Here is a 71,024-nt window from a genome sequence, read left to right on the forward strand (position 1 = left end):
CCATTAGGCCCCCTGACCTTCTGCGCGTGGGTATGGCCGGCTGTGCCCTTCCGGCCAGTGAATTCAGGTGCCAGCCTGGACCCTTTGGGCTGAGACAAGACCCTGCGGGGCTTCTCTTCTCATTGCCTTTGCTATGGTGGGAGCAGGTCTGTACACGCAGCCCGCGTCGCGGGAACTGAGGGGCCGCAGTTCGCCAAGCCTCACCCTTGACCTGGGGTGGATGCGTAGCCTGAGGAAGAAACGGACTTAGTTACACCTGAAGCCACTGAGAATCTGGGGCTGCTCGTTACCATAGCAACATCAAGGTCACCCAGGCTGACGCTGGGGCCTCTCATGTAGGGGGGACCCCCAGTATGGGTCGTGTGCTCGCCTCGAGAGCAGGGGTCCCGCCAAGTCCGGTCCGATGCGGGACTTCTAATCGCCCCCCAGGCAGTGCATGTGCTATTACCAAGCAGCACCAGGGACCTCCTTCCCCGTGGAGGTCGCGGAACTCCCAAGGAGTCAAGCCCATGACCCCGACCCCAAATGCAGATGAGCTGCTGGAATTAGCTCCTGTCTCGGGGAAGAGCCGTGTAACCCTCTACCTCCTACAGTCTGTGCACCGAATCCAAAGCCGGCTTCCGACTCCTGGCCTCTTCCAACCGTCCCAACTCGCCCCCAGGGATGCTCACATTTGATTCACTCTCACCTGCTATATTTAACTTAGCCTAAAAACACAAGATCTTTCTTGAGAAAGAGTTCAAAATCCACAGATCCTATTAAATATTAAAATACGCTTTATTGCATAGCATTAGCAGGCCGAATTAAAATACCCGATAAATCATGCTTCGTTTGTGCCATGGTTAGAACATGAATAATACATTGAGAAACTTTTATGCATTTAATGGGAGGAAAAGATCTTTTTCTAGACCTTTCTTCTCCCCATTCTGGCAGGTTTGTGCATTGTGTCACCGTTTGACACGTTCAGGCCATCGTCTGAATCACCGAGCTACCTCCAACTAGAGAGCTGGGTAATTAAAAAGAACAAGTATGTATAATAAATTCGGAAGGCTTGCTAATTATGTGCATATTGTACTATATTAATACCGCTAATAATTCAGAGGGTAACTAACGTAAAAAATCATCTAATTTGCCGCGCTGTCCCAGACCCGCGTCTTATAACACGGCCTTCGGGAGGGATGCGGATTAAATCGTTTTTCTTTCTTTAATCTGTGAAAGTCATCGGAGAGCATAAAAGGCAATAGGTCTCTGCATTGTGTAGACTTTGAGGGTCTAGATGCTCCGCGGTGGTATTTCGGTGAAGGAGGAGAAGCGGGTGGTCAATAGGAGGGACGAGGTTTGTTCATTGTTGGCGAATTTGTGCTGGTTTAGATCCCGCGGGAGGGTTGATGGAAGTCTAGAGCAGCCGCGCGCTCAAGGCTATTTGTTGCAGCGAAATGTGCCCGTGATGGCAAACGACCGGAAACGACCTCAGAGTTCACCAGTTCGGGTCAGGTTGAATGAACTGTGACCCTCCACCCAACGAGAAAGGACAGTGGCCACTTGGAAAATGTTCCAATGCATACATTTTAAGTGCACGCGAGGGTAAGTGAAGCGTGGGCTCTTATTTGAGTTAAAGATCGGGGGAAAGAGTGTACCTTGCTCCTGCATGGAAATGCATTTAAAAAAAGTCTCTACAAGGATACACAGAAAAATTAACTATTTATTTGTGGGGGGAAATAGAACTCGGGTAGATGGCAAAAAGGATGGGAGAAATACCGTTCTCTGAATAGCAGTTAGGATTGCTGATTTTCCCACTATTCAGATCATATTAGTGATTAGCTAATTGTCATTATTAATATAATTATTAATTAATAATAATTAATATTAATCCCGCCCCCAGAGGTTGAACAAAGGGAGCCAGGGATTTTTGGAAAATATAAATAATAGTGAAAGAGAATATAAGGGAAGGGAGAAGAAATGTGTGGGAAATATCAGAAAGGGAGACAGAACGTGAAGACTTGTAACTCTGGGAAACGAACTAGGGGCGGTGGAAGGGGGGGAGGGCGGAGGGTCGGGGTGACTGGGTGATGGGCACTGAGGAGGGCTCTTGACGGGATGAGCACTGGGGGTTATTCCGTATGTTGGCAAATTGAACACCAATAAAAAATAAATTTATTATTTAAAAAAATGGAAAAGTGAAGTGTCTATCCCAGTGTGGGGAGAATGTGAGACTCTCAGTCACCATCGAGCAGTCACTGGGCCAGCGGGAAACCATCAGCTGCTCCTTCCTGGGGTGGGAAACCCCTACACAGACCGTGCAGCTGGTGAGCTTCTGCCTGAAGGAGAGAGAGCGGGGTGGGGGGCAGATGCTATCCACTGTTTTATGGGAGCTATTTCCAGAAACTAGGCTCAGAAATACTCAAAAACGGTCACGAACACAGTAAACCAGAAGACGCTGGCGCACGCGGAGGCCTCCCGGGCTGGCTGGTAGGAAGCGGAGAAGAGGGCGAGGTCCTCCGTGGGCGGCCTGTCAGCCTTGCCCGGGGCCCGTGGCTCCCAAGGGACGCCGGGGCTGCGGGCTGCCGAGAAGCGGGGTCCTCCAAGGCGGCCCGGGTTTCTGGGGGTCGCCCGAGTCCTGTGCGTGAGCAAGTGATCGTTGAGAAGTTAAACGGGACGAGCTAGAGGAGCGTCTCTGTGGGCCACAGGCCGCTGCCGGGCTGAGGTTTGTGGTCGTTGCCACAGACGCCGACGCAGCCAGGAGGATCCTTAGCGCTAAGGCATGGGACGCCCCCGCGGGATGTGTATTTTGCTGAGAAGCAGAAAATGCGGAATCCCTGAGGGCGTTGGGTCGCTGACGACCAGTTACGCTCACCCACCGGGGGTTGTTCATCCACAAGTACGTCTCCCGGTGAAAGCGGCTCAAATCTGGGTCTCCAAAATGTGCAAAACACGTGTGCAAGGATATTCTCCAAAGCATGATCCATCTGGTGAAAACTGGAAAGCTCTCACCTGTTCGGCGACGAGGGGCTGCTCTGTGAGCCCCAGAAGATCCAGGTTGGGACAAGGTAGTAGAACGGGAGACACACCAACATGCGTCGTGGGGAAGAGCGAGCTGGGGAACAGTAAGCTTTCCATGATCCCGTTTTTCATGAAAACAACAAAGTGTGCGTCTACTCCTAAATTTTTATCCTAAATACACGTATATATATGAAAAATATATATATATATACATTTTCTAAAGATACTTTATTCCTTTTGTTAAACAAGTTAAGACTCTATATACTTTGAGTCTTCGTGGAACATCCCATCCCCTCTTCCTCGTCTTAGTTCTGCCTTCTCTTAGGAAAAACAGATTTTTTAAAATAGTAATGAATTAAATGAATTATATTAATTATATTAATCAGTGTTCTCCAGAGACACAGAAGCAATAGGACATCAAGACACCCATTCGCTCTGCAGCGATGTCCCACCTCAAATAATCAGTCAGAAAAGGCGTATTTTATGTTTCTCTGTTTTGTTTTGTTTTGTTTTTGTTCTTTTTGGGGCCTCAATGGACTGGAGGAGGCCCACCTGCACCGGGGACGGTGCTTCGCTTTACTCAGCCCACCTATTCAAATACTAATCTCAGTCAGAAACACCCTTGCAGATAAACCTAGAAAAAATGTTTAACCAAATACCTGCGCACCCTGTGACCCAGGCACGTTGACACACAGTTAACCATCGCACATATTCTATCAGGTTTTGTGTTCCCCGTTCCTCTCCCCTTCCCCTTCTTCCATCTAGATTCATGTTTCCTTGGGTTGAAGCACATCCTTCAGCAGTTTTTTCTTTTTTTTTTTTAAGATTTTATTTATTCATGAGAGACAGAGAGAGAGGCAGAGACCCAGGCAGAGGGAGAAGCAGGCTCCATGCAGGGAGCCCGACGTGGGACTCGATCCCGGGACCCTGGGGTCATGCCCTGGGCCAAAGGTAGACACTCAACTGTTGAGCCCCCCCAGTCGTCCCCATTTCTATTTTCATCTTTTGGCTCTCTTCTTAAGTATATTATGGAGGCTCTACACACACAAATGCACACACACACACACGCACGCACGCACTTCTTAGACAGATGACATCATTTGTACAAAATTTAAGGCCATGCGAACACCGTGATGGAGAATGAAAGCAGTTCTTCAGGGGAGGGTACGACACGGGCTTCAGGTCTACCTGGGCCATGTCATTTCCTTTAACAAATGTTCAGAAGTCAAGAGTGAAGGAAGGAAGGAAGAAGCGTTAAGCATGCCTTTTGTACTTTCTAGATTTATGATACTTTGACATTTGGGGGCCTTGCCGACCTGGAGGGAATGCCTATCCTAGAGACGGTAAACATCTCACCTGTGAGTTCGCCTTTCCTGCATGTGGGTCAAGCAGACAAGCCGGCGAGGAAGCTTCTGGAGTCATTCCAGTGAGAGGTGATTGGTGCCTGGGCCACGGCGGCAGGCGGTGCAGAGGAGGGAGGGTGCGGGTCTGATGCACTTGGGAGGTAACATCTACACGGCTTATTGTGGGAATGTAGGTCTGGAGCCTGCAGAGAAACAGGTCAAGGATGGGCTTCCAGCCTGACGACTAGATGTCTGGTGGTGCCACCTACTGAGGCGGAAAAGACGCGATGGGACCAGGACTGGGGCTCCCGGCTGGGTAACCCCCAGCAAGTCACCTAACTTTGCTGTGCTTCCGTGTTCTCATCAGCACAGTGAGGACGGAGATGGAAACTACTCATAGGGGTGGGGACTGAACAAGGTGGTAAGATACGTAGAAGAGTGCCTGGCACAGGGGTAGAGGTCGGTAGGTGTTGGTGACACTGCTGCTGCTGACAATGGCAGCCGCGGTGGTGACGATGATGATGATGATGATGACAATGACAACAATAGCACTAATGATGACGCCGACAGGGATGATGATGATAAGGACAATGATAGTGACGGTGGCAATGACTGATGATGACAAAGAGACAATGATGATGGTGATGACAATGACAATGACGACAATGACGAGAGTGATGATGACAGTGGTGATGACAGGGACAATGACAGCAATGGCAATGACTGCTGGACCGTGAGCAGAGGGGGAGGAGGTACAAGGGGCGGGTAGGGAGGAGGGTGCAGCAGGGCCATCAGTGGCGGGTCTGTAAGCCAGGAGGGCAACAGGGGACCTCTGGTGTCGTGGAGGCAGAGGCGTGACCAGGGGTGCATTCTGAAGTCCCCGTGGGGCCCTCACCCAGAGCTCGGGCTGGGGGAGGGGAAGGGCTGGGCTGCAGGGGCTGCAGGGGCTGCAGGGGGACAGCCGAGCGGCTGATGTGCAGCAGGTGTGAGCAGCAGGTGTGAGCCACAGCTCCCAGGCCCGAGCACACAGTAGGTAAAACAAATCTTGATTTTCTCTGAATCAGCCTAAACCCGACCCTGACCAGCCCCTGCCTCTACCATCTTGCTGACGGGAAAGTCAACCTCAGACATCAATTTGCTATTTCTTCTTCTTCTTCTTCATTTATTTATTTATTTATCTATCTATCTATCTATCTATCTATCTATCTATCTATCTATCTATCTATTTATTCATGAGAAGCCCAGAGAGAGAGGCAGAGACCCAGGCAGAGGGAGAAGCAGGCTCCATGCAGGGAGCCTGATGCAGGACTTGATCCCGGGACCCCGGGGTCACGCCCTGGGCTGAAGGTAGCTGCTCAGCCGCTGAGCCCCCAGACGCCCCTAATTTGCCACTTCTCGTCACCCATTCGCTCTGCAGAGTCATGACAATGTCCCTGGGGCTCACGCAGCTTTGGGGCTCAAGAGCTCACAGTGTGGCCCTGAGCCACATGCCTTGTCCCCGGGGGCCCCTTCCTGCCTGGACACCCCGCAGCTCCTCTGTGCCAGCTCTCAGGAAGAGGCCGGCGGCCCAGGGGTCCCTCCCCCAGCACCTCCGGGCTGGGAGCCTTTGGCCTTTTCCGGGCCCCCCTCTCGCTGCAAGGGGACCCCAATCAGTGGGGCGGGGAGGCTGGCTGCCGAGCAGGACGCCCTGAGTGCCCGGGAGCGGCTGGGGCGACGCAGAGCAGCCGTGGCTCGGGGCGGGGACGAGGTGCGGCCGCTGCGGGGTGGCCAGGCGTGTGCTCCGGAGGGCAGCCCCTCCCGCCCAGCTCCGTCCTGCGTGCCGCGTGGGGGAGGCGGCAGGGTGCTCGCTTCGAGGGGTGCGTGCGCCAGGCAGGAGCCGCGGGTGCCGGGGGGCTGCGTCCCCGCAAGCGGGAGCCCCGGGGAGGCAAGGCTTTCCCCAGCAGCCGGCAGGCCCGAGTGGCAGGAGGCCAGCAGCCGAGGCACGCAGGTGGGGCCCGGCACTCAGTGAGCCTTCGGGCGAGTGTGCCCCTGGAGGCTGATCCAGGGAAGGAGGCAACGGAGGCGCCCCAGGTGCGGCCGAGCTCCCGGCCCCCGTCCGCCGCACAGCACCCCGGGTGCCGCACCCTCAGGGTCACTGCCGACGGGGTGGACGGCCGCCCCTCGGCCTCAGGCAGGGCAGGGGCCCCGCTCTCCAGGGGTCCCTTGGGTCACCCTTGGAAGGCCTCTTACTTCCCGTCCCCTCCCCGCCTCCTCATGCCTCCCCCTCTAACCTCCTTATTTCTTCCCTTCCGTGTCCCCCCGAAGCTCCAGGCCCCGTGACCGAAGGCGTTTCCCTCTGCCGGTGCCTCGCCCTGCCCGGCAGTCCTGGGTCTGAGAGCCGGGCCCCCCGGGGGGCACTTACAGGGAGTCCCCGGCGGCTGCTCCACGGCCTCTACGCGAGCTCCTGGCCCTGAGGATGAGGAGGGCTTCGCTCTGCTTGGTGACTTCTAGGACGACCCCAAACCCCGCCAGCGAGGCCGTCCAGCTCCACGCGCTTTCCATCCTGGTTGCGTAGTGGGCAGCCGCCCATGGCCGCGGCGGGGGGGTCTGGCTGCAGGGGCTCCAGGGTGCTGGGGATGCTGTCCCCGCGGGGAGGCGGACGCCCACATGTCGCGTGCCCTTTAGGTCACTGCCCCCAGCCTCTGCGGCCAGCACGACGTCAGTCTCCGCTCCTCCGATCACATTGCCCTTTCGGGGAAGGCAAAGCGCCCCCCACCCCACCCCATCCTTGGAAAGAGGCAGCTTGTGTCGCTGCTCCCTCGGATGGGACTAGAAGGCTCTTCCCCGTTCCCAGCAGAGGCAGCCAGCCTGGGGTCCCCTGTTAGGACGAAGGGCAGGGATGGAGCGCAGGGGACGCCGGCGCGGGCGCAGGAATGCGGAGGCAGCAGCCGCCTCTGGGAGCAACAAGCGGGGAGGCTGCAGGGGCCGCACAGCGGGGTGTGGGTCGGGGAGCGGATGCTGAGCTGCAGGAAGCGCGAGGCCCACGAGCCCCCGGTCACGGTCCTTCGAGGAGCTGCGTGTGCCAAGCGACGCGACCACACGAACGCTCTGCTGCGCAGGAGGAGGGCCCGCATCACGAGGCCATGCTCCTAGAAACTGCCTTCCCTTCCTACCTGGAATGGTTCGTGGGGCCTGAGGGGCCAGTGCCTCCCACGTCACAGCTGGAGATGCCCGACGGGCCGTAAGGAGGCCCCACGGCGGGAGAACAGAGGTTCACGGCAACGCTGGGTCGTCCTAGCGCCAAGCTCGGGGCACACGGCGGAGGGGGGCGTCCTCCCAGGGACCCGTCTAATCCACCGCCATCGGCCTCCTCCATGGACGAGGGGACCCCCCCCCCCCAGGAAAGCAGCTGGGCCTCTGGCAAGGCTCCAGCCCGGGCCCCTGCCGGCAGGGCCTTCCCCGATGACTGACGCGGGCTCAGCGGCCTCCCGCCCACAGCCCCAAGCCCTTTGCTTGTCAGGCTGGGTGTCGCTGTCCGCCAGCCCGCAAGGGGCGGACACTGATGTTGTCATCAGGCTGCCTTTGGGAGGTCAGCTGACACCGCCGTGATCCCAGCAAATAAGACGGATGAGAATGTGCTGAATCCGAGACGCCCGCTGAACGGCTAAAAGCTATGCCGGGTCTGACGCTTCACTGGAGGGGGGGGGGGGGGCGCTGCTTCAGGTCAGAAGGTTCAAGAAGCTGGTGATTCAAGAGAGTAGAGGAAAGGTTTCGGGGCACCTGGGGGGCTCAGGGGTGGAGGGTCTACCTTGGGCTCAGGGCGTGACTCTGGGGTCCCGAGATCGAGTCCTACATCGGGTCCCGGCGTGGAGCCTGCTTCTCCCTCTGCCTGTGTCTCCGCCTCTCTCTGTGCCTCATGAATAAAAAATTAAATCTCTTTTTTTTTTTTCTGTTAAAGGAAAGGTCTCGGGGACGGGGGTGGAAGGGGTGAGGAGTGGCCCTTTCATACCAGGGATCACCCTCCTGTCAGGCGCAGCCTCCTTGAACGGGACCGAAAGCAATTTCCTATTTTTAGTCTTAAAAAGTCATGCTCCTTCTGCTCGGAGAACAGCGGTTCAGACCTTCCCTAGGCTGACCGGCTCCATCGGTTTGGCAGAGAGCTGGTGTCCCCGCCGTAGGACGGCTCCCCTCGGCACCCTCGCTGCTCTCAGGGTTTTTCACGATCCTCTCACCATCCAGAAGGTTCTCATTTGTTACTCGGCTGCCAGTGTCCTGACGCCTTGATGCTTTGTCTGCTGACTCCTACGTGCCCTCGCTGAGACATGAACCCGTGGCCACGAGATGGGCCCTCCCGGAGAAAGGACATTGTGCCCACCTGTGTGCGGAGAAGGGCGACAGGGTGACAGGGACACGGGGCAGACCTGGGATCTCGGGTCCCCGAAAGCCCCACACCTCGTGTCGGTGGGTAGGTGTGTGTTCTGGAGCAAGGGCCACAAGATGTGAGGTGGCCGCTGCCCGCCACCCTATCCTCCCTCCCCGGGGTGTGGGGCCTCCTCCTGCGGAGCTCCAGCCTCTGCACCTCCAGCCCACACCTGTGCAGTCGATGGTAAAGTGGCGGCACCAGCAGCCCCCGCGAAGCCCTCACCAGGTCACGGCGTGTGCCCTCAGTGGTGGGACATGGGACCAGGCACCTCCAGGGGGACGCGTGGGCTGAGGGTGGTGGTGCAGGACCAGCAGCCCTCGGCTCGGGCTGGAGCCTGGTGTGGCCCGAGGCTGTGGGGGCCCGGCCAGTGCACGGGGGCTCGGCGGCCTGCAGACGGCCGCCCCGGGGACAGCTGACGGTGACGTGTGACATCACGCACTCCGTCCCCGAGAACAGTCCGTGGTCCCCACCAGTTAAATCTGTCAGCCTGGACCGGCGGGAACGACCACCGGGTACCGCCCTTGGGCGGTGAAAGCCAAGTCCCCGGGGCACCCGCTTTGGGTCAAGGGGTGCAGCGAAGCTGCCACCAGGGGCAGTAAGGCCACCCGGAGCGCACTTCCCCGGTGCACGACCCCGGTCCCCTGGCTCCTCTGCGGACAGTGCTCCCTGCTGCTCGAGGGACCTCAGCCCCCAGGCCCGTGAGCCCACAGGCACCCCGCCTGCCCCGGCTGCGCCCGGGTTTGCTCCCTGCACCCACTGGCTCCCACGCCTCGTAGGGCGGCGCTCAGTCCCTTTGACGACCGTCCAAGGGCCACGGTGCCGAGCGCCCCGCTCCTCTGCCCGTGTGACGTGTTCCCCCGCACTGTCCCTGACGACCTCGTTTCTCCTCCCGCGTGGGGGCCTGGGGGTCCTCGGGGCCCGCCGTCTAGGATCCACGCCCCACGGCACAGTCACCCGCTCCTTAGATGAATGAATGCATGCGTGCGTGCGTGAATGAATGAATCATACTCTGCTTCCAAGCATCTGGCTTCTCTGAGGGTTCCACCGGGTTCTGTGTTCTCAGGATCGACTCGATTTTATTTTATTTTTATTTATTTTTATTTTTTTATTTTTGACTCTATTTTAAAACAAAGATTTAACTAACGCAGTTTTACAAAATCCATCAAACCGTTGGTTTCAATGAGCTTATTTTGAAGAGGGGAATCGGCTGTTCCAGTAAACGCGCGCAGACGCGGCTGGGGGTGAGGGGGATTAATCAGTCCACGCGCGGACACGGAGGCAGGGACCCTGGCCCGGAGGCTGCGTGTGCAGCTCCCTCGGGAACGGGCCAGGCGGGGCCTGCCTAGCGGGGGCAGGAGAGGACGCGCCAGCACGGGTCTTGCTCGCGCAGGGGCGGCGGCGTGGAGGGCTCGCCTCCGTCAAAGGAGCTCCCCCTCCAGAGGGCAGTTTCGGGGGAACACGGACAGCGTGCTCGCGGGACACCCGGCGCGGAGGGCTGACTGCGGCGCAGCCAGCTGGGGCGCGCGGACCAAGGCCGGGAGATGCAGGGCGGGCGCCCTGGCTCAGCCGCTGACCGGTGGGGCCCGTCCGGGACTACCGAGGGCCGTGGACACAGATGCGACCAGGCCCAGAGTTTCCCCTTCCGTCAGCAGGACCACGTCTGGCTCCTCCTTCCCAGCCAGGGGTCTTCGGCTGACGGAGGGCTTCAGGCCCGCGGCGTCCCAGCGTCATCCGGGGTCGTGGCCGCCTCTCCTCCACCTGGGAGCCTGGGGCAACACCGGGGCTGTCACGCCGTCACGCTGTCACGCGCGAGCAGCCGAGGGTGGCGTCGGCTGGGCCCCGTGGACGTGGACGGGAAGGGAAAGCCGTCCTCGGAGGCAGGGGCAGCGCCAAGGGCCGGCGGCAGCCCCTCCTGCTGGATTCCCCGCAGCAGGCCCGGGGTGGAGCAGCCGGGGGGCACCTGCAGCCTGCGCGGGACGCGGGGACGGGAGGCCCAGGGCGGAGGAGGGGGCCCTTCTTAGCTTTCCCCGGAGGCTTCCCGGGGACAGAAGCCTTCTTGGGTGGCTGTGGAGCCCGGACGTCCTGCAGAGCACGGAGCTGCGGGCTGGGGTCGTGCGACGGTCCGGCTGTGCGGAGCAGCCCGGCCCTCCGACAGCTGCTGGCTCCGTGCTCCTGCCGAAGTGCTCGCCCGCACCGCTTCCTCGGCCCCCCGACGGCGCTGCGGCCACAGGACCGTGGGTCGGAACGAACTGCCCCGGGAACGAGGGCCTGGATGTCACCCCCTTAGCGTCGGTGCCACCCGGGCCTCCGGGCCCCTGCGCCCTGACCGTCCCCTAAGGGAAGGCGCTGGGACTCGGGCACCAGCAGCACTGCGTCCTGCGGCATGCGGCCCGAGGACTTGGGAGAAATGGGTGTTTTCTGGTGCTTTGAACCTTAGATTAGAAAACACACACACGCACCAGGTCTGAAACCTGGTTTTGTCATTAAAATGAGGGCAGCCCTGGTGGCCCAGCGGTTAGTGCCGCGTTTGGCCCAGGGTGTGATCCTGGGGTCCCGGGATCGAGTCCCACATCGGGCTCCCTGCATGGAGCCTGCTTCTCCCTCTGCCTGTGTCTCTGCCTCCCTCTCTCTCTCTCTCTCTCATGAATAAATAGAATCTTTAAAAATAAAAAAAAAACAAAATAAAATAAAATAATAAAATAAAATAATAAAATAAAAGAAAGGGCAGGGCACTTCACATCTCTCAGCCTCAGTTTCCTCACCTGAAGACGGGAGACGATGGTAGAAACAACTCTCGTGTCCGGGTCACGTGGAGCAGCTCCCGGGCGTCGCTAAGTGCTTGTGCACCTTGTGTTGTGGCAACTGAATGAAGTCACGTACAGGGAAGCGTTTAGTACGTGTCCCGTGTATCCTACGCGCCATAGATGTGGCCTAATGTGATCCCTTACATACTCGCTGTGCATTTACCCATTGCTCTTTAAATTAAAAAAAAAAAAGTTTACTTATTTTAAAGAGAGAGAGAGAGAGAGGAGGGGCAGAGAGAGAGGGAGAGGTCCTGAAGCAGACTCTCTGCTGAGCAGGGCCTGACGCAGGGCTTGGGGCTTGATCCCAGGACCCTGAGATCATGACCTGAGCTGAAATCAAGAGTCGGCCGCTCAGTGGACTGAGCCACCCGGGGGCCGTGCTGTTTGCCTCTGTCCCTTTGTGCATCCATGTCGTGGGCACACGACTACAGGCAGTGGGGGGTGGAGGGTGGGGGTGGGGAGTGGGCGGTGGAGGGTGGGGGCTGGGGGCAGGGGGACACAGGCGGCTGCTCCCCACGTCGGGGGACATGCCTGTGAACCGGATCCCTGCTGCCCCACTTCAGTACCTGCTTCCTTCACCTTGAACCCGCTGATCCAAGTAGGAGCCCTGCAGGCCCGTGAGAGGCGGTTCCCACCAAGGGGTGCGGGGGTGTCGCCCGGGGTGCGGAGCAGGTGGTTGAGCCTCAGGAGGCCTGGACCACCCCCCCCCTCAGCCCGGGGGCACCGCCTGCCCGCCCCACAGGGAGCCCCGCTGCAGGCCCTCTGATGCACAGGGTCGGGGTCGGGGTCGGGGGCCGCGGCTGCGGCTCATCCCCTGGACCGGGCCCGGCTCCCTGTGCCGCGATGGCCCCCCGCCCGCCGGACAGAGGCACGGTCCGCCCGAAGCCCCTCAGGGCCATTACCTTCTCGACCTAACGAGATGTTCGTCTTCCGGCCACACTTGCCCCCGCGAGGCCGTGGACCTGCTCCGAGGCGGATCCCCGGCCGTGGAGGTTCGCACACCCACCCCCGTGCCCTCAGGCATCTCCCCGCTGTGCCCAGCCGCGCCCGCCGCCCCCAAACCCCGCCCGGCTCAGGGCACTGGGCTCTGGGTGCCCGGCTCTGTGGGTACCCGGCTATGGGTGCCCAATGCCTGGTGCCCGGTGCCCGGTGCCGCAGCGACCCAGCTCTGCGGACCCTCTTCCCCGCACCTCACAGTCTCCCAAGGCAGGAAGGGGTCTGGGTCTCCGGGCTCTGGGTCTCCGGGGGAAGGGGCCACTCACGGCTGCAAAGCCACTCGGGCGGCTCGGCGTCGGCGGGAAGGAAGGCTGCCTGGAAGAGGCAGCGCGGAGGCCGCAGGGCAGCAGAAGCCACACAGCGGACAGACAGACAGACAGCCCGGGGCAGCCCCGGCCTAGGAAGGAGGCAGGCGGCCTGCGGGACCAGGAGGGAAGGGGGGCGCTTGCCCCGGGGCATCCAGGTGACTCAGGGACGCTCGAGGACCTTTAGGAATGAGCGCAGCTTGCTCTCTGTCCTTCAGGCTAAGTGGCTTCTCATGTGCACTGAGTGGACGCCTCTCGGCTCCACGGAGGACAGTGCACTCAAGTGGCCCCGGTGGGTGGGACACCTAGGTCCCATGCTCGCCCCAGATCTGCCTCCAGCCCCCAGCAGCATCCTGGGGCCTGTGCAGGTGCAGGGACCCCCCCCCCCCACCCCTGAGCAGCACCCTGGGGTCTATGCAGGTTCAGGTGCACCTCCCCGCCCCCCCGGACAGCACCCTGGGGCCTGTGCAGGTGAAGCTGCCCCTACCCCACCCCGGGCAGCACCCTGGGGCCTGTGCAGGTGCAGGAGCCCCCCCACCCCAGACTGCACCCTGGGGCCTCCCCCCCCGGGCAGTATCCTGGGGCCTGTGCAGGCGCAGGCACGCTGAGCCCCTTACACACCCACGCTGTGGTCCCCCCTGCAGCCACCCTGCACCCCGCCCTCCCCGGGGGCCCTGCCCTGTGTCCCCCCTGCAGCCGCCCTGCACTCCGCACTCCCCGGGGGCCCTGCTGCTGCCTCCGACCAGCTCCCTGGGCGCTCAGTGACTCCCGGGGACGCAACACCAGTTAAGTGTCATCCAGGCCGAAGGGCCACCTTTCCCAGACCCTGGGCCTGGACTGTGTTCAAGCAAGCGGTGGCGGGGAGCGGGGAAGGCACTGCGGCCTGCCCACGCGGGTCCCCCACCACTCAGCGGGCCGCACAGCCCACAGCTTAGCGCGGGGCCGGCCCCACGCTGGGGTCTCGTGCAGAGACGAAAATGAAGGGATAAATATACAGGTTTAATACCATTCTGTCATTTTGACAGGCTCCGCGCCGTGCCTGTGATATTTTAATCCACTTTGCCTGCTTTCGACGTTAAGAGCTTCTGACGAAACTTCACCGGGAAGATAATATCTTTACGCGCCGGCCTTGCACTGTGTCTGTGATTCTAAACACAAATTTATTTGCTTTTATCACTTTGGACTAAAGAGAAAGAAAATGAACCATTAGGAGAAAGGCTCCTGTTGCCCCCCACGCATCTCCTTTAATTTTCCCCAGAAGCCGCATCTTTCCCTCTTTCCTCTTCACAGCCGCTCGTGGCCGCAGCCGGGGGTGTGCTCCGGGCCCACCCGTGGCTCGTGACTCGCGCTGGAGCCCGCCCGGGCCGAAGCCTCAGACCGGAATTAATCAGCGGCCGCCGGAGGACGGCGTCAGGTCGCCTAGAGCGGTGCCAGGCTTCCCGGGTTCCTGCCGTCCCCGTGCCCCGCACCCTGTGCTCCGATGTCGGGCTCTTCCCTCCCGCGTTCAGTCCCGCTGCGGCCGCCCCGGGAGCCTCCAGCGGGGGAGTCACCCACAGAAGTGCTGCAGACGGGCCGCGGCTGAAATGAGGTCCGTGGGGACAGAGGCAGCCCCAGGGCTCTCCGGGTCTTGGCCGGAGTTTGCGTTCCGTCCCCGTAAGTAAGAAGCCCCTGGCGACTTCAGGCAGAGCACGGCCCGACACGGGTGGCCGCCGGGTCCGCAGCGCAGAGAAGGGCCCGGGCCCCGGCTGGGCGACAGGACCAAGGGCCAGCTCTGGGGTGTGCACGGACGGGCCCAGCACTCTAGGCCCCGGGTGCGGTCTCCTTCCCCCTTCTCTGCCCCCTTCTTTCCTGCCTCTCTCTCCCGAGACAGAACCGGGTTCAGGTTTAGAGAGTCCGTTGCTGTGATGCGGGCCGCCGTCGCGGACGCTGCCCCGGAGCCCACGATGCTCCTCCCCGCAGGGGGCTCCAAGGGCTAAGCCTGCACAGGAGCCCGGCTGGCGGGAGGGACCCACGGAGTAAGGTGCACGTCTGCGGCCCTGGGCCGGTGGCATCAGGCACCCCCATCGCCCCCAGGGTCGGGGGGCACGGAAAGAGGCTGCTCTGCTCCTGACGCTTCTCCGGTCTGCAGCGTAGGGACAGGCCAGGGCACTGACCCCAGGACCCGGCCCTGTGCACCGGTGCTTGGGCCAAGGCTGGTTGGGAGCACACTATGCCTCACCTCGACTGGCCTCACCTCCTTCCTCCGCCTGCAGTTAGCCCGTCCCCTCCCCGGCTGCCGTGGCCCGTGGGGACAGAGGGCCGAGGGCTGGGTGAGGCAGCCAGGCTCCAGCACGGAGCGCCCAGGGGGAGGCCCGGCCCGCGCTGACTGGAGGAGCGGCTGAGGGGGCAGGGCTGGCTGCAGGGGCTCTCGTCCTGCCCCCCACGCCGCGGGCCCGCTCGGCCACGGGGACCCTGCAGATGCTTCGTGTCCACAACGAATTCAGAAGGGGGGGAGCTGAGTGGGAGAAATCAGAGAGCGAGACAAGCCAGGAGCGACTCCTGACTGGGAACGAACACAGGGCTGGGAAGGGGAGGTGGGGGCCCCCGGAGCTAAGTCAGGATGCCCGGAGGAGTGAGGAGCGGATGCCTCCGCCCCGGCCGTGCCGCCGGCTTAGTGTGACTCCCGAGACCTCACTTCTCTCGCCCTTGCAGCTGGGTCCCCCTGGCTCTGCCCGGAAACCCGCAGGTGCTGGCGCCCTCGTGCTTCACAAGCCTCCCCACGGCTCTCCTCGACAAAGGGACAGGGCCGAACGGTTGCAGGGCCATCCAGCGCTGAGGCCTGCGGGGCGTTGTCCGAGCGGAGCCGAGAGCAGGGCCCGCAGCTTTGAGGGGGGAGCCTGGCGTCAGCTCCGAAGCTCCCAGACCTGGCTGCCGGACCGTTCGTTAACGCTGTGCTCTGACAGCATCCCACTGTGCGCTGTGCGTGCTCTTTTGGGGGGAATTTTTGGAGCTGTCACTGGGTTAAGCTGAGAAGCGAAAAAGATGTGGAGAAAATCACACCATTAAATATTAATGTTTTTTCTTTGTTTTAATTAGAGTCTTTCCCCCATAGGCAGGTGGAAGGACAGAGCCTTCAGAGGGCGGTTTGTTGTCTTCAGAAAGAGCCTCCCGTGCAATCAGCGCAATAATTAAGGAGCGCTGTTGTTTCTTAGCAAAGGGAACTAATTATTTCAGCCTGTGCTGATTGATTCATTTTTATGAGCTATTTTATTTTATTTTACTTTATTTTATTTTATTTTATTTATTTTATTTTTTATTTTATTTTATTTTATTTTTTATTTTATTTTTTAAATTTTATTTTATTTTATTTTATTTTAATTTAATTTAATTTAATTTTTTATTTATTTTATTTTACTTTATTTTTTTATGAGCAATTTTAAACTGTTCGATGCATTTTTGTGAACCATTTATGAAGAGTCCCAGCAGTCGTGGGGCGGGTACCAGCCGTGGAGGGGCGCTCCCCAAATGGAGACCTCAGAGCTCAGTGCCCGCTTCACCCACGACCCTCTGCGGAGGACCTAACGTGCTGCAGACTTCAGCCTCTCCTTCCTGGGCCCCGTCGGCCAGACGTCCTCCCTGGGGGTGGGCAGCCTTCCTCCTCACGTCCACGTGGGCAGAGCCTGCCGTCCTTCATGCCCTGCTCGACGGCACCCTGGCCATGAGGCCTTCCAGGATTCCCAAGGGGACTGCGGTTTCTTCTCTGGGGCCCCTCAGTCCTGGGCCAAGGAAGGCCTTGTCTTTGGCACAGGGGCTGACCTGGAGGTGCACCCCCACCCTTTGCTTGTCAAGCATCACATTGGGAAGGAAGTGGGGGAGACATGGAACCTGGGGGCATGGGAGGGGGCAAGAAAGAAGGAACGCAACCCCTTAGTGCTTGGTATTTTAAAACTAGAGATATTTAGGCAGGGAAATATGAAGTATGATGTCTCGTTTCCAGAGAGGGTAGGTCTAGGGGAGGGAGGGGTGCTGCTTGCGGAGTGGGGTGCTGGGTGTGCAGATACAAATGCGGAAGGTGAAGGAGCGCTGTCTGTTCTCCCCACACAGGTTGCGGGGTGTGCAGGAGGTGTCGGGGGTGCACAAGGACATTCCAAGTGGAAGGAGAAGGGCCCAGGGCATGAGAAGATGGGTGCGTGCAACGGAGACCAGGGTGGCCGCTGGAGCGTCGGGACTTGAGAAAGAGCTGACTGGTTTCAAAATCCACGTTACGGAGTTGTTCCCATGTGTGTCACATGACCTCTGTGCCTTGAGTTCCTGCAAAATGCCCCGTCATGTGTGCTGAAGACCTGGGGTAGGGAGGGCGGAGGTCCTCTGAGCCTGCTCTCCCGGCAGGGGGTGCCAAGGCCTCCGCGCCCCGGTGTCTCCCCTCGTCCAGCTCCTTGGGTCCCTGCCGGGGGCCCACATCCCGGTGTTGCAGGTACCCTCGCTGCCTCAGCCTTCTCACCTGCAACGCAGGGGCTAAAAATAACTCCCGGTCCCCGAGGCCGACAAGGGACGAGACCTACTAAGGCGTGACGCCTTCACACAGAGCGGCGCAAAACAACGGATAGAGGTTACCGTGTCTCTCTCCCTCTTACCTGACCTGAGACACGTGTCAGAGTGGACAGGGTGTGTGCATACCTGCAGAAACCCCGGAACATTCCCACTAGGGTTGCCAGGTAAAATACGGGACTTCCAGTACAATTTGAATTTCAGATAATAAATAGTTCAGAATTAAGGTTTAACAGAACAGCCGGTGCGTAGCTGCTAGGTCTGGCGCCCCTAATCCCTACCATTTGTGACCCTATGATTGCATTTCTGGGCATCTATTCTAAGTGAATAATCTTTGATAAGAAATGTTTTATGCAATTTTGAAAAATACATGTTGAAAAATTAGGAACAAACCTGATTTTGCTCCTAACAATTTTGTATGTCCAGTGGGAGGAGAACAGCGAGGGTAGTTAGGGCAGGTCTTCGTGAGCGAGGGTGCGGCGTCGCAGAAATGCTGTTCCTGAAGAATACGCAGTAACGCGGAAGAAAGCTCATGAAATAATGAGAAAAAACTCGGGGAATGGAACTATGTGAACAGTGTTTGCAGCTCTAAAATCCATCCATCCGTCTGTCCTTCCGTCTGTCCATCCATCCATCCATCCATCCATCCATCCATCCACCAATCAATAAAGCAAGTGGGCAGGAAAGTTGGCGGAAGGTTAGCAGAGTTGCAGAGGCTGGGGAGGCCACGGCTCTCCTCTCCTTCCTACCGACACGCAGATCCCGGATTTTCTGTGACGCGCGAGGACTCCTTAGCTTGTAACACTAGGCTCCTCTAGGGCGTGGCCCGGGGACGGGAGGATGGTGGTGCCTGGGCGCCCCGAGCCCCGCCTTCCCACCCTGGTGTCTGCCACTGGTGACAGGTTCTCCACGGCTCAGGGTCTCAGGATCCTCCTCCGTAAGCGTGGGGTGCACACCGGCCAGCACAGCCCCCAGCTGCTCTGCTCTGGGAGTTGCTCCCTCTCTCCCCTTTTTTTCTTTGGCCTCATCTCATCTTTCTTTCCTTTCCCTTGGGGGGCTCCTGAGAACCCGCGTCTCCCGCTTCCCGTAGCTGAGCTGTCCTGCCCAGCTCTTGGAACTGCGCACTCGGGCGAGGGTAACTTCTCTGTCTCTCCTGTTTTCCTTTCATCGCTCTCATTCTTTTTTTCTTTTTTTTTTTCTTTCTTTTTTTTCTTTTTTTCTTTTTAAATGTCCATGTCTCCCTGATGAGACTTGGCCTAATGAAGTATTGTATAGTTTTCTCTCCTTTAAAAACCATGAGGTTTGAATGTTTATTAAATTAATTTTTGCTTTAATGCGTTTCCTCCATAGTTCATGCTGTGGACACAACTGTTTCTGCAAATGACTTTTCCCGTGATGCCCGATTTATTTTTAATTGCCTCAGCCCCTCAGTTTGGTTCCAAGCTACACTTGTTATTTCTAATTTGTTTCCTAGCGAAAGGCTGGAGATGTCACAGGTAAAGGCTATTTCTTCTGGCGAAGCAAGAGGAAGACTCAAGAGGGTGGGGACGCGCCCATCCTGGGGAGGTGTGCGAAACACAGGCTGCTTTCCTCTGGTTCCCGGGATCGAAACACAAAGGACATTCTCTCCCGTTTGTAAAACATTGTGCCGTCGAGAATGCCCGGTGACGGGCATTATTTCCAACGCTCCCCATTTTGGTGAGGCTACCCCCTGCATCTTATAAGGTCATCAAATCGGGAGCTATTTCCATTTTTAAGGCTAAAAGAAATGGTGACTCGCTCCATGTTTCCTGGCTGGCCACAGCCCCTCTGGGGTACACGCCCCTGACCGTAAAGACGAGCATCTTCCCACTACACTAGCTCTCAAAGTAAAGAATAAGAAAAGTCCAACTCCTAAATGCGTTGTCTAAGTGTTTTTGTCCTAGATATTTGTACTTCTATAGAAGATATTTATGCAAACGTAGTCTGCATTCATCGTGGAAAGAAAAGAAAACACAAAGGTGCATGGGTGTGCGCGCCCGTGCGGGCCGGTGTATACACTTTCACTCACCGCCCTCCGCCGGGAGGTGACCACTCTCCGCAAGGGCAGGAGGGCGAGTCCTGCCCTGCTGGCCTTTGTCTCCCTTCGGGACCTCTGCTCCTGTCCCACCTCCCGCCCTGCCACCTTTATCCCATCTAGTGGATGCAGGCAGAGCGGGGAGCCAGCGTGGCCCGTCCAAATTCATTCCCTCGTCTCAGCCCTAATTTTTCTCTGGGAAAGCGCAGACTCATTATTAATCCCCGCAGCGAGCATCACAGCTGAGCCAAACCCGAATATTCTAGGGTGGCCCCATGAGCTAGGCTTAGCTGGTCAGAGCCAACGATGCTGAAGGACGCCTGTGGCGCATCTTGGGAAAGAGAAGCTGCCTGGGCTGGCGGTGACCTGACGGGGGCCACGTTGCTTGTGTGGGAGCCCACCTGGAAGACAGCAGAGCGTGGGAGCCGGGGGCCACGGAGCACGTGCTCGTACTGAGACTTTGCTGTTACACGAGCTTGGAGGATGCGTTCTTTTTTTTTTTTTCTGACTCCAGTTGGAATTGCATTTTCTGCCAATAGCTCAAAGTCAGGGAACCAATGGCCACGTGCTTATCAGAGTAGAAATAGGACAGTTAAAGATAAAATTATTTTTAAGTGCCCTAGTTCGGTGCTTATGGGAAAGTTGTGGAGAAGGAGACCATTACCCAGAGTTTCCAAGGGTGCTAGGCCGTGGAAGGCTCCTGCTGCCGGGCGAACGCAGGTAGAACTTTGAATTTGCTTCCTTTGGGGCCAGTTTATGTTCTTTTGAAATTCATGGAGATCCACATTATAGCTCAGTGTATGGCCTGCTCGGTGAACATGCATTTGCTCTTGAAAAGACTGCGTGCTCTGCAGCCCTTCGGTGTGGTATTGACGTCGAGTAGGTCAAAGTGGTTGATGGTATTGTCCGGATTCTCTATTTCCTTGCCTTTTTTTTTTTTTTTTGTCTACTTCTTTTTTAGTTTCTGAAAAAGGCGTGCTATAATCTCCCACTCTGTGGCCTTGTAATTTCTGCTTTTAATTTTGTCATTTTTCGTGAGTCTATTTTGACGATCTGTTATTAGGCACCTACATGCGTAGGTAAGTGTTGGATCTCTGTGGCCCCTTCATAGTAATGGAAAGCCCCTCTTTCCCGCCAGCAACGCCCTTCGTTTTGGAGTCTACTTTGACTGATGTTATTACAACCCTTAAGCTTACACTTTGCGTCTTTTTTGTGTTTTTTAAAATCGCTTTTGCTTTCAATCCGTTTTTGTATTTGAATTTGAAGTGTGTCTATCGTAGATTGTAGAGTGCATGTACTTCGTTATTTCTTTTTATCCAGTCTTAAATCTTTGCCTTTTGACTGGAGTGCAAATTCTTTTACATTTAATGTAATTACTGACATGGTCGTATTGAGGCCTGCCGTGTTTCTGTTTGTTTCCTATTTGTCTTATCTTTTTATTTTATTTATTATTATTATTTTTTAAAGTAATTAATTAATTAACTAATTTATTGATTTATTTATTGGAGTTCAATTTGCCAACATATAGCATATCACCCAGTGCTCAATGCCGGGACACCTGCATCCCAATGTTGATAGCAGCAATGTCCACAATAGCCTTATCTTTTTATCATTGCTGTTCCTCTGTTCCTACTGCCTTGCCTTCCTTTGTGTTTTAAAATAGCTTAGTATTCCACCTAAATTCTCCTATTGGCTTTCTATTTATGTGTCCTTACATTATGTTTTTAGTGGTGTTAGAAGTTACACTATTTGCCTTTAGCTTAACCCATTCTACTTATAGTTCATACTGAGTTATTTTAAGTAAAATAGAGGAGACCTGAAACGGTAAATTTCATTTTGCTACCCTGTTCTGAGTGCTAATTGTTGTTATATACAGACCACAAACCCATTACTGCAGTATTAAAACTTTTAAAATATATTATTATGAATACATAATATATTTTTAAAGCCATATATTTTTGAAAGGAGAAAACTTTAAATATGGTCTTTTATATTTACTTACATATCTACTGTTTCCAGAATTCTGTATTTTTTTCCTTAGCATTTCTTGAAGTGCAGGTCTATTGGTGACAAATTAACCATTTTTTTGTTTTCCAAAGATGTCTTTATTTACCTTTATTTTTCAAGGATTTTTTTCTCTAGATATAATAGTCTTGGTTGACAGTTCCTTTTCCCTTCCAGTATTGTAATTATGTTGTCCCTGTTTCTTCTGGCTTCCATTGTTTTTGATAAGAAATCAGTCATTAGGGGATCCCTGGGTGGCTCAGCGGTTTACCGCCTGCCTTCAGCTCAGGTTGTGATCCTGGGGTCCTGGGATCGAGTCCCACATTGGGCTCCTGCATGGAGCCTGCTTCTCCCTCTGCCTGGGTCTCTGCTCTCTCTCTGTCTCTCATGAATAAATAAATAAATAAATAAAATCTTAAAAAAAAAAAGAAATCAGTCATTATTCTTACTGTTTTCTCTGGATGCTGCCTATCATTTTTTTCCGGTTGCCTTCAAGATTTTCTTTCTTTGGCTTTCAGAACTTCGGATTTGCTATGTCTGGGAGAGTTTTCTTTAATTCTATTATATATGTGGGGTTAACCGAGTTCTTGGTGAGTTAATATTTTCAACCAAAGCTGAGATTTTGGGGGGTATTATTTCTCTGAACATTTTCTCTTTTCTTTTATTCCAATCTTCTCATTTTAGGATTCAATTAATGTGTATGTTGGACCACATACTACTATCGTCTCATACGTCTCTGTGGTTCTTTTCATTTTCTTCAGTCTCTTTTCTCTCTCTGCTGCAGACTGAGTAATTTCTATTGATCTATCTTCATCTTTACTGGTTACTTTCTTCCATTTAAAATCTGCTATTGAGCCTATCCAGTGGATTTTCAAATTGTGTTTGTTGTTTATTAAGCTCTGGAATTTTCTTTTTTATTGTTTCCATCTTTCTGTTAAGATTCATTTTTTGTGTTCATTCATTTATACTATATTTATCTTAATTAATTCATGAGAGACACACAGAGAGAGGCAGAGACACAGGCAGAGGGAGAAGGAGGCTCCCTGTGTGGAGCCTGATGCAGGACTGGATCCCAGGATCCCAGGGTCATGCCCTGAGCCGAAGGCAGATGCTCAACACTGAGTCCCTCTTTTTAATTTTTAATCATATTTTCTTTAATTATCTGCATATATGTATAATAGTAGCTTTAAAGTATTTGTGAGTCAAACATCTGGGTTCACATGGAATCAGTTTCTCTTTTCTCTTTGTTTTAAGACAAAAATTGGGATGCCTGAGTGGCTCAGCGGTTGAGTACCTGCCCCTGGCTCAGGGCGTGATCCCACAGTCTCAGGATCGAGTCCCACATCGGGCTCCCTGCCTGGAGCCTGCTTCTCCCTCTGCCTACATCTCTGCCTTTCTCTCTCTCTCTCTCTGTGTCTTTCATGAATAAATAAATAAATAAAATCTTTAAAAATAAACTAAAAATTGTATGTTTCTGAGGTATACAACGTGATGTGTGATATACATAAATGTAGTGAAATGATCACTACAAATTAATTAACATATTCATCTCTTTATGGAATCAGTTTCTGCTGACTGCCTTTTTTCTGGAACTTTTTATGTCTAGTAATTTTTAGATGAAAACCAGGCAGTGAAGATAAATTTTAGTGGATGCGTTCTGTTGTGTTTGTCTGAAGATAATTATTTTTCTGTTTTGTTTTTGTGTAGGAATTACTTTGCTTGAACTCAAGCTTCAAACTTTGACTCCTCTGTAGTAAGCAGCAACTGATATCTCTGCTCTTTATTTTGCTCCTTACTGCTGCTTTTTAGCCTGGGACTTTTGGTCTCCTTTGTGCCTGTGTAATTTGGTGGTCATCCAGTGATTTTAGCAGATATAGGGCTAATGCTGTGCTTTCCTTGCTTAGAGGGATCACCTCCCCCCACCCTTGAAATTTTCAAAGTCTGCTGGCTTTGGATTTTGGCCTACGATACATGAAATCCATAATGCTTAATCTTTCTTCTGCTCACTGCCTGAGCTGTGCACAGTTGGGTGCTACACTCATTTAAAAAACATCAAATTCACGGATTTTTCTCTGGGTAGCTCTTTCTTCCATAAGCACATTTCTCTCTTATCTCTGCCTGCTTTTTTTTTTTTTTTTGCCAGGCTATCTGAGTTTCCCTCATGTATATGTAATTTAGCTGTCAGCAAAGGTTTGCTTCCAAGATTTCTTCTCTTTAAATTTTCTAAGCCTGAACTCTGACCCCTAGCACCTGTATCTGGTAAGATTTCATTTTCCCGTTGCCGTTTTTTGTAACCATGGCTGTCAAATTGAAGTGCAACTTCAGATCATAAAGTCACAAATTTAAAATCCTTAATTCTTTCAGGTACATTTTTTGAGAGTTAATATTTCTCAAGTTCTGTCTTCTTTTAGGTGATTTCACATACTATTAAATAATTGTTTTATCTAAATTATTTTATCAAGTTTGAATTATTGTTATCTTGGGAGGATTCATGTAACCACATAAGTCCTTTATCATTACTCAAGGTAGTTCCCGGATTTCTTTTTAAACCTCCTGGAGTTAGTCTGATGTTTACCCAGGTTTGAGAACAACAGACCAAAATACCGCTTTGTCTTAGCCACTTTGCCCTGGCTTTATTCTTACTCTATTCTTGCTTCATATGCTATATAATTAGGCTTATAAACTCCACAGTCTGGGCCCCATAAAGAGACTGAGCATGGATTCAAGAATTCCACACCAGGAGGGTTTGAATAAAAAAAAGTTAACAGTATTGGGGAAAGGATTTGTAGTGTTTCTCCCAGTTATAAAAGGCAGCTTTATCTGACCAAAGTCAGAGATCTAGGGCCCAGAGCTTGAAAGAATCCCCTAGATCTATGAACAGTTAACCCCAGAGATATTGTCAGACTTATTTTCAATCGGATGCAGTGGGCCATTCTGGCCCCAAGTGGGGAGGCCTAAGACTTTGCTGTTCTCAGAAACTGATGAAGAATAGACGTACTCTTGGTCCTGATTCTTCTTCACAAGACTGCCTCTTGATTGCACCAAAAACAATATCTAGGAATAAACTTAACCACAGAGGTGAGAGACCTGTACACTGAACATCATAAAACATTGGTGAAGGAAATTCAAGATGACTCAAAGAAATGGAAAGACATTCCATGTTAATGGGTTGGAAGCATCAATATTGTTAAAATATCTACACTACTGAAAGAAATCTGCAGATTTAATGCAATCCCTATCAAAATACTAACAGCATTTCTCACAGAACTAGGACAAATAGTCCTAAAATTAGGATGGAACCACAAAAGACCCTGAACAGCCAAAGCAATCTTGAAAAAGAAAACCAAAACTGGCGGTATCACAATTCCAGATTTTTAAGTTGTATTACAAGATATTATTATATATTAATTAAAACAGCGTGGTGCTGGATAAAAATAGACACATAGATAAACGCAACAGAAGAGAAAACCCAGAAACGCACCCACTATACGGGCAATTAATCTTTGACAAAGAAGGAATGAGTTTACAATGGGGAAAAGACTATCTCTACAACCAGTGGTTTCAGGAAACTGGAAACTTGCAAATGACACTGGACCACTTTCTTACACCATTCACAAAAATAAGCTCAAAATGGATTAAAGACTTAAATGTGGGACCTGAAACCCTAAAAAATCCTAGAAGAGGGCAGAGGCAGTAACGTCTCTGACGTTGACGGTAGCAACATTTTAATGTTGTGAGGTAAGGGAAATAAAAGCAAAAATAAACTATTGGGACTGCATCAAAATAAAAAAGCTTGTGCATAGTGAAGGAAATAATCAACGAAACTAAAGGCAGCCTTTTAGCTGGGAGGAGATACCTGCAAATGGCATATCTGAAAGAGGATTAGTATCCGCCATTAGTGGCTGTGTCCCCACTACCGGGAGTCCGGATGGCCCCGCAGCCTTTCTTCCCTCAGCCAACGCTCCCTGAGCCTCTACTCACGACTCTGGGGCTGCGGGAGGGACGAGTCAGGGTCACCGTCTACAGGGATACCAGCAGCCCCCCGCAGAGCAACACCGTGTGTTGCGAACGCTTGTCATAGTTTGACCTGGACACGTGCCTTGTTGAGTTAGAAAGGCAGTAATATGGAGGATAAAGCAGAGAACATTCTAGAAACAGGTTGCCTGGGCTTGCCTTTCAGCTCACCCACTGACCGTGATCTTGGGAAGGTCACTTAGCCCCTCCGTGCCTGGTTCCTGGCAGGTGGCGGTAATGACAGTGCCGACTTCAAGGAGCCGCTACACACACTAAACGAGGTGGTGCATGCGTATCTCTTAAGACCGTGCCTGTCGGGCCAGGTGAGCACAACCTAAGAATGTTCTCCAATCTCCTGGCAAGCGTTTGTTAGCTACCCTTGCTCTCTACGGCACTGGATTTTTTCTATTTTTTATTTTTTTATCCATTGCTAATAATGCAGTCTCCAGGGATAATGAGGCGTGCGTCAGGGTTCACTGTGAACGGGAAAGCAGAGAATGGGGCTTGAGGCCGTAACAGAAGGAAGAAGGAATGCTAAAGGGTCTCCCGGAAAAGTGGGGAAGAAGAAAAGTTGTCTTGAGAGGAAAACGTGATAGAAAATGACCGAAGAGGGAAGTTACTCCAGCGGCGAGGTGTGCAGGCTCCTGGACAAACTGTCCCAAAGAGCCCTTCCTGGGAAAAGCCAGGGGCTCTGACCTGGCAAAGGAGACTCAAAAGCCCTTGGGTGCTTGTGAAGGGGCAGGGCAGCTAATTCCTGCAGAGGCCACCCAGCGGGAGAACCCCCACCCCTGCGCCCCAACACCACGCCAGCCTTACTCTACTTTCCTTGGTTTGAAAGTCACATAGGAATCGATCCTTTACATTGTTGCTGTCCAGTTCCTGCTCTGTGGCCACCGGCGGGGGTGACACACACACACCCGTCCCGGGGATGGGGGGACTCCATCGGGTCCAAGGTCACACGATGTTCCAGGACACCAAACCCAAGGGAAGGATCCCCCCCGCCCACCCTTCGTGGGGTGGTTCTGAGCTTAAGGACCCCCGCCGCTGAGTCAGGTTTGCTGACCTCCCACCCGGTGACATGGTGGGCTCTTGCTCCCAGGTGGGTCGCTGAGCCCCCGGATGGCACTCCCTTCAGGAGGAGCGTCTCACAGCACCCTGGAGAGGTGGGTGTTGTTCTTGTTTAGAGAAGAGAAGTGGAAGCTCAGCCTCTCAAGGGCTTTGTCTCACCTGCCAGCAGGGAGATAAACCCAGGCTCCTGGGCCTGGGCCCCCAAACCCTGCCCTCTGGGCCTGCATTAGAGGAACTCAGATTAGGTTTCCAAGTTCAACTCAGACATCGTTTAATGTTGAGTCAAAACCGCATTAATGCCCTGTGCGGGGTCAGTCACTCTCATAATTAGCTGGAATTCCCACATTCATCCACCCAACGGACCCTTCCTGGGGTACCAAGTACCAGGCGCCGTCTGAGAAGTGAGGGATCGTGGAAGACGAGACAGGCTCTCGCGTCCTCACACGGTCAGTGTTTGGGAGGAGAAGGTTTCCGATCTGCTCCTCTCCCGACCAACCTGGAGATAGATCCACAGTATCCTTCGCCTTTCACCGATTCTATAAACGTTATTTCCAATCAATAGTATTAGGGCTTTCCCCCGCCTCTGGCGTTATGAGAGCTGTGTCTTGGCAGAGAAGGCCCGGGCCTGCTGTCAGACTCCTCTAGGTCAAGGCTGGGCTTTGCCCCTGACCAGTCACGTGGTTTTCAGCTGATCATTCAACTCCTCTTTGCCTTGATTTTTTTTTTTTTTTTTTTTTTTTTTTTTTACCCCTTGAAGCAAAGATCACAATGTGGGTCTTGCACTGTTGTCATGAGTACCCGAGACACTCGACTCGCGTGGATGATGGGCCCTGGGGCAGCTATGATGAGCAACACAGGTGCGAACCTGTCCCCTTAGGGAACAGCTTATCCAGGATAGGGATGCACAGTTCCTGGCACCCAGTCGGTGCTCCACAGACGGGGGCTCTAGAAGCAGGCTCGATGCAGGACTTGATCCCGGGACCCCAGCATCGCGCCCTGAGCTGGCGGAAGACGCTCCACCGCTGAGCCCCCCGGGCGTCCCCTCTGCCCTACTTTTAAGGAATCACATCACATCACATCCACTTCACTCAGTCTCCTTCTCTGGAGTGGGCAGCTGGTGGCCACTTCCACAGGGTTTCCCAAAAGTCAATGGTCTCAACATACTTATTACACCAAGACTCAGTACTGAGCAGCGCGCACATACATGACACGAAGACAAAGGCTCCCGACGTGATACATCTACTGTGCTGATCCTTTCACATTTTCTTTACTATTCTATCGTTTTGTTTTTTTTAAACCCTGATGGAGATCCGCAGAACTGAACCTACGACTAATAGCGGGTCCTCGTTTATAGTTTGGAAGACGCTACCGTAATGGTTGGTGCGCCTGTTGGCCCACTCTTGCCTCCCCCACCTCCCTCTTCTTCTATTTCTGTTTATCTGTGTTTGTTCTCCTAGCGTTGATCTCAGCTGCCCCACTCAACCTCCGGCGTGAAGGCACGAGTGACTGACCCGTGACATATCCCGACACAGGCAGCAGTGACCGCACAACATGAGGGTGCAAAGCTGAAACCCGAGGGCCAGACGCAAAACAAATTGGGCCCAGGCCCCTTGTGGGTTGTGGGGTAGCAGCCAGGAGGGGGGTCAGAGGGAAAGAGTCATGGAGACTGCTGGCCCGAGCCGAGCAGCAGCACAGGGGTTGGCTTGGCCTGGGCAGTGAGGCCCAGACAGGGGTCCAGGAGCTGTGTGCGAGTGTGCAAATGAGGCATGCACTCGGAGTCAGTGTGTGTGCCAGGCCGTCTTCCAGCCAGAGCCCTGGGAGGGCAGGTGCTGGCTTGGTCACGTAGCCCAGGTCGGGGGGATCACGAGCAACTGAAGCCTGGCGTCATCTATGGCTCTTCCAGTCACCAAGTCAGCCGATTTCCCTTTTATATTAAATACGAAGTTAATTCACAGATGAAGGAGGAAGAGCCAACATGACAGCAAGGGGCACAGCCATGGACTCTGACAAGTCGACCCGCCCACCGCGGCCATCTCCCGGGAACGCGGGTGCCACGCTCCTTCCCCACAGTGTGAGCGGGAGGGAGAGGGCGTCCCTGCAGGTGTGAGGACAGGGAAACGCGGGGCCTGCATGCACATGTCCCCCATCCTCCTCGTCCGTTCATCACTGACCCTTAGTGTAAAAAAATTTTGAACTTTTTTAATGCACGAGAAGAACATCTCAGAAACAGAGCAGATGCTGACTTATTAACGATGGAGCACCGTATAAAGAAGCCCCCTCCCCACCTAGTAAACAGGAATATAGTGTCAATAGGTGTGAAAGGAGGTGAAAACCTTAGGATTCAGTGCAAATCCTAAAGTTGTATATAACATTCATACACGGCCTCTTATCCCAGGGCAATGGTGTTCTCATGATGATGTATACGACGCGCATACTCCCCGGCAAGATGCTTTGGACTCAAAAGTCAAGCAAAAATGATGGAGAGGGAGTCTTGCCAATGCAAGGTGAGCCAAAAGGCGGTTACGTGGTTCCCGGGTCTTGGCCGCTCCCTCCGATGCGCTCCGGGGCGCGGGGGCCCGAAGGCTCGGCCGCTGCGTCTGGTTGAGGAGCCTTCACCCCGCCCGCGAGCCCGGCTGCCTCCCCTTCGCACCCCAGCCCACGTGGACAAGAGTTCCTTCCGCCGCACGTCCTTGCTGACTTTGTCAGCTCGACTCTTTGACAACAGGCACCCCAATAGGTGTGGGGTATTACTGTGCGTCTCCGAGGACTGGGCGTTGGGGCTTCTTCACGTGCCTGGGGCGGCCGGGAGGGCTCCTCCAGAAGCTTATCTACCTGCACCCTCTGCCCGTGTTCCATTTGGATTCTTTGTTTGCTGTTGCTGTTATTTGCTACGGAGTCAGATGAATCCCATATATATTTTCGGCATACCTCGTCGATTCTTATGGTTTGCAAATCATCCTGTCCTAAGATTTCTGTGTTGGGAGGTGTCCGATCACCAAAACCTCTTTACGCATTATGGGTCGGTTCGGATTTTCTCCTTCTCCGTGATTCAGACTCGGTAGGTCGTATGTTCCTAAAAAACGTATCCATTTCCTCCAGGTCATCCTCAGGAGAGGTTTTTAAAAAGACAGCTGTTCGGGCACGTTTGTCTTCGGGGTATTAGGGCCAAAGGTGGAGGTAGAGTCTGATGCTGCAGGAAAGCGGGGGCGAGAGGGACAGGGACCCCTCGAAAGCGCGGGAGTATGTCCACGCAGAATGTGGATACAGACGAAGGAAGCCCGTGCTCCGGTGCTGGGGAGGCGAGGGGCCTCCTCCACGCTCCCCGGCACCCGGCCTCCCCTGGCGCGGCCTCACCGCCCCCGGCTCTCCCCGCATTGCACGGATGCCGTCGGACAGCAGGTCCCCCGCTGCAGCTCTCGTTTCCGCCCCAGGATTTCTCTAGCTCCGAGGTGTTAGAGGCCCAGAAATAGCTTGACAGTTATGCATTCGAAGCCCAGAACCTCCAAGAGGTTGGTGCCTGAGGTCTTGTACACCGATGGTTCTGAGGCACGTTTGAGACAGTCCCTCCCTCACCCCCACCCCAGACCCACTCAACAATGCGTCTTCATACCGATTTTTCTCCTCTCCCTGTTTCGCTTCCCCCTCCCTCTTTCCAGCTCCCTTGGGGTCATATTCCCAAATCAAATACCTGCCCATGGATCTCCGTTTAAGCTCTGCTCTTGGGGAAATTGAAGCCGACGATGCCCTGCCTGACTCTCCAGGCCCCAGTTCATTATGCGCTTCTTATCCTGAGCCGGTCTGACAAGGCCCGTCACCCGGGCCTTCCTACAGAGCCTGTGATGTGCCGACTGTGTTCCCTCTTCAAGGCCTTTGAGCATGTGGCACCTCCTCTGGTCTCTGCCCACCCGCCACCCTCACAGACAACCCCTCACTGATCGTTCAGTGGAAGCAGACCTCACTCCCACCACCAGGCCCGTTGCATCTCATTCCCCTGCTTATTCTCCAGGAGCACTTACCGTGCTCTGAAATTCCCTTTTCCCTTATTGCTTACTTCGTGCATTGTTGGGGTGATTGGATTACCCACTGGCAGCCACAGGGCTTAGATGCGCTTTCTGATGCCGTGGAGGTGCAGGTGCAGCTCTGCTTTCTCACAAAACATCCCTGTTGCGGGAGCCAGGGGGTTTCAGATAGGTCCAGTATCAGGCGACAAATGACAACCAGCGCTCTGTCGGTTTGTGGAGGACATCGGGGACTGGTGGGGATGATGGGGAAGCCCTAGAGCTCAGGCTCTGTCCAAGCTCAGGCTCTCTCCATGCAGCTCCTTCCTGTAGTCGCCCTGCAATGTGGCTACTCCTATCTGGCTTTAGGATTTCTCAGTGTAAACCAGATATGTGAGTGCGTGTGCATGTGTGTGTGTGACACCTCCAAATTTTTTTTATTTTTTTATTTTATTTTATTTTTTAATTTATTTATGATAGGCACACAGTGAGAGAGAGAGAGAGGCAGAGACACAGGCAGAGGGAGAAGCAGGCTCCATGCACCGGGAGCCCGACGTGGGACTCGATCCCGGGTCTCCAGTATCGCGCCCTGGGCCAAAGGCAGGCGCCAAACCGTTGCACCACCCAGGGATCCCGACACCTCCAAATTTTTAAAGGTTGGCCAACAGTTCAAATTTTTAGCATTTTCTGGACCGAGGAAACTCGGAACTGATGCTCTGCTGCAGACGTGTCAGGGTTTGGGCTGGACTTGCCCTGCCTTGCTTACCTGGATCATTCTGCACTAACTCCCAGTCAAGGCAGTGGGATTTGGGTGTTCCAAGCTGCAGACAGTGATCTGCCTGAGTCAGAAACAGAGACCTGCTAACAGAGACCCCCGACACTTGCAGAACTGAAGAGGAGACGAGCCCCAGCTGGGGTGTGGAAGGGAAGGAAATCGGACCGATTAATTGTCCGCTATTTGTAAATACATAAATCCGAGATGCCACAGAAGTAGAATACGTGGCCTTTCGATAAGGTACCTTAAGCCTGTCTTGGATAATTAACCTTTTGAAGAGCAAGCATGTTCAGCGCTTAATATCTGAAAAGGTATAACACAGCAAGGATGAGCCATCAATAAAAGAGATGGAAAGCACGGCTGTGTTTCCCCAGTTCACGACGGTGGGCTGCGGCTAATTAGTCCACGATGCCACGGAATTGATGCTTCATTATTCGTGTTCGCGCGGGTTACCTCTAACTCACATTTAAAGGCGGACACGTTGAGCAAGTCGAACTCTCAAAAACGGCGGACATTAATAGGAGACAAAATGATAATGGGTCTGGTTGGTCATTCGTGCTGCTGTAGATAAGGTTACGATGTCGACGTTTCCGTGCGAGACTCTTATTTTCCACGATCTACGGCTCGCTTATGAAAAATAAATTCACAGCGCTCTACGTTAGCGCTATGGTATCCAACGGGAAAGGATTACTTTCTCTTCCCCACGTTTAAAAATAGCTTTATTTAATAAGTTAACCACTTAGGGATCCCTGGGTGGCGCAGTGGTTTAGCGCCTGCCTTTGGCCCAGGGCGTGATCCTGGAGACCCGGGATCGAATCCCACGTCAGGCTCCCAGTGCATGGAGCCTGCTTCTCCCTCTGCCTGTGTCTCTGCCTCTCTCTCTCTCTGTGACTATCATAAATAAAAATTAAAAAAAAAAATAAGTTAACCACTTAAAATTTCCCCAGGTGTGGAAAATGGCTTTGGGTGCCGGACGAACCAGGCCGTGGCCGGCGGTGGGAGCTCTGTGACCCGGCTGCCCTCGGAGCCCACGCGGGAGTGACTCCCAGCCCAGCTCAGGGCTGAGGGTTTCCTGTCACCACCACACACCTGCTATTGTTTTCACCTGCCCGTGTGCCTGAGACCCTTCCCTTCTGCGGGGCCCTCTTCCGCCATCCCTTTCCGTCCCCAACGCTTGACAGACACGCGTTCATTTGCCAATGATTTATCCAAAGTTTATCCACCGGAAAGTGCGACAAGCCGCATGCTGTGGGACACAGTGGTGAGCAAAGACGATACGGGAAAGCCGAGAAAGCAGTGGAGCTCCTGATATTAAATTATAGTATTATTTTATTTTGGGTTTCATGGAGGAGTCCACGTTTGGGCCCTTTAGACCCTAACCTGGCTGCAGCCGGCACTCACAGTAGCAAACAGGCTCTAGGTGGGCAGGTGAGGAAATAAGCATCATGAACGGGAGAAGAGGATGCGTGACTGCCAGTGACGGGGCAGGGAGGTGAAGGAGCCCACTCTAAACTGGGTACTAGTCGCAGGCTCTAGGGGGTGGTGGCATTTAGCTGTTATCTTGAGAGCATGACAAAGGGGGCCCGGCCGTGCAGAGGCCAGGGGAGTGGTGTGCACCATGAGCTGGTGCAAAGGCCCTGTGGCTGCAGTGAGTTGGCGAGTTGGCGTGTTAGAAGACAGCAAGGGGCCCAGGAAAACTGGGACCCTCAGGGCAGGTGAAGCAGGGCCTGGAAGGGAAGGTGAAGAGCCCGGCCCTCAGAACCCCAGGCCCTCATCCCTAGGATTGCTTCCTATCCGGTCTTCCTGTTCCTGAAATAGAAGCAAGTGAGAGTCTGTTGGTGGCAATGCAAGCGGGTGCAGCCGCTCTGGAAAACAGTGTGGAGGGGCCCCGAGGAGTTAAGACTAGAGCTGCCCTGCGACCCGGCAGCTGCACGGCTGGGGATTGACCCCAAAGACACCGATGCAGGAATCTGAAGGGCACCTGCACCCCAGTGTTCATAGCAGCCGTGTCTGCACTGGCCAAACTGGAAAGAGCCCAGCTGTCCAGATGGATGGATGAGGAAGATGTGGGCGCGCACAGACACACGGGAATATGACGCAGCCATCGATCGACAAGAACGAAATCTTGCCGTTTGCAACGACGTGGATGGAACTAGAGGGTATCATGCGAAGTGAAGTAAGTGAGGCAGAGAAAGACAAGCTATGATCTCACCCATATGTGGATGAACATCAGGGAAGGGAAGGAAAGATAAGATAAAAACAGGGAAGCAAGCCTCGAGACAGTCTTAACTACGGAGAACAAGCTGAGGGTTGCTGGAGGGGGTGGGGGGAGACTGGGTACCTGGGCAATGGGCACTAAGGAGGGCACGTGATGTGATGAGCACTGGGTGTCATCTGCATCTGATGACTCCCTGAACTCTACCCCCGAAGCTAATTTAAAAAAAAAAAAAAGTAGAAGAAGCAGGTGATCTTCGCTTGCACCACTTGCCGAATGAAAGCAGGCTTTCTTAAGTTATATATAAGCATATATATGATATGCTTTTTATGTATTTTATTTATTTATTTGAGAGAGAGAAAGCCAGAGACGGCACATGGGTGGAGGGGGAGGGGCAGAGGCAGAGGGAGAAGCAGACTCCCTCCCGACTCGAGGCTCGATCCCGGGACCGGGCATCACCACCCGAGCCGACGGCAGAGGCTTCACCGACTGAGCCCCCCAGGCACTCCCTTAATTTATCTTTTAATTGTAAAAACTACTATTAGAAACTCAACATAAAAAGGCAGACAAAAACAAATAAATAAATAAAATAAAATAAAATAAAATAAAATAAAATAAAATAAAAAGGCAGACAATATAGAAAAACATAAAAGAGAAAGTAAGAAATATAGAAATACAATATAAAAATACATATATTAATATGCATATTAATATATGTATTTATATCAATAAATATATTAACAAACATCAACATGTATTTATATTAATATATGTATTTTATATTATAATTAATATTCATGATATAAAAATGTAAAAATAATTCCACTATCCAAAGATAACAATAAATACCCGATGTGCATCTCACGGGACCATTTTTGTTTCAAAATAGGTATTTACGGACCCACAGGAACACACTGAATGTCATTTCCCGTGTCATTAATCATAGACCTAGAGCAGCTTGAAGCGACGGCGGCCGCCCAGGGATGCACTGAGCAAGCGACAGAGGTACAGGGAGAGGGTGCAGAGGTCCCACCGGGGCCTGGTGGACGGGGAAGGTGAGCTGCAACCTCCAGAACGTCCAGATGTTCTCCTCCTGCCCCCCGGAAGAGGGCTACTGAGCGCACCATCTCCTCTGGGCCGCCCCGGGCCCTGCCAGGGTTGGGGGCGCAGGGACCAGTGACCCCAGGGCTTGAGTGCGAAGCTTGTTTGCTCCTCTCGCCTGCAGACCGAGCAGCGACCGCGGGGAGGCTGGTCCGAGGCTCCTTCCCGCCCTGGAGAGTCTATGTCATGGGGGCAGGACATCGGGGGGACCCGCGGGGCCGCCGGTGAGCACCACGCAGGCCGGGCCAGGAGCTCGAAGACCGGCCCGTGTTCCAGGCCTTCATCTTGCCCCGCGCCTCCCAGCCCCGCGGTAGCAGGACAAGGCATCAGTTACCTGGATTCCAACGTGACAAATCAAATTGCCAAGAATTAAATAAGTCGTAGATCAATCCCGTCCGAAGGATCAATGAATCATCCCTCGTAATTAAAACTACCAACTCTTAATACCCTGCGGTTGTAGTTTATTGTGCGATTTCTCATTCAGAGCTTTCAGGCACCTGTGTTGGTGGCGGGTAGACCTACGCCTGGTGATCAAATAATTTATTAATCAGCACACGTCGTTACGGGAGATGTGGTTTAATTACCGTCACCCGGACTCGCAGGGGGACTCATCGACGTGAGCTTTTCTGAAGGTGCGGGAGGCTCAGCCTCATGGGTCCCTCCAAGTCCCTGCTTCTGGGAAGAAGGTTCATAGGCTCAGCAGGCAAGGGCGCTCACGGGCACCCACGCGGGCGGACCCCAGTGCTTCTTCACAGTCAGGTCTGGACTTTCTTCTTCTTCATGGAGGATCCTGGTCCGCTGGGGAAAGTGCTCTCAGCATTTAGGGATGAAAGGGACGTTGGGCGTACGGATGGCTGTGGCCTTCACGACGACCTTGGAATAAAAATTAGACACCAAGCACCTTGCCATCCGCTTGCCCGCACCCACCCATCTTGAAGCAAATACAAGAAACTCCTTATCTAACCCGTGAGTTTATGATCCTGCTGGGCGACGGCGGTGTGACCTCCCTTAATGTCCTGCGGGCACCAAGGCGAAGGCCGAGTCAGTGACGGTGGGTGCAGGGCCTGCGGCCGCCCTGGCTGGGCCGGAGCCTCCTTCCTGACGCAGGTTCAAGGCCTCGGGGATGCCTGCAGGGCCACCGGCCTGGTCGCCAACCAGGATCCGGGTAGGACTCGGGATCTCAGCCTCCCCCGAGCATCCCGCAAAACTTCCACAGAGGTATTGGGTCGAGTCCACGCTGAGCAGATCCAGAACTTCGTGCCAGTGGACGGGGTGATGGAGGGTCCCGGAGCTCTGAAACCCCGGGGCAGAGGGAGGCGAGGCCGGGGGGGACAGACACTAACACCTCCTCTACCCCCTCCTCGCGGCCCAAGCCTGCAGCCTAGGCCTCCACTCACCCACCTCTACTCTCTTCCCTCCAGGACACGGACGCTGGGCCCGAAGGCGGCCTATGTGGGCACGTCCATCCGCAGGGCGGGGAGGGGGCGCTCACAGGACCCAGGGCACGGGGGGCCCGCTGCCCACCTTCCCCGCTGAGCCCTCGTGGAGGCGGGAGCTCTAGGCCTGCAGGCAGGGGGGGTCTGTGCCGGCCCTGCTGCCCCTGAGGCCGGCTCCCCGCCGGGCCCGGAGCGCACAACCCCACTGGGGCCCCAGACCCCCGCCGCTGTGCACCCCTGTGTGCTCCCCCCTCCATAGCGGTGGGCCTGACCCGATCAGGGAGCCCCGGTCGAGGAGGGCACAGAGCTGGGGTGGGAGAGGCCACAGACACCCAAGACGGCAGCCTCTGGGTCTGTAGGAACAGGGGCCACGCTGGGGACAGGCTGCCTGGCGGGGAGCTGGGCTGGACCACAGACAGGGGGGCTAGCCCAGGCCCCGGGGGCCGTGGGGTCCTCTGGATCCCCTCGTGGGCTCCCCGTCCCCTGGGAGGCAGAGACAGCACCGCCCGCGGGGGTCAAGTGAGGCAGGGGGAGGGTGGCCACGGGGGTTGTCCCGGGAACCCCAGGGCGGTTAGGGCGGTGGCCTCCCCCCAGGGAAGGCGCTGAGGGAGCTGCGAGCACTGGGAGGGCTGCTGGTGGCGGGAGGCCCGGGCAGGACCTGGGCAGGTGGGGCTGCACCTGCAGGGGGGCTCGGGGGACAACCCTGCACCTGTGGCCCCCGCTCCCCGCCTGCCTCTTCTGGCTGCCTGGGCTGGCTCCGGGCTCCAGGCCTCCGGGCCCCTCACAGTCTGCCCTGGGCCCCTCCCTCTAGGCCCTGGGCCCCGCCGGGTACAGCGGTCGGTGTCTTGTCACCATGACTCATGCACCAGGACACTCAGCGTGGCTGCCTCCCCCCGAACCCAGGAGCCCCTCCCGCTGGGCACCTGAGTCCCCCGCTGCAGCCAGAGCCCGGCGTCTGGTAGCTTCCCCACGTTCATCCCCTGGACGGCTGCACTGATGCTATTTTTTCTGAGGTGACTTCAGACCCTTCGAGCTTGCGAAGCCCCGGCCCTGCCCTCCTCTCCCTCCCCTGTCCCTGGAGCACGCGCCCTTGGTGCCTGTTTGCTCCGGCTTCCTCACCCAGGATGGAAGGCCCGAAGGCCAGACACGGTGGCTTGTCTTGATGACCCGTGGCTGGCGGTGGGCACCCAGCGTCACCGGGCGTACAGCAGCCATAAAAAGATTTCGCAGGCGTTTGTTTCTTTTTTTTTTTTTAAGATTTTATTTATTTATTCATGAGAATCAGAGGCAGAGGGAGAAGCAGGCTCCACACGGGGAGCCCGGCGTGGGACTCGATCCCGTGACTACGGGGTCACACCCTGGGCTGAAGGCAGATGCTTCACCGCTGAGCCCCCCGGGGATCCCTTAGGAGGCGTTTCAATGAGGGAAGGAGACCCCATGGTGTTAACTTACTGAGCAAAGCCCCAACTTGGCCTCAGCTGGACGGCAGGCCTGTGAGAGCGGCGTCCTGATCTGCACGCTCAGGTGAGGAAACAGGTGCAGAGGGCTTCGGGCACCTCCCCAGGTGGCTCGGCAGCGAGCGGCAGCCTCACTCGGGGGCCTGGTTCCCAACCAGCGTTAACTCAATGCGGCTTTCGGGGGGAGCCTCGTACCCTCAGGTGTGAAGGGGGGGGTCCGGGGGTCCTGCAGCAGCTTCGAGAGCCGGACGTGCGGCTGATAGGAAAACCCATATGGTTTTCAACAAAGCCTGCAAATTAATCCTACTTAGTGAATGTGACTAATGTGTTACAGGAACGAGCGATTAACGTATCAGCACGTCCGGACTTCTCCCCCCGGGGGTGCCGGCTTTCAACGAGGTGGGGACAGAGAATCATGGAAACGGATCTTATGGAACAGAGGTGCCTAGCGAGGGGCTCCGGGCGGGGGCCGTGTGGGCAGTGCCCGAGGGTGCCCGTGCCCCATCTTGCCGCGCCCGCCTGCCCGTTGCCCACGTGGACGCGTCAGGACTAGGGGGGATGAGGAGTACCGCAAAACACAGTCCCGACTGGGAGGGGCCCTGGCTTCCCTGCACCCCCCTGCCTTGGCGTCAGGTCGGGTTCGTTTCTGGGGTTGTATGGACACTCGCGGGCTGCAGTGGCCTGGCAGGTAACGGACTCGGGAAAGTGGACAACAGGAGGAACAACCCAAATAGGCAGGCAGGTGCTCGCCTCGGTCTTTGGGATCTCGGACTAAACGTGCTCGGAGCAGCTTTTAGAGGAAAGACAAAGGTGCCCGTGTGTCGGTCGATTTGTGGCTGTAACGAATCACCACACATGCAGTGGCTTAAAACAACACAAACTCATCATTTTACGGTTCTGGAGGTCCCAAGTCTAAAATGGGTCTGCAGGGCTCTGTTATTTGTGGAGGCTCCAGGAGGCAATCCGTTTCCTTGCTTTCCCAGCTTCCGGAAGCTGCCCCACCCCATGTGTCCAGGCACCCTCCCTCCTCCTCCAGAGTCACTAGCACACCATCTCCCTCTAAGCTCCTGCTACGCCCTGAGGAGGACCCTGTGATTACCCTGCCCCCCTGCCCCAACAATCCAGGATAATCCCCCCATCTCAAGACCCTTAATCACTCTTGCAAAGTCCTTTTGCCACAAAAGGTGACATATTCCCACGTCCTAGGGATTTGGACACACACGCGCATCTTTAGGGGGGCGTTGTGCCACCCATTACAGCGTGTGTGTTGGAATACTCAGAACTTGTTCATGCTATTTCACCTCGTTATTTAAATTACTAAATAGTATTTGATATTTAATATTCGAGTCATTAAATATTACTTAATAAAAATATTAAAATTATATTTGAGGCTTAAATTACTGAGTACGCCATATTGTCACCAGCTGGACCCCAGGCCCGGCCCGTACGGCCCACCTGCTTGTACTCACTAACCTTTGCCTTACACTTTCCCCCAAACTCTTCTGACTTTCCTTGATTCAGGCCGAGATGAGGGTGACGGCCCTGACAAGACCTCCCTCCGGCCCAGAGCACCCAGACCCTTTGGGCTAAACATGGCTGTGCAGACGGACCGCAGAGCGACCCCCGGAGTGACCCACAATTACCTTTACCTCGTTATAACACTAAGACTGCAGCCCAAGGAGGGCCTCAGCCTCATTCACATAACACGACACACGTGCAGGCCTGTTTCTCAGGCGGATGTGTGACCTCACTCCCACCTCTACATGGGATAACAAGGCTTCCCCCTCTCGCGGGGAGTCACAGCTTCGGAAGCCATTCCCCAAGATCTCCTTATTTGCTGCAAATAGGGTTTTCTCTGTGGGACAACTCCACCTGGGGCAGCTTCTGACTCCACATTGGTTGGTTACACTATCAGGAGGTCTCTGGGAAGAGAGTCGGCCTCCGGTCTGTGACCACGACCTCTGATTTAAACAAGCCACTCGTTTGCTATGAGGAAGGCTTGCCTCATGCCTCCTCCATCCTTGCTCTTTCATACACTTTGCTCTTCAGAGTTCCTGGGAACTGACAAGCTTACCAAACATTTACATTCCCAGGTCCACGGCTATTTCCCACGCCCCTACCCCTAATCTAACACCACCCCCCCATTTATAAAAAATAACATTTATTAGGCTCTTGTGTACCAAAGACTAAGTACTTCATTGGCTTTATTTCTTTCATTCTTTTTTTTATTTTTTAAAATTATTTATTTATGATAGTCACACACACACACAGAGAGAGAGAGAGAGGCAGAGACACAGGCAGAGGGAGAAGCAGGCTCCATGCACCGGGAGCCTGACGTGGGATTCGATCCCGGGTCTCCAGGATCGCGCCCTGGGCCAAAGGCAGGCGCCAAACTGCTGCGCCACCCAGGGATCCCTATTTCTTTTATTCTTACAGCAATTTCATTTTTATCCCCGTTTTACAGATGAGGAATCGGAAGCTCACCATTGCCCAAAGTCACACAGCTGTGGGCTCTAGGAGACAACCTGTAAGGGGCAGAGCTGACATGCAAACCAGGTCGTCTGCCTCCAGATGCCTCCACCAAGATGCAGCATTCCAGGATAGAGGAGCTGGAACATGAAAGCCAACAGCTTAGTTAAAAATAAAACAAAACAAGAACCCAGCCATGGAAACCAGAATGACTTACGTAGGCCCACCTTCCAAAGTGCCTGCCACTCCTGGGTTCCGGGCTCCATCTCCCACGAGAGGACAGATATTCGGCCAGAGTTACGCTCTCCCCTGCTGCAGCTCTGGACCGGAACCTAGACCGATGGGCTCCGATGTCCTGTCTTTGCGGGAGTGATGTCATCAAAATGGCAACATGGGACACTTCAGCCTCTATCTCCCCTACGAGGTCAACAATTAAGACAGTGACCTCGAACGCAGCTCTGGAATGGGTCTGGGGTCCACTCAGGAAACTCTAGCAACGTAGTGAACACAAAGCCTGAGAAGAACTGCACAAGAAAAGAAGAAAGCAAGTTTCCTTGTACTTAAGTCAACCCATCCCGCAAGCTGGCACTGCTCGGTGCCGAGAGGAAATGTCCCAGCCCGGTGGAGTTGTCCGTGCCGGGAAAGGGAGAGCAGGGACGGCCACTGGCTCCCCCGGCCTTTCAGGGGCGCTGCACGGAGGTCCGGCTTCGGTCTCACTGCATCAGAATGGTGAAGTGGACACGTGTAGAGACGGCTACGGACACGGAAGAAAAACATCAGCAATGCAGCGGGAGCGCCGGGCTTCACAACGACCTGCCCTGCAGGCAACCGCAGCAGGTGTCTCCACTGAAGGAATAAATGGCCAGCACAGCTGCTGCGGCGCCCCTGCAGACTTCGGCAGCCTTTGACCCACAGGTATCACATTTGATGGTGCCAGCGACCCGAGTCCCTCCCAGCCCACTCCCCTCGCCCCCACTGGAGCTTAGGAACGGCACTAGGGGCAGCCAGCTCAGGCCTCTGAGGCTGCACAAGGGCAAGGTGCCAGCCTGGAACCCTGTGGATGACCGCCCACCATACCACCAGGTGTGTGCTTGCAGTTTTCCCCTCCAGCTGTGCATCCATGTGACTGGCCTGATGCCCATCACTGGCCTCTCTGCAGTGCTCATGCTTGAAGGGAGACCGCAGCCACGGGGAGTGTGCCAACAGCCAGGGCCCCACCAGCTGCCTATGAGTCCATAGTTGGCCCTGGCTCTTGCTGCCTGCCTTGACTCTCACCACTATGTTTGTGTCTGCCACTGGCCACTGCCCCCGTGTAGACACCTGTGGCTGGCCACCACAGACCAGTGTGTGCATAGCACTGATTCCGGCACCGCCACTGCCTGCCACGATGCCTGGACACTGAACACGGCAGTACCACGAAGGGTGCCAGCGGCCCTTGCAGAAGGATCACAAAGTTGTGGATGCTTTTGGACCCCTGAGCCAAGGAGATGACACGTACCACCACCACCTCCCCCCATAAACCCAGGGCTGCTGCGTGCCTCCAAGTGTGGTGTCCTGCATCACCAGACCCAGGGTCACAACAGATAAAAGTCTTCCTTTCCTGAAGTCAGTCCACAAAGTCTGGAAGAGGTGACGGCTTCTTCAAATGCACAGAACTGATTCAAGGCAGCGCGGACAACCAAGAATCGGAGACACACGGCCCCACCAGAAGAATATAGTCAACCTCCAGTAACCGGCCCCAAGGACACGGAGATCCAGGGATTGTGCAATTAGGAATTCAAAATACTTATTCCACAGACGTCCAGAGAGCTGCAAGAGAACACAGATAAACAAGTTAATGATGCAAGAAAACAATACAAGAACAAGATGAGGAGAACAAAGAGATACAAGAACACGAAGAAGAACCAAACAAATTTTGGAGCTGAAGAATAAAATGAATGGAAAAATTGAATAGAAAGCATCAACGTCAGACTCGACCAAGCGGAAGGAATCGGCTAGAAGACAGATCAGTTGAGATTCTCCAATCAGAGGAGCAGCAATTTAAAAGAAGAACGGAAAGAAGAAGGCCATAGGACTATGGGGTACCATTAGGAGAAACAGTGCGTGTGTCGTTGCACGTGGAACGTCCTTCAGCTTAGATCATATGAAAAGTCATAAAGCAGGCCTTAGCAAATTTAAGAAGATTGAAACGCAATTGAGAGTCCAGAAATAAACCCTCACATATATGGCCAACGAATATTTGGCAGGGGGTCGGGAATACTCAAAGGAGGAAAGGGTAGTAGCTTCAATAGACGGTGTCAGGAAAACAGGGTGCCCACATGGAGAAGAACAAAACTGGACCCCTATCTTACCCCGCCCACAAAAGTGAACTCAAAATGTGTGAAAGGCTTAAACACAGGAACAAAAACTATTAAACTCCCAGAAGAAAACATAGGGGAAAAGCTCCCTGACACTGGTCTTGCCAATACGTTTTTTTGGGTACGACACCAAAAGCGCAAGCAATGAAAGCAACATTAGTAAGCGAGGGTATGTCAAACTGAAAATCTTCTGCACGGCCAAGGAAAGCATTAACACAATGGAAGGGCAAACATGAGAATGGGACAAGATATTTGCAAATCATATATCTGATAAGAGATTAATAGTCAGACTATATGAAGAGCTCATACAACTGAGTAGCAACAAATAATCGGATTTTAAAAATGGGCAGGGGATTTGAATAGACATTTTCCCAAAGAAGATACACGAAGGGCAACGTGAAAATGTGCTCGACATCACGAGGAATCAGGATAATGCAAATCAAAGCCAGAATGAGATGTCACCTCACACCTGTTAGAACGGTCATTATCAAGAAGATAAGGTGTAAGAAAGGGTGGTGACGGATGTGGAGATGAGGGAACCCTTGTGCGCTGTTGGTGGGAATGTAATTTGGTGCAACTACTACGGAAAATAGCATGGAGGTTCCTCCATAAATCAAAAATAGAGCTACCGTGTGATGCAGCGGTCCTCGTGCTGGGTGTGTAGGGCGAGGAAATGAAAGCAGGATCTCAAGGAGATGACGGGCACTCCCGTGCTCATTATTCACGGAAACAACCTAACGTCTGCCAGTGGATGAACGGACAAAAAAGATACGGCACATACACCCAGGGGAGTCTTATAGGGCCCTGAGGAAGAAGGGAATCTTGCCATTTGGGACAACATGGATGAACCCCGAAGGCACTATGGTCAGTGAAATAACTCAGGTAAGGAAAGACAAATACTGTACGATCTCACCTGTATTTCGCATCCAGAGAAGAGGAACTCACAGGAACAGAGAGTAGAGTGCTGTTCCTAGGGTGGGGCTTGTGGGAGACGGGGAGAGGTCAGTCCCAGGGCACGAGCTTCCGGCTAGAAGGCGAGTAAGTCCTGGGGATCTGACACGCAGCACGGCGATGATAGTCACGATAGCGTATCCGGTCTCTGAAAATTGCCAAGAAACTGGATGGTAAGTGTCCTCACCACCAAAAGGGATGATCATTCTGTGTTCTGGCCTAGGTGTCACCTGATGCCATGCCGGTAATCGAGGTGCACTAGACGTGCCTCACGTCCACACAGCGTGCACACCTTAAACGTACACACGTCGTCAACGCTATCGCAGTAAGGCCGACGGAAATGACGCGTCCTAGGGTCGGCGGTTTGTCACCTTTGAGTCTCAGTTTCTCCCTCCACAAAATGGCAAGAGTTATTTTTATTGTTGTTAAGGACATATACGTGGCACTTACTGTGCGCCAGGCGTGGCTCTTGGCACTTTACGTATCTCAGTCCAATTCATCCTTAAAACAACCCTTTGACAATAAATGCTGTCATTTTAGGATTGTTATTGTGAGTGGAAAACTGATTTAATGCGGAGTCTGGACACTCTGGGCGAGCAAGTTCTACTCTGCCTACCCCGCGAGGAGGGCCTTGTGAAGTCTCCTTCCTCCCTTCCTCTCTTCTTCCCATCCTCGCCTCCTCTTACCCACCTCAAAGGGCCGTCGTGATATGAGGTGTGCTACTCTGTGTAGAGCACTCAAACTGTGTACAGTGTGTGGACGTGTCCGCTCGTACCTTTAGGGTTGTTGCCGGGGCGAGCCCAGGACCAGACCTATGAGGCGACCTATGAGTAGCTCCTGAGGAGGCCAGTTCCAGCACTGAGAGTACAACAGAGTCCCTGGGGCTATAAGAGTGGCCAAGCCTTAGACCCTGAGAAGGTCCAGGAGGAAGAGGTCGGTGGGCTGGGGACCGAGGGAGAGGAACGACAGCGAGGCATCAGGAATCCGAGGAAGGTTCTCGGAGGGGGCGGGTGATGTGTCGGACACAAGCAACACCAACAAACTCGGTGCTTAGCAGGTGGGGCTCCCGGTTCGTGTGTTCCACGTATCAGTACATTTACTCCTTCCGGGGGGCGGGGGGCATCGATAGCAACCCCATTTTGCAGGTGAGGAAACCAAAGCAGAGAGGGGTCAGGAAACTTGCCAAGGTCCCAGAGCCCATGCACACATGGCACAGGGAAACGTCATTTACCTAACATTTAAATCAACTCCCTGTGACCTAAATAAATGTAAAACAAACTTTATTTCGCTATAGTCATTGGGAAATCAGTATGGAGACAAAATAAATACCATGAAAAGAAATGCCATTATCACATCCTCTAACTGCTGACTCGGCTACCCAAGGGCTTTGAGGTCCAGGCCTATTCTCCTAAAGGAGAGACTGGCTAATAGATTAGCACCGAGCCGGGACTTGCTCGTGGCAAGATCAGAAGATTGGAAGGAGAAGGAAGAAAGTTACTTCCTTTTCGTTCAAGTCTTCTGATGGAAGTAACTTTCTTACCGTGCGATAGAAAGTGATGTAGGGACCCACCCCTGCACCCCCTAAAATCTCACTTAGGGAAACTGGTGGTGGTTGAGAGCGGAGGCTCAGAGGACAGACCAGCCCCTTCCAGCCCCTGCTGGCTCTTGTCCTGGGCACATGATCCCTCTAAACATCCGTTTCCTCATCAGTAAAGCAGCTGCTACTTCACAGGGACCTTGCCTGCCAATGAAAGAAGGTAATGCACAACATTTAACACGTAGTAAATGTTTGTATCACACACCTAAGCCATCACCATCGTCATTACCATTATTGAGCCTCGCCGGTGAGTCTTTGGCCTTTTTAAGATTCTATTTTGTAGTTCGATGGTGCTAATAACCATCACAGCGCACACGTAACGCTCACCCTATGCTGGGCTCTGACGCAGGTTTTACGAGTACGTGTGACCTAATGCACGTGCATGTGCCCTACCAGGTCTCTAGGAGAGCGCGTCTGTAATGTAATAATACACACGCGCGTGTGTGAAGAGTTGCGAGTATCCCCATCTAAACTATCACGATGACCTGTTCCCGCCCCCGGGCTCCTGCAGATGAGGCTGCTCCCGGGAGGCACGCAAGGCGGACCCACAGGGCTCTGGGCCTCCTCTGCCACTTTGTATCCAGGAGATCCCACGTTACAGACCCAGGGGCGCGCAGGTGCGGACGGTAGGGCCCCGCCCCTGGCCCCGCCCCCTCGAGACCCCGCCCCCTGCTGGCCCCGCCCGCCTGAGCGTAAGCGCTGGCCCCGCCCCTGCGGGCTCCTCCCACCGTGCGGGGGAGCGGCTGAGGCCGGCGCGCTGACGTCACGGGTGGTGCGCCTCCGGGCCGCTTGGCGCGTGCGCAGTGCGCGGAAGGTCGTCCCAGTGACCGGCCGGCGGTTGGAGCGCAGTCGCCATGTTGTCGGTGGCCGCGCGCTCGGGCCCGTTCGCGCCCGTCCTGTCGGCCACGTCCCGCGGGGTGGCGGGCGCCCTAAGGCCCCTGGTGCCGGCCTCGGTGCCCGCCGCCCCGGAGCCGCCGGTGCTGGACGCGAGGCGGCCGTTCCTGTGCCGGGAGTCGCTGAGCGGCCAGGCCGCCCGCCGCGCTCCGGTGGCCTCGGCGGGGCTCACGGGTGAGCGGGGCGGGGGCGGGGGGCCGGGGGGTCGCGCTGGGCCCCGCGGCGCAGGCCCGCTGCCTCCTCCTCGGCGCGTCCGGCCCCGCTTCCCGCGGCCGCGAGCGGGGGGCGCCCGGGCAGCTGCGCGGCGGGGTCACGGGGTCGCGCGGTCGCGGGGCGGGGCCTCGGTCCGCCTGCTTCCCCCGGCGAGGGGCCCACTCACTCCTGAGACCCGGGGACAGGCGCGTCCCTGCGGCCTCGGCCCGCCCCGGCGCCCGGGAGGTTCCCCGCGGCCTGGCCCCGCGCCGCGGGCCGCGCATACAGCTGGTGCACAATGTGTGTGGACTGCGAGCCCGTCCGCGGGCCGCGCATACAGCTGGTGCACAATGTGTGTGGACTGCGAGCCCGTCCGCGGGCCGCGCATACAGCTGGTGCACAATGTGTGCAGGCCGCGAGCCCGTCCGAGCCAGTCTGCGGGCCGCGCATACAGTTGGTGCACAATGTGTGCGGACTGCGAGCCCGTCCGAGCCCGTTCTCGGGCCGCGCATACAGCTGCTGCACAATGTGTGTGGACTGCGAGCCCGTCCGCGGGCCGCGCATACAGCTGGTGCACAATGTGTGCGGACTGCGAGCACGTCCGAGCCCGTCCGCGGGCCGCGCATACAGCTGGTGCACAATGTGTGTGGACTGCGAGCCCGTCCGCGGGCCGCGCATACAGCTGGTGCACAATGTGTGCAGGCCGCGAGCCCGTCCGAGCCAGTCTGCGGGCCGCGCATACAGTTGGTGCACAACGTGTGCGGACCGCGAGCCCGTCCGCGGGCCGCGCATACAGCTGGTGCACAATGTGTGCAGAGTGCGAGCCCATCCGCGGGCCCCCGCAGGGTGGGGAGCCGGGAGGGCTCTGCTGCCCTGTTCCCCGCGCCGCGGGCTGTGCATACAGCTGGTGCACAACGTGTGCAGCGTGAGGTCCGCGTTGGGGCCGCCCGAGCCCATCCGCGGGCCTGCGCACGGTGAGGAGCCGGAAGGACCCCGCTGCCCTGTTCCCCGCGCCGCGGGCTGTGCATACAGCTGGTGCACAGTGTGTGCAGCGAGGTCCGCGTTGGAGGAGGACACATGGACCACTTGGGGGCGGAGGGGGCCTGGACGGGGCGGTGCAGGTGCAGGTGGGGAGGCGGGGGGAAGCTTCAGGTGTCCCGTGTCCAGAAGGGCGATCCTGCCCGAGGTTAGAACCGAGCCCAGCCAGCGGGCCACGGCGGCCCGGGCGGGCAAGTCCACGAGCGCGCTGCTCCCCGCCCCCCGCCCCCGCGTCCCCCGCCCCGCGCCCCCCTCCCCCTGCCGGTGGCCGCCCGGGCCCGGCTGCGCCCCACGTGGGGGCTGGAGCTGCGGTTTGCACCTTCGGGCGCGGCCTCCGCGCGGTGAGCCCAGACGGTAGTGGAGCCCAGAGCTCGCCCCGGATCCCAGAGCCAGGCTGCACCGGCAGGTCAGGTGGGCAGCAGGTGGACGCAGAGCCGCACCCGCGCTGTCCCCGCCCTGACCTTGACCGTGACCGCGACCCTGAGCCCCGGAGCCGCGGTGCTGCGGTGCTGCGGTGCTGCCGCCTCTGCCGTGTGTCCTGCTGCAGGCGCGCCCCACGGTGCTCCCAAGGTTTTCCTTTCCCAAGCCACTTTACCGTAGGGATCCGGTAGGACGTATCTAGCGCACAAAATACGCGTTCCTGACCGTTTATGTCACTGAGCAGGCTGGCCCGGCGGTGATGTTCCGAGGGCCTCAAAAGATGACACTTCTTTGACTGCTTGTGGGGTCAGTGTGTTATGTGCTGGCACTGCCAGCCTGACAGTTTCTCAGATCGCTGCGTGCCATTTCACAGTTTTTATACCTCGATTTTTGCTTATGAACTCACAAAGGCTATTTCCTGATGTATGTCCCTTCCAGGGTACTCCTCTAATTGTGTTTTAACTTTGTGTTTATTTTGCAGTCCCTGCTTCCATTCGTTATTCCCACACAGACATCAGAGTGCCCGACTTCTCTGACTACCGACGCGCTGAAGTGTTAGATGGCACAAAGTCCTCAAAAGAGAGCAGTGAGGCTAGAAAAGGTTTCTCCTACTTGATAACAGCAACAACTAGCATAGGTGTTGCGTATGCCGCCAAGAATGTCGTCTCCCAGTTTGTTTCCAGCATGAGTGCTTCTGCGGATGTGTTGGCCATGTCGAAAATCGAAATCAAGCTATCTGATATTCCAGAAGGCAAGAACATGGCTTTCAAGTGGAGAGGAAAACCGCTGTTTGTGCGCCATAGAACCAAGAAGGAGATTGAGCAGGAGGCTGCAGTTGAAGTGTCCCAGTTGAGGGACCCACAGCACGATTTAGATCGAGTAAAGAAACCTGAATGGGTTATCCTGATAGGTGTCTGCACTCATCTCGGTTGTGTACCCATTGCAAATGCAGGAGATTTTGGTGGTTATTACTGCCCTTGCCATGGGTCACACTATGATGCTTCTGGCAGGATCAGGAAGGGGCCCGCCCCTCTCAACCTTGAGGTTCCTTCGTATGAGTTCACTGGTGATGACATGGTGATTGTGGGTTAGAGACCTGGACTCAGGTTCTAGGCTCCTTTCGGTCTTCTTGTCCCCTCAGAAGACTTAGAAGGAAGCCATCTACACTTGGGTTGATTTGAAATATTTAAGAATTGCTAATAATGTACTTGCAAACGATGTGAAGTAAATTGAGTTTAATGTTGAATACTTTCAAGCATTCACCTAATAAAGCCACTGTTAAACATTGCTAAGCTCAAAGACTTCAAAATTGCGGTGTTTTGATAGCTGATTCTAATTAAAAACTATAGAATGGTGTACAAGATATTTGTGAAGTCTGTGATCAGCGTTTTCCTTTATCTGCCTTTGTGTTTGCGACACAGATTCTGCAGAGCTAATGGTTAGACTGAGGTGCAAGTAGCAGATCATTTCCGAGTCCTGGAAGATGCTTATGGCATTGGCAGGAAATACGGTATCCAGGTTTCCCTTTTTTTTTTTTTGCACGTGGGTCCTGGCTAGGCGTGTCCGCCCCACCTTCGCACCCCTCCTCCCCGAAGCTGTGGACGGTGTCCCATGTAGTCTATGGGAGAGTCCCTACGGGGCTGAGCCTCTGCTCTAGCTGGCCGGTTTCCTGTTTGACGGGTCGGGAATTTTTATATTTCACTCAGGTGAGTAAGTAATTAGAATGCAGTTCTAAGAGGCAGTGGTGGGATATTCCCTGAGAAAAGATTTCCAGAAGGGCAGTGCTGCTGTCCCTCCTCCATCTGGTGTGGGTATTCATGTTCCCGTTGATCCTGCATCTGCCCTGTCAGGAAGCAAGAAGGGATAGCGTGCCTGAGACCTAATACTGTTAGCGTGAACGTGATGCTGCTGGTTCCTTTCTGCAGGGATTACATTTTGGGGTATTTAAGTTGGATTTGCAGTCACCGCTTTTCACCGTGAAGTGGAAGTGGGCCTGGGAGACCTCAGAATTCACACCCTCTTCCTTCCCTCCTTCCTCCCTCCCTCCCTCCTTCCCTCCTTCCCTTCTGCCTCTAGTTCCACACGTGAACCGAGCCTGGGATCTGACAGGCTCCCCGGGTCCTGGGACTGGGCTCTGCCCTTTGCCGAGAACCACAGCTACTTCGATAAGTTTGCCGTAGCTCTGTGTTTGGTGGTGAGCCAGAAACACCCCGGGTCCGTCCCTGATCACGTGCTAACTAGGTAAGTGTTAGGGCTTCCAAAGGGAACTGGCCATCCAGGGTTCCAGTCTTGAAAACAGCAGCTAAGAGTATGAAGAAACGTCACAGTTTTTACGCTTGCGAGCAGACCTTTGGTTCCTCTGTACCATTCTAGAAAGAAAATGAGGTGTGCCGAATGGGGCTTATAATAATGGTACTTAATGTTCTGGTATTTAGGTGTAAACGTAAGACAAAAAGTGCCAAGCGTTGCTAGTTGGCTAAAAGTAGTGAAATCCCATCACCACGCACGAGCAGTATGGGTACGTGTAGTCCGTGTTCATGCTGGGGCCGCAGTTTAATCAGCTGGACCAGCCTTACAACAGTAGTTCAACCAGGGGCAGCCCTCCTGCCCAGGGCGGGTGTGGCCGTTATTTGATTGTCACAATGATTGGAGGAGGATGCTGGTCCTGGGGCGGAGGGTGGGGCTGTGGGAACACAGGTCCGCGAGCTAAAAACTGCTGCCAAAATGTCCACAGCACTTCCCTTGAAGAGAAGTGCTCATACCCCATTATTACCCCCTCCCACCCTAAGGGATACCTCAAAATATTTCATCTTTTCGTGTTCGAAATGCCACAACCGCTGCCCTGGGACTACCCCTGTGGGGGACAAAGAGAGAAGGTTTGTGTCCCGGGTGTTCTATGCTGGAGTTGCTGGGCTGTTTCTGTCCTCTGTGAGAGCTTGACTAATGATGTTAAACTTAAATCCCAGTACCCCACGTAGGTTTTAAAAGAAGGCTTCGGGATCCCTGGGTGGCGCAGCGGTTTGGCGCCTGCCTTTGGCCCAGGGCATGATCCTGGAGACCCGGGATCGAATCCCACGTCGGGCTCCCGGTGCATGGAGCCTGCTTCTGTCTCTGTCTCTCTCTCTCTCTCTTTCTCTCTCTCTCTCTCTCCTCTGTGTGACTATCATAAATAAATAAAAATAAATAAAAAAATAAATAAAAGAAGGCTTCATCCCACAAGCAGCCAAGACTAGTATTACTTGATACTATGCTAAATGGGTAGAGCAGGTGTGTTAGCTTTCTGATTATTTCAGTGAAACAACATCCTAGATATTAGGGGGAAATTACTTAGGAAATTTGACCAGTTGGCCTCCTAACACCGGGTCGTTAGCAGGTGCTTCTTTTTACTGGGAGTAGAGATTGGGACAATCTTGAGGTTCTCTATTACGCTTTAAACAGAGCGTGGTTAGAGAAAATGACCCGACCCTTCCAAAAAGCTTAGCGTGGTTTTTTGATGTCGCATTCGCTTTGGTCTTTCTGAGCATCTCTTCGAAAACCTGACTCCATCTGCGTGTGGAGAGGGCGTTTGTCCTTATTTGGTTTATATGGTTGAGGATTACAATGTGCTGTTGGTGCCTTGGATTTTTCTGAACAACGGGAGCGTACTGTTTGTCAGAAGTGATTCTTCGTTCCCACAGAGCTGAAATGGCATTTTCTATATTCTCGTGTCCTCTAAATCCTGCATTTTATGTACTTCCTGGAAGTCAATGTGCACATTTGTCGGAATGAGTGTTCTTGGCCCGCTGTTCTAATGCACTTGCACCATCACCTGTTGCTAATGACTCGCCTAGATCCCCTCCCTGACCTTCCTGTTCAGCCACTTAAACTGCATCTGAGCACAGACGTTTTATTAACACCATAAACCTAAAATGTCAAAGGGCAGCCCGGGTGGCTCAGCGGTTTAGCGCCGCCTTCGGCCCAGGGCATGATCCTGGGGTCCTGGGATCAAGTCCCCCATCGGGCTTCCTGCATGGAGCCTGTGTCTCTGTCTCTCACGAATAAATAAAATCTTAAAAAAAAAAAAAAAAGCCAAAAAGGAAAGGAAGTCCTGTTTTCCATAAGACAGCTTCTTCACTACGTACCTGGCGATGAAAACCTCTAATCCCCTCTGCCTCCTTTTCCATGACCCCTTCCCCTGGGCCCAAATCCCCAAACCCTGCTAATTGTACCTACTTAATAAAACATGAAGGTCCATTACTGTCTCCGCAATCTGTAACATCCTAATAGGGGCGAACGGAGCCCCGACTCCTACTCACTAGGCTAAGTGTACTCCGTACACTCTCATTCAATCCTCAAAGAACCTGGTCAGCTGGATACTGTTGCTATTCCTGGTTTACAGATAGAGGAACTGAGGCACATAGAAGTGCCTTGCCCATAATCCTAGAGCTGGTAAGCCGGTGGAACCAGAATTTTAGTTTAACCCAGGGAGTCTTGAGTGCAGTGTGCGTAGCCCTGATCACGATCCTATATGTACATAGGACCTGCGCGTGCCCGTATATATGTACGCATACGATGTTCCTGTGCCCCTGCGTTCGTCGAGGCCTTGTCAGTTCTTACCTGGTCTTTTGCAGCAAGGTACCAAACGGGTCTTGCTTCTTTCCTCCAATTTTTTCCCCCTTAAAACTCATCTTCCACAGAGATGCCAAGTGGTGCAGAGGTCAAGAGTATGGGCTTGGTTCTTGGGTTCTAATCCCGGCTCCGCCGTTTCCTAGGCACGTGACCTGACGCCCATCACTTAGTCTCTTTGTACCTGCCTTCTCTCATCTGAAAAGTACACCGCCTCTGGGTTTCTTTGGGGATTAATGCATGGATGTAGGTCAGAGATGGCTTCCAAACTGACCGTGGAACCTCTGGGGTCCTCCTCACCTGCATCCCACCAGTTGGCCCTTTGCTCCAGTGACGCAGAACTTGGGTGTTACCTGCATTCTTTTCTCTCAGGCTCTAACCACACTCTCATTGCCCTCCCTTCCTTTTATTTTATCTGGTTTGTCCTCAGCCTGACCTTTGAGATTCCCTTTCTTTCTTTCTTTCTTTCTTTCTTTCTTTCTTTCTTTCTTTCTTTCTTTTTTTTAAGAATTATGTATTTATTTGAGAGGGAGCGAGCACAAGCGCTGTGGGGAGGGGCAGAGGGAGAGGGAAAGAGGGAATCTCAAGCAGACTCCCTGCTGAGCGCAGAGCCCAAGGTGGGGCTTGATCTCAGGACCCCGAGATCGTGACCTGAGTCAAAATCAAGAGCTGGACCCAACCGGCTGAGCCACCCAGGCACCTCCCTTCGAGATTCCTTAGGTGGGGTGTCCTGCACCTGAATTACATTCACTTTTCTACCAAGTTTCCCCAAAATAACCAGGTCATATCCATTTAGATACCTGTATTTTCCTTATTTTGAATTCGGCTCTCCTGGTCTGTCTCCCACTACTACACTGAGGTTGACTGAGGGGCCTCAGGACCAGGGCAAGTCCTCAGCCGTGGAGTTGAGGGCTGAGAGGGGGTGGCGTCGGGGGTGAATTTCTGAGAGGCATTGCTTGAAAGGAACTTTGTACTTTTCCAGGTACTCTGTACAACATTTTTGAGAACAGAGCAATCGTGTAATGTCTGTGTATCTTATTTCTCTAGGACTTTAGGTCAGAGGAGAAATGAATTAATATTATAGGGTAATTTGGATTTAAATTTACACTCCTTCCGGAAGAAAAAAATTCAACGGAATTAAAAAGGAATAAATAATTAAAAATCTTTTTTTTTTTTTAAAAACTGATTATTTTACTCTTTTTCCATTTGTTCATAATGAACAGTCTTCTCCCCGAGGAAGATTTCAATGTCAAAAGGTTCGTCCTTTAGCGTTTTATTTCCAACACTAAAATGCAGTGGACGTTATGTCATTACTTCTATCATTTCATCGCTCTTATTCACTTCGCACCCTGGAATTGAGGAAGGGAACATTTTGCTTAGAGGGGAAAAATATTAAGTAGGTGAATTGATCAATTCTTCTCTGAGGTAGGAAGGATGGAGAATTATTTTCTCTTTTTCAGTACTCAGCATTACTTATTGGAGGTTAAAAATGTCCTAAGCATCGTATTGCCAGGAATGTGAGGTTAAGATGGTTTCTGGTCTCGGTCCTTACAGGACACTTAAATACACCACAACAGACTGCTCAAGTGTTTGCTTACGTGAATGCTTATAAAAAGATGATTATAGATCTAAGATCTCTGGTCAGTGGAAAAGTTAAAAAGTTTTGCAAAGGGCTCGGCAGTGTCTTTGTAATAACTCCTCTGTGGTGATCAACATACGACTGGTCTATCGGTGAACTAAAAATCCCAAATTCAATAAACTACATTTTATACTTTCTCAGCTATTATACCAGACTTGGGCCAATTTCAGTGCAAAAGCTTCCAGTCATCTAGCTTTTGAAATCCTTATCCGATTAGAATACTTGCAAAAACACATCTTCTTTATCCATCATCTTTCGATGGACACCGAGGCTCCTTCCACAGTTTGGCTACTGTGGACATTGCTGCTAGAAACATCGGGGTGCAGGTGTCCCGGCGTTTCACTGCATCTGCATTTTTGGGGTAAATCCCCAGCAGTGCTCAGCCATTAGAAATGACAAATCCCCATCATTTGCTTCGATATGGATGGACCTGGAGGGTATGATGCTGAGTGAAGTAAGTCAATCGGAGAAGGACAAACATTATATGTTCTCATTCATTTGGGGAATATAAATAATAGTGAAAGGGAATAAAGAGGAAAGGAGTAAAAATGAGTGGGAAATATCAGAAAGGGAGACAGAACATGGAAGACTCCTAACTCTGGGAAAAAAACTAGGGGTGGTGGAAGGGGAGGAGGGCGAGGGGTGGGGGTGACTGGGTGACGGGCACTGAGGGGGGCACTTGACGGGATGAGCACTGGGTGTTATTCTATATGTTGGCAAATTGAACACCAATAAAAAATAAATTTACTATTTTTTTAAAAATATATATAGATAACTGAATCTCGATGCAATAAACATTAATCAGATTTTAGTAAAAACAAATCTTCTTAAAATGCACCAAGCAAGCATATTATTTAAGGAAGCCACTGGTGAAATCATTTTCTGGAAATTTTAATAGTCATCTAATTTATGTATTCCAAGGGATTTTTAAAATTATTACTCTTGTGTGTTTGGTATTTTAAAAATTTATTTATGGATATTAGTCTTAGAGCAAAACCCAGCTAATTTTTGAATATAATAACATCGATACATTATAGTTACAAGTTTTACATTGACTATTAAACCTAAATAGAAGGATAAAATATATTTCATCTCTTGTAAGGAAAATAATTGTGTTAACCTTCTATTTTATTCCTATATTCCTTGTGAACTGTTATTAAACATTAAATTGTATTCTAAAAAAATAAAAAGAATACTTGCAAAAGTAAGAGATGAGAGTGCATCAGTCATAACTTTTCATACAGTTTTAAAAGTGCACACACAACCTTGACTCCTTAATTGAAGGTGGAAAAAAAAAAAGCCAATGCATTTCACATAATTGTCTGCAATTTGTCATTTTCTTTTATCTGTTCATGGCTAAAATCTCAGCTCATGCCTCTCCCTTTATCTGAGGGAATACTTGCTTTCTTAGCTCTGCCCTCAATACAAGCTCTCCCTGGTTGGCCCTTTGGAGAAACAGCGATCTGAGGGCCCCAGCCGATCTCAGTATACGAAAATCAAGTTGGGAACTATTTATTCCCCTTGGTCAAGATGATCTATTATAGACCCTTTTAAACATAAATCTCAGATGAAATAAAGGGTATGAAAGGCCTTATAAACTGCAAAGCAAAATACAAATGCCCAAAACGTTATTTAGTGAACGATACCGGCGAGACCATAGCTGACATTTAGAATATGACTGGGTACGCAGCAAGGCGGTTTAGGTGGAGGTATGTCCCTGTTCACACTGCGATTCATCAATCGAAGAGAGGTATTAGGCCCCTCTCTGCCCTTCGGGTTTTAACTAAAGGATCATTACTAACTGAATCCAAAAGCTGGTTTTCTGAAAAGAACAAGAAAATAGATACAGCTTTTGTAAGCTTGATAAAAAGAAACGAGACAAAAGCAAAAATAGGTAAGAAGAGAAGAGAGCCAGCCATTGTCCCCCGATGGAAGATATTAAATAATAATAAAGTAGTATAAGAATGCAACTCTATGCGACAAAGTTGTAAAGCTCAGGGGATACAGGTGATTTATTAACAAAATACAAAATGCAAAAACAAAACAAAACAAAATACAAAATGCCAAAATTTACTCAAGAAGTAGAAACCTTAACTATACCAATTAGCATAGGTCAAAATAAGTATAAAAAGTTACCAGGACTGGTTGGCTTCATGTCCGAGTTCTATATGACACTTTAAGGAGAAGATAATTCCATTGCTGTTTAAACGACTCGAGATCAGAGCTCCTCCAATCTTTTTTTTTTTTTTTTTAAAGATTTTATTTATTTATTCATGAGAGACAGAAAGAGAGAGAGAGAAAGAGAGGCAGAGGGAGAAGCAGGCTCCATGCAGGGAGCCTGACATGGGACTCGATCCTAGGTCTCCAGGATCATGCCCTGGGCTGAAGGAGGCACTAAACCGCTGAGCCACCAAGAGCTCCTCCAATCTTAACTGCGCATACGACTCACCTGGGGACCTTGTTTCTGATGCAAAACCTAATTCCATAGGTCTGCGTCATGGCCCGAGATTTTGCATTTCTAGCAGGTTCCAGGGAATGAGCTCCACATCCGGTTGATGTCCTTGCCGCTGGTCCATGAGGTATACTTCAGGTTAGCAAAATTCTATACCATGGGGATGTAGGATAAGATGGGATATGGAAGCTCTACAGCTCATTTGATGAATTCAACATAAAATTAATATTAAAACCAGACATTAAGTATACAAAAAACTAAAATAATATCAGTCTCATTTACTGAATAAATAAAAACTTATAAATAAAATACTAGTAAATGTATGCTCTCTCCCCCTGGTTGGATAGAGATACAATGAGATACGATGGTGAAGGTTGGGGTGAATGGATTTGGCTGTATTGGGTACCCGGTTACCAAGTCTGCTTTTAATTCTGGCAAAATGGATATTGTTGCCAACAATGACCCTCTTGTTGATCTCAACTGTAGGGTCTATAAGTTCCAGTATAATCCTACCCATGACAAGCTCAGTAGAGCAGACAAGGCTGAGAATGGGAAGCTGATCATGAAGGAAAAGCCTATGTCCATCATCCAGGGGTGAGATCCCAGAACCGAATATGTTGTAGAGACAATTGGTGCCTTCCTTGCTTTAGAGAAGGCTGGGGCTCACGTGAAGGGCAGAACCAAAAATGTAATCAGTTCTGTCCCTTCTGTTAATGCCCCCAAGTTTGTGATAAGCATGGATCACAAGTATGACAACCCCCTTAAGACTGTCATCAGCGCCTCCTGAACTGCCAACGGCTTGCCTCCCCCCACACCGAGTCATCCATGACGACTTTGGCATTGGGGGTGGACTCATGAGCATGGTCCATGCCATCACTGCCGCCCAGAAGAAATAGGCAGATGGCTCCTCTGGGAAGCTGGTTACCTAGAATATCACTCCTGTTTCTCCTGGTGCTGCCAAGGCTGTGGACAAGGTCATCCCTGAGCTGAATGGGAAGCTCACTAATTGGCTTTTCACGGCCCTCTCTCCATTGTGTTGGTTATGGATCTGACCTACCACCTAGAAAAAGCTGTCAAATACGACATCAAGAAGGAGGTGAAGCAGGCATCGGAGGGCCCCTAAGGGCATCCTAGGCTACAGCGATCGGGTTGTCTCCTGCGACTTCTACAGTGATATCCACTCTTCCACCTTCGATGCATCCTCAACGACCACGTTGCCAAGCTCATTTCCTGGACAGTTGATTTGACTACAGCAATCAGACTTCATGAAAAATAAGTAAAATATAGGATTTATGAAAAACAGTCTAGATTAAGATCTAAGCAAATGGAAAGAGCATGCTCTTGAATGGAGTAACTCAGTTTCATCACGAAAACAATCTCTCCAAATTAACATGTATTTATGGTCTCTATAGTGGTTTTTGTCTGCTTGTATGTTTAGACTTTGTTTTATTTAGGATAAACAGGGCATGAAATTTATAAAGAATAAAAAATATTCAAGAAGAGCCAAGAAAAGAAGAATGTTTACTTAGAAACAAGAACCGGATATAGAATCATTGTAGTGGAGTTCACATGACATTGGCATGGGAAAAGACATGTTGGTGGAACAAAATAGACTATCAAGAACTAGATCTCAGGGTATATGAGAATTTTGTATAAGAAAAGGAGGATTCGATTCAGTGGTGAAGAGAATGGGTTGTTGCTGGTGCTGTTGAAACATATTATCCCTCTGGAAGAAAACAGAGTTGGACCTCAGCTCTCCTTATGTGTAATAATAAATTCAAGGGAGAGTAAAGATGCATGTAAGACAAATTTTAAGAAAATCTCAGAAACTATATAATCTGAAGATGGAGAAAACCTTAATCATGACAGGATATGTAAAATCTATACCAGAAAATAGAGGCCTATTTGTATACAAAAATAAAATATTTATTTAAAAGATCATTTACATTCATCAGATGGGCAAAACTTTTTTTTTTAAAGATTTTATTTATTTATTCATGAGAGACACAGAGACAGAGAGAGAGGCAGAGACACAGGCAGAGGGAGAAGCAGGCTCCCTGCGGGGAGCCCGACGTGGGACTCGATCCTGAATCACATCCTGAGCCGAAGGCAGGCGCTCAACCACTGAGCCCCCCGGGGATCCCCAGATGGGCAAAACTTTAAGGAAAAATACTTTTTTTGCTGTTGAATAAGTATTGGAAAGTGATACCCACACATAACTGGCAGATAGGAGATAGTTTTAATATATTTCTCCAGACCGCCTTCCAAAATTAAAAAAAAATACACATACCCATTAGTGCAGCAGTTATTCTCCGGAGACGCTCCCTGTAGAAATCAAAACACAACTACTGAAAAATGAAGATATAAGAATATTCGTTTTGGTGAATTTATAGTGGGCCCAAACTAGAAACAAAATGGCAATGACAGAGACAAACCAAAACCAAAAACAAACAAACAAAAAGAATGTATAAAAGTTTTGGAATGTGTTTTATGAGTGAGTGTGGAAAAAAATGTGGAAGAAAGCCGGACGCTGCTAACATGGATTATCTGGAGTTGAGGTGGATGTGAGGAGGGAAGAGTCGGGAGAGGAACGGGGTGCGTAGAAACAAGGTGAGGCAAAAGCAGGGGAATGCTGCTGGTTGCTGCCCCTGCCCAACATGAACGAGAGCCCATCTGCACAATGAGGCACGTGCAGCCACATACACGTGCGCTTAGGTGTACACATGCGTGCACGTGCGAATAGACGTGTAGATGCATCTGTGTATATGCAGAAAGGGATTAGGGAAAAACGAATTTATACAGATGTCTGTAGACCTATAAGGACGTCGTGTCATATTGGTAAGTGAAAAAAAAAGAAAGAAAGAAAATGACAAAGTAAAATGTATAATATGGCTCCTTTTGATAAGAAAAAATCCTCTATATGTGTATTGTTGCTTTGGTATATTTGCATGAACAAAGAGGAAGGTATGGATGAGCACTTCCATGCTGTTTGAAGGGGTCACACGTGTAGAGTTGAGGGGAGAGAGATGATTAGATTGTTCTCTACACAGTTTTTAGTTTTATTTTACCTGCTAAAACAAACCTATTTTGCTTTGTAATTTGAAAAATCTGAAATCATATTGTCCTGACTCTCTGGGCAGACATTTTTCCTTCCTTTTTTTTTTTTTTTCCCTGACTTATTACCTCATTTGAAATATCAGTGGGTCCCTCCAATTAATTAATATTAGACATGAAAAGTATTTGTCAGTGGTCAATTTTTTGCCATTAGACATACACTTATACACCAAAGTCATATAAAAGTACAGTTCTGGATGTATAGATAGAGTCATTTTTCGATTTAGTAATTGTTTTCTAGGAAGATTGAAAACAATAGATTTACCACGTATTGACTTGAATCACTCATTTGCAGATTCATCCTAAATCACGAATCGCTTTGGTTCATTCAAATATGGAGGGAAGAAGGATGGAGGTTAATTGCAGAAAAGTCATTTGCATCTTGCCATATAATTATAGGTTATTATGCAGACCAGAAATGTCTAATATCACAGTGAAGGGATAGGAAGGATTCCCTTCCTTTCTGCAGTGAAGGGAATGTTGTACAATCTGTGCTGCTGTGCTAATACTGTAGCCACTAGCCACACGTGGTTATTCAGAACTTGAAATATGACTAGTGTGTCTGAAGAATTTATTTATATAAATATAAATATATATAATTCATAAATTTTATATATAAATAATATATATTAAATTATATAAAATTTATATATTTATTTTAATATTTATTAAATATTTATTAATATAAAAATTATATTAAATAAAATATAAATTTATAAATTATATATATAAATTTATAAAATTTATTTAATTTTAGTTTTAATATAAATAGCCATATGTGGACAGCGCAGATCTAGAGCTACTTTCCTCACTAAAAACAAAAAATAAAAATGTCAAACCTGTTGACTGAAGTAGAAAATTTGCCTGTGTTGTTTAATAACTAGTGTGTAGGTAATATTTTCTGTGCATAATGCCTTAACCACTTTCTAAAAACATTACTATGATGAACCCTAAATTTTTAATAAAATATTTCAAACACAGAAATGTGAATAAACACTCGTGAACCCACCAGATTTAACAACATTTCATTAAATTTTGCTTCAGATTTTTTTTTTTGCTTCAGATTTTTAAAAATAAAATATGTACATATCTAGTTGAAGCCCCCTACACAATTATCCCCTGCTCCTCCCTCTTCCACACCCTGGCCAGGTAAGGATCTATATATTAGGCATGTATCTTCATCATTGGTCTCAGATATTCACCTCATGCCTACAAAGGTGGATGAGAAACAAATGTCTTCATCAGAGCATAAAATTCTCTCTAAACTATGTGTGTATCTGTTTGTGTGTCTCTGCACGTTTGCCAGAAATAATCTAAGAAAGATTAGAAGGATTTCAGGGCTGCAGAGATAAGCTGAACAATCTTGATGAGGGGTTATTTACCCCAGAAACAGAGATGGATGATGTTAAGTAGGAACCATACAACTTATAGCAAAAAAAAAAAAAAAAGAAAATAATCCAATCTTAAAATGGATAAAGGACCTGAATAGATATTTTTCCAAAGAAGACATACAAATGGCCAACATACACATGAAAAAGTGCCCACCATTCTACTAATTATCAGGGAGATGGGAATCAAAACCACAATGAGATATCAGGTCACACCTGTTAGGATATCTATTATTGCAAATACAAGAGATAACAAGTGGTGGCAAGGATGTAGAAAACAGGAACTCCTTATATCTGTTGGTGGAAATGTAAATTGATACAGCTGTTAGGGAAAAACGTTCCTAAAAATTTTAGTTCCTAAAAATTGAACTACTATATGATCCAGCAATCCCACTCCTGGCTATGTATCTGAAGGAACTGAAATCAGTATCCTAACGAAATATCTGCATTTTATTGCAGCATTATTCACAATAGCTAAGATATGGAAACAACCTAAGTGTTCACCAACAGGCGAATGGATAAATAAAATGTGATATATGTATATGATGGAATATAATTCAGCCATAGAAAAGAATCTGTGACAATGTGGATGAATCTGGAGGGCATTACGCTGGAATGAGCCAGAGGAATTATGCTAAAATAAGCCAGACAGAAAATGTCAACAAGTACCAACCATATGGTATTACTTATATTTGGAATCTTAAAAATAAAATAAAAGCCAGTTTCATAGAGAAATAGAGAGTAGAACAGTGGTTGCCTGATACTGGGTTAAGGAGGAAATAGGGTGACTTAGGCCAAAAGGTACAAATTTTCAGTTATAAGAACAAGTTCTGAGAATCGAATGCACAGCACACTGATTGTAGCTAATAATAAGATATTGTACACTTAAAATTTACTGGGAATAGGTCGTCATCAGTCTCAACACACAAAAGAGCTAACTATGTTAAGTATGTGAGGTGATGGATGTGTTAATTATCTTGATCTTGGTAATAATTTGGGAATGTGTATGTATATCAAATCATCAAGTTGTGTGCTTTAAATATAAACAATTATATTTATAAATTACTTCTCAATAAAGCTTAAAAGAGATAATTATTAGGGAAGAATTAAGTTCAGTGGATTTTATAAGAATGGACATTTGTCAATAGGTAGGAGAGTTATTTTCCTAAAGCTGGCAATTGAGGGGCATCACCATGAGGTTTCTCTATATGTTTCCTGAAGGGATTTGCCTAGACAAGTGGTTCACAAGTCTGTCCTCATTAGAATCATCTGAGAGCTTCAAAAACCCAACCCACTCCCAGAGATTGTGACTTGATGAGTCTCACATATTCCTATGAGTAATAATTTTTAAATGATCTCTGGGCAATTCCAATATGTAGTCACTACTGGAAACTATAATCCCAGATCAGTCTTTCAAACTTGATAATCACTAAAATCACATGCTGAGCTTTAAAAACTGCCTGGGCATTAATGGTTTTAAAACTAATATAAATGGTACAGAAGCAACCAAGAAAAAAAGGGAAATTCAAATAAATAAAATCAGAAATGAAAGAGGAGACATTCTGACGCTACAGAAATACAAAGGATCATAAGAAGCTACTATGAACAATTATAAGCCAACAAATTGGACAACCTAGAAGAAATGGGTAAGTTCCTAGGAACATACAACCTACCTACCAAATCTGAATTATAATGAAATATAAAATCTGAACAGAAAAATTATTACTAAGAAATTAGTAATGAAATATCTCCCAACAAACAAAAGTCTATGATCAGACGGCTTCGTTGGTGAATTTTATAAAACGTTAAAAAATAATTAGTGCCAATCTTTCTCAAAGTCTTCAAAAAATTAGAAGAGGAGGAACTCTTCCAAACTCATTTTATGAGTCTAGCATTACCCTGATACCAAAACCAAATTCAACAATACATTAAAAGGATCATACACCATGATTAAGTGGAATTTATTTCAGGGATGCAAAGATGTTTCAACATCCACAAATCCATCAATCTGATACACCACATTAACAAAATGAAAGATAAAACCCATGATTATCTCAACAGGTGCATAAAAAGCATTTGACAAAATTCAATATCCATTTATGTTAAAAACTGTCAACAAAGTGAATACAGAGGAAATGTACCTTAACATATTAAAGATCATATATGGCAAGCCCACAGCTAACATCAAACTCACCAGTTAAAAGCTGAAAGTCTTTCCTCAAAGGTTTGATCTGGAACTAGACAATGATGTCTGGTCTTGCCACTTCTATTCAACATTGAAAGTATCTGGAAGAAAAAAAAATAAAATAAAATAATAAAATAAAATAAAATAAAATAAAATAAAATAAAATAAAATAAAAAAAGGGAGAAAGTATCTGGAAGTCCTAGCCAGAGCATTTAGTCAAGAAAAAGAAATAAAAGGCATCCAAGTTGAAAAGAAAGAAGTAAAATGTACTATTTGCAGAGGACATGTTATTACTTATAGACAAACCTAAAGACTCCATCAAAAAACTCTTAGAACTAATGAATCCAGTAAAATTACAAGATACAAAATCAATACACAAAAGTCTATTGTGTTTCTATACACTAATAACAAACTATCAGAGAAGAAAACAATTCCATTTACAGTGCATCAAAAAGAATAAAATACCCATAAATATGTGTAACCATGGAGGTGAAAACGCTATACATAGCAAACTGTGAGACATTAATGAAAGGAATTAAATAAGATACAAATAAATGGAAAGATAGTCCATGTTCACCGAGTAGAAGAGTCAATATTGTTAAAATGTCCATACTACCCAAAGCAATGTACAGATTCAGTATACATATACCATATATACTATATAATTAATATATAATTAATACAATTAATATAATTATATATTAATATAATATAATCATATCATATTAATATATTAAATATAATAAATATGATATTAATATATTAAATTAATATAATATAATTATATTATATTATACATTATAATAATATAATTATATTAATACATTATATTATAATAACTAATATATTATTATATATTAATATAATATATAACATATTATTATATTATATATAATATTACTATATTATATATAATATAATAATATATACATTATATTATAATATATTATAATATAATAATATATAGTATAGTAATATATATACACACATCAGATATTACACACACACACACATATAATGGGATATAGCTCAGCCATTAAAAAGGATGAAATCTTGCCATTTGCAACAACGTGGATGGAACTAAAGGTTACTGTGTTGAGTGAAATAAGCGAGTCAGAGAAAGACAAATACCATATGGTTCCACTCACATATGGAATTTAAGAATCAAAACAGATGATCACAGGGGAAGGGAAGGAAAAACAAAATAAGATGAAAATTGAGGGGGAGGCAAACCACAAGAGACGCTGAACTCTAGGAAACAAACTGGGGGTCGCTGGAGGGGAGGGGAGTGGGGGGAGGGATAACTGGCCGATGGGCATGAAGGAGGGCGCCTGATGTAATGAGCACTGGGTGCTGTATGCAACCTGATGAATCAGTAAATCCTTCTCCTGAAACTAATTTTAAAAAATGTGTTAAAGACTTGAACCTAAGACGGGAGCAATGAAGCTCTTCATAGGCAGTCAGCAACTCAGTATCAGTCTTGGAGGTGATTTTTCTTGAATTTGAAACCAAAGTAAAAGCAACAGAAGCAAAAACGAGGAAGTGGAGCAGTGAAAAGCTCCCGCACAGCCAAGGAGACCATAGCAAAATTAAGTTAACCTAACTGAATGGGAGAGAAATATTTACAAATTACATATCTGAAGCGGGGCTAATATCTAAAATATATAAAGAACTTGTACAACTCCATAGCCAAACAAATAATTCAGTTAAAATTGGGCAGAAAGGGGATCTCTGGGTGGCTTAGCGGTTTGGCACCTGCCTTTGGCCCCGGGCCTGATCCTGGAGTCCTGGGATCGAGTCCTGCGTCGGGCTTCCTGCATGGAGCCTGCTCCTCCCTCTGCCTGTGTTTCTGCTTCTCTCTCTATCATTAAAAATAAATAAATAAATAAATAAATAAATAAATAAATTAATTAATTAATTAATTAATTAAAATAAAATTGGGCAGAAGCTCTGAATAGACGGACGTTTTCCCAAAGAAGACATCCAGGTAGCCCCAGCTACGTGAAAAGATGCTCAACAGCACTCATCATAAGAAAAATGCAAATGAGAACCACAATGTGCTATCACCCCGCTGCTGTTAGAATGACCATTACCAAAAAGACAAAGAAATTGCAGGAGTTGGCAAGCACGTGGAAGAAAAGGAACCTTGTGCATTGTTGCGGGAACGCGAACTGGTGCAGCCCTGTTGGAAAACAGTAGAGTCTCGTCAAAAAATTAAAAACAAAAAACAACAACAAAAAAAAACGGGGTACCGTGTGATACTGCAATTCCACTTTTGGGAATGTGTCTGGAAAAAAAAAAAAAAGGAAAAGAGCAACTAAACAAGATACATGCACCCTCGTGTTCGTTGCAGCGTCATTTGCAGTAGCCGAGTTCTAGAAACCAGCCAGGGGCCCGTCAGCGGGTGATGGGATGTAGGGACAGCCCAGCGCTGGACACAGGGATGGAGTCTTGCCCTGCGACAGCTGGGCCCCGGGGCATTGCGCCCTGTGAAGTCGGCAGACAAACACGTTCCCCGCACGACGTCGCTTATCTTTGGAATCTAAAACAAAAACAAGCAACGACCACGACCACGAAAGGAGCTCACAGATGCAGAGAACAGGTCGGTGGCCGCTGGAGGGGCTGGTGGGAAAGGAGAAATGGGTGAAAACATCAGAAGGGCAACAGGCAAAAAAGAAAAGAGGTGCGGTTAAGACGAAATAGACAAAGTAGATACAGACATTTTGAATCATTTTCAAAATACTGACATTTTGTCTCTCTCTATATACATGTTTATATCCATGCTAAAAATGCTTTGTTTGGATTGGTCAAAACAATAATAAGTGATAAAGAAGCGCCTTGGGATTGGGATATTTTTAAAGCCACGATGTATTTCAATGACGGGCTAGAGTTGCGGGTCTCTGGCTTGGGGGCCCAGGTTTACAGGAAAGAATCAGGCCACGAACCCCACGTGAGCGTAGAGCTCTGTTTCTGACGTTCGTGTGTGTAGGTGGCCACCCAAGGGAGCATGGGGTGCAGGAAACAGACCCGAGCAGTCTCCAGGGCCCTTTGCCTCTAGTCGGGGCCGGTACATGCAATTCAAAACACGCGATGTGTCCCCATTGGTCAGGGGGACTCTGTCTGGCTTGAGGGTTTTAGGATCTGGCCTTTCAAAGCTCAGAAGTCCCTTGGGGTCCTAAGGAAGAAACGGGTTTCAGGCTGTTAGAGGGACCCGGGACGATGGTAGTGCGGGGACGAGGAGTCGGAAGGCCCAGGGCCAGGGCCCGTTGCTTCTGCGTTCCTCAGCGCGGAGGCCCGTGGAGACCGCGGTGTGTAAGGGAAGGATGTACTTGCCCTTGCCCTCACCGTTTACTCCACTGAATGAAATGGTTGTTTCTGGAAAAGACAGCTCGCTGCCGAGTTGAATAAGTGAATAGGATGCAGCCTCCATGAGAAGCCCCAGCACCCAGCACCCAGCACCCAGCACCCGGAGGGGAGTCCGAGCTCTTCCAGGGGAGGAAGGGGAAGCCCCAGGAGGGCCGATTAACAAGCACAGGAAAAGCCCCAAGGGCGGATGCCTGGGATGCGGGATGGGGGGTGGGGGGTGGGCACTGCAGCCCTGGCGCTTCCCTTTATTGGACTCAAGGAGAAGAATGGGAAAAGTTGGTCTTGGAGTGGCTCGAGGGTGGAACAGGGAAGATCATTTAGGATCTAGTATGTTCTTTTACTGAGAATTAAACTCTTTACGGGAAGAGGGCAGCGATGGCAGCAAGTGCCCCAGGGCCGCGTGTATTACCCGAAAAGCCAAAGGCAGCATCTTATTTAAAGACTTTTTTTTCTTTTCCGAGCATTTTCTCGTCACCCGAAGGAATCTGTGTGCTTTTCTTACTCCGACTCGCATCGTCTGTACCAAGTGAGTGTGAGGCCCAAGGATACCCCCGATACACGGAGCCGGGCGACACCGCCTGCGCCGGCGAGGGGGCCCGGGCGCGGCCCGTGCTGACAGCGACCTGCCTCGAGCCTCGCACGGAGGTCCTGGCGTCAGTTATCTCAGCACAGGGACCCGCGGGCTCATGTCGCGAGGGTGTTCCATTGCTCGTGCGCTCTCTAGCTCTCTTTTTTACACACTATTTAGCATAATTGTGCTATTGTAGTGACCTCTCTAGTGGCAGCAGTTACGACATCAGCCAACAGCCTATCAGTTGGCGCTGGAGATGTCTCCTGTCGGGCGACACCCCTCCACACAGAACTACCCCTACCTCTGCTCCCGTTTTCTCCGCTGTCCCCACCACGTCAAGGCAAACGAGTCCACCAGATGGAGTGGACGTCTTCAGACGTGCGGGCCCGTCCAGGTGGCCGTGGGGAAGCTCTGAGGACCCCGCGGGCGACCCGAAGGCTGGGGTAACTCGGCCAGAGGGGACTGTGGAGTCCTCTGCTGCTAGGAGGCTGCTCCCCCGGGGCAGACGGGTGCCGCTGGGCACGAGTCCTGGCCGTGACGGCCAACGGGCACCACAGACACAAGTGCTGCTCAGGCAACAGGCCCAAGGCAGGAAGATGTGCGGCGGCTTGCCCAGGGTCTCACGGCTGCTTAGCGGTTGCACCGGGACTCTGCTCCTCCACCCCCGTCCCACCGTGGGGGCACCTTGGAGAAGACACTACGCGTGGATGAGGATCTCACGGGCCGACCGTCCCTTAGCGCCCTTGAAGGGGCCACAGGTGTACAGTCGTCTCGAGGCCTCTGTCTTCCTCTGACCTCGATGATCCCATTTCCGAGGATTCCCCATCTCCGTTGGGTTGCGCATGTTAGGAAGGGCTTGGTGTTGACCCTCCTGACCGCCCTCCAGGATTAATTAGCTCAAGATGTGTGGACCGCGAGGCGGGAAAGGCCAGAACTGCTCCCAGGCTCTAGACGCCTCACCCCACCGCGACGCGGTGAGTCTCTACCTTCTGGGTGGATCACTTACCGGGCACGTGCGCAGGTGCACCCCAAGGTAAAGACGCCTGCTTGAGAACCTGCAAGCCAACGGATGAGAATTGGGGCGCTGGCTGCTTGTTTGCCCTTGTTTTGTGAGCGGCTTGCTCCTCCACCTTCCTTTATAATGACCGTTTTTGTATAGTAAGATCGGCGCGCAGCCCCTTAGGAGGAACAAGAAGTAAGACACAACCTCAAGAGCGTTGCAGACACGTCTTTCGGAGTCGTTGGCAGTATTTTCTTCTTCTCCCACAGGTGGGCCGTTAAACTCATGCCCGAGAGGGGCGCTCGCTGGGCCAGAAACCGCACGAAGCCAGAAGTACTGACAGTAATGGTGATGCTATTATAACAACTAACACTAGTATTTTTTTCCGACGTGGTGAGCCCTGGATAAAGGTCCGAGGGCCTGAGGACCCATACACCTGGAGCAGGTAGTTTCCCCTGATGAAGAAATGGGTAGGGAGAGGTTGCGTTCTGGCTCAAGCTCAAAGAGTAAATCAATCCGACTCTGAAGCTTGTATTCTTCATCAATTAAACCCTTTTTGAAAAAAAAAATAAAATAAACCCTTTTTGATTTTCCTCTTTCCTTAATGCACAGAGGCCCAGGGCAGCTGGGCGCCAGCTGCTCCACGTCTGCACAGCCCCTGGTGTGTTGAACAGCGGGTGCGTTGGGCCCGCTTGGGAGCTTCTCTGTGCTTGGACTAGGACGGAGACCAGTGCCTTCCGGCCTCCTACACAAAGCACAATCTTCCAACATCTTCCGTTCCATCCTTGAGCCATGGTGTTCCAGGCAATCGCCCACCACAGCCCTAGGCCGCAGGCCCAGTGCACCTGTAGGATGCCACCTGTAGGGCGCTGAGGCCGGCGGCACCATCCTAAGGCAAAACTAGATCTCATTAGCCTTCGTTAAAGGAGGCACTGCCCATTTATTGATTTGGCTTTAAATAAAGAATGAGTGTGTACCAGGTGCACACACAGTGCAATTCAGCCTGGGGAAGAGTGTGTTGATTTAGGGAAACGCGAGACCTGCCTTTGCTTTAGGAGCCCTTGAAGGAAGAGAGGCGCGCTCGTGTTGTCTGTGGTCCCACGTTTGGCTTGATGGAGGAAGACAGAGGGGACGCGAGGAAGGGCTCGTAGGGGGATAAGGCCGCACGGGGATGGAATGGGCCGCCTGCCGGGCCACGAGCCCCCCTCGCTGGGTGTGAGCGTCGTCTGACGGATTCGAGCAGGAGGTGAAGGTCTCGCTGGCTCGGGGACTCGGGTGTTTACTAGAACGCGGCTCTATTTCAGGATGTGGGAAAACACTTAAAATGCTTAAAGTTGGGCGTTATACCAGCGAGGATGCTTTCTCCAGCAAGAGATAGAAAACTGGACCGAATTTACTCAAGGAACAAGGGACTATTTTGGTTTACGAAATAGCAAAATTCAGGGACAGTCAGACACGGCCGGACCCAGGGATTCAGGTAAGATCATGGTCTTGCTTCTTCCTCCCGGATTCCTGGCTCAGGTTCCGTGGCGCTGGCTCCTTCTCAGGCAGCTTCTCCCGTCAGGGTGTGGAAACGACTGCAGCTCATGCTTCCAGATTCAAAGCTGGAGAAGAGGGAGAGTCTTTGTGCCAGCTTTTCCAGCGAAAGGGCTACCGGGGAATTTAAAAATCCTTCTAACAAAAAGAGTTCCCCTCCCCACTCCCTGCCAACGGACAAGAGGGGGGGAAAGAAAAAACCTCACTTAGTCTCTTTTTCAATAGGTCTTCTGCCTATTTTTAAATTGGATTATTCCTTTGTTTTTTTTTTTTTGGTGTTGAGTTGTATAAGTGTGTTAAGTATGAGATTAACTTCTTTTTTTAATATTTTATTTATTTATTCATGAGAGACACAGGAAGAGAGAGAGGCAGAGACACAGGCAGAGGGAGAAGCAGGCTCCATGCAGGGAGCCCGACGTGGGACTCGATCTGGGGTCTCCAGGATCACGCCCTGGGCTGAAGGCAGGTGCTAAACCGCCGAGCCCCCCTGGGCTGCCCGAGATGAACTTCTTATCAAAAATAATTTGCATATACCTTCTCCCATTATTAGGTTGCATTTTTACTTTGTCGATGGTTTCATTCACTGAGCGAAAGCTTTTTATTTTGCTGTAGTCCCAATAATTTAACTTTTGCTTTTGTTTCCTTTGCCTCAGGAGACAGATCTAGAAAACTATTACTATGGCTGACACCAAAGAAATTACTGCCTATGTTTCCTTCCAGGGGTTTTATGGTTTGAGGTATCACATTTAGGCCTTTAATCCATTTTGAATCTGTTTTTGTGTATGATTAAGGACGTGGTCCGGTTTCACTCCTTTGCATGCATCTGTCCAGTTTTCTTAGCACCGATTATTGGAGAGATGGTCTTTTCCTCGCTGTATATTCTTGCTTCCTTTGTCTTTGATTAGCTGACCATATACATGTGTGCTTATTCCCGGGATTTCTATTCTGTTCCATTAATACATGTGTGTGTTTTGGTGCCAAGACCATACTGTTTTGATTAAACCTGACTTTTTCTTGACTATGCATGAACTTACATGCATTTAGGTATAGTCCATGCAAGACTACACATCTGGGCAGATTTTTGCACAGTTTACCCAGTGAAGGATAAAATAAAAATGAACGCTTCTTTTATTTCCTTGAGAAACAAGTGCATATACCTTGCGATAGCCTTCTGTACACCTTTAGGAGACTCCCGAGTCAATTTTGGGGGAATGTGTTTATAGTTCACAGAGTCAGAACCCTGTGACCTTGTACTACGGTCTAGAGACTTAGGGCTTATTTAGCTGACAAGATCTGACCTATCTATTATGTTTTTGAGGAGATATTCCAAAGGTAGGGAGAGGCAGTTGACCTTTTTTAGACAAAATACCATTGTGTTTACCTGTACAGAGCCATAATATCACCTTGGCTCCAGCTGGGTGGTGTGCTCACTGCTGAACACATTTCTGTAGCCCAAACTAGGATATAGTGATTGGCTCAGGCCTGGGTTATTGAGGGGAGAGCTCCGAGAGGGAGAGTGGAGTACAACAGGAGAAGGACGCGTGAATGCTGCAAAGAGCCTTCTAGATCCTCAGGGACCTGGAGGCTGGGGGTGGCAATATTCCTCTGGTCAAACCTAGCAGGTGACTTAGGTTGGCTGTCAGGGGTTGGTGTGTCACGGTGCTGCCCATTCTCAAACCTTTGGTGGAAGGAAGAATGAACAACTGCAGTTTTTTTTTTTTTTTTTTAAATAATTGCTATGGATTTCAG

The 71,024-nt window shown here is 51.0% G+C and overlaps 1 protein-coding gene and 1 long non-coding RNA gene across 5 annotated transcripts; one reads left to right on the forward strand and one right to left on the reverse strand.

The window, feature by feature from the left end:
• Positions 1-39,736: 39,736 nt before the first annotated feature.
• Positions 39,737-45,712, reverse strand: LOC112645624 (uncharacterized). 4 transcript variants are annotated; one of them, XR_003127165.3, is made up of 4 exons: positions 45,604-45,712; positions 43,241-45,019; positions 40,198-41,779; positions 39,737-40,110 (listed from the first exon to the last, which is right to left on the reverse strand). It is a non-coding gene; the product is annotated as an uncharacterized LOC112645624 (long non-coding RNA). The 4 variants fall into 4 exon arrangements; XR_007403404.1 differs by having other exon boundaries at positions 39,738-40,110; positions 43,241-43,426; positions 45,604-45,695; XR_003127164.3 differs by lacking the exon at positions 45,604-45,712 and having other exon boundaries at positions 39,738-40,110; positions 43,241-43,426; positions 44,872-45,521.
• On the forward strand, positions 45,674-48,784 carry LOC112645623 (cytochrome b-c1 complex subunit Rieske, mitochondrial). Its single transcript, XM_025425301.3, has 2 exons — positions 45,674-45,943; positions 47,901-48,784. Exons 1-2 carry the CDS (start codon positions 45,730-45,732, stop codon positions 48,509-48,511), a joined length of 825 nt encoding a protein of 274 aa, XP_025281086.1. The 5' UTR covers positions 45,674-45,729; the 3' UTR covers positions 48,512-48,784.
• Positions 48,785-71,024: the final 22,240 nt, after the last annotated feature.

The sequence above is a fragment of the Canis lupus genome, chromosome 1 (assembly GCF_003254725.2).
Source record: "Canis lupus dingo isolate Sandy chromosome 1, ASM325472v2, whole genome shotgun sequence".
Classification (NCBI taxonomy): domain Eukaryota; kingdom Metazoa; phylum Chordata; class Mammalia; order Carnivora; family Canidae; genus Canis; species Canis lupus.

Bases quoted from the DNA above. Each gene is read 5' to 3' on its own strand.
- LOC112645623 (XM_025425301.3), top strand. From the start codon at position 45,730: ATGTTGTCGGTGGCCGCGCGCTCGGGCCCGTTCGCGCCCGTCCTGTCG. The intron at 45,944-47,900 runs GTGAGCGGGGCG...TTTATTTTGCAG, and splicing joins GGCCTCGGCGGGGCTCACGG to TCCCTGCTTCCATTCGTTAT.